Genomic DNA, 61,313 nt, shown 5'->3' on the forward strand with positions numbered 1-61,313 from the left:
CGGCCGGCAGCCGGAACGAGGACCGGGCACAGAGCTCCGAGCCCAGAACGCGGAGCCCGATCCGAATGACGGCAGGCGAGGTTCCCGACGGGGCACTGACGTGCGAGCCCGCAGTGTGCCCAGCACGGCGCTGGAACACAACTGGCGATGTCCCTAGCGTGACTGTGGAACACAGCCCGCGATGTTCCCAGCACAGCAACAGCACACAGCCCGCGATGCCCCCAGCACGCTGCTCGCTGCCCTCACACCCCGCAGGGCCGTGCCTCGCTGCCTGCACTGCTGCTGCTCCCCGTGCTGGTGGGTGGGAGCAGAGCGGTGCCTGCGGAGAGGCTTTCACACCTCCTCTCTGTTGATCTAAATGACTCCACAAGTGCAAAGCGCCAAAAAGCCACCGGCAGAGCAAGTGATTGGTGCGCGTCACGCAGCACGGATTGTTCCTTGAAGGAATGAGCTGGAAGATCAGGCAGATGGAGCACAACAAGCCATCTTCCTGCAGGGTCTGAGCCCGCTCCCCTCCCAGGCTGAGAGCAGAAGGGACTGCGGATCTGAGCTCTGGCTGTCACCTCCTGCACACGAAGGACAAAGGTCCCTCTGGCACGGGCAGAGCTGCCACGCAGCCCTTTTCCCCAGCATTGCTGCCAGCAGACGGGGATTTTGCAGCACTAATTCGCCAAACCTCGCAAAGGGTCAACTATTTGTCAGCTTCCACTCAGCCAACATGAGAGGAGTTCGGTACAATGTGTTCTCCCGCCCTGAGATTAATGACGGATCGTGCTTGCCATCAGGGCCAAATCCTATTGGGAGAAGCTGGGCTGCTGCTCGCAGTGGGTGCTCTGCCCCCAGACCCCCCCAGGCACATCTCCCAGTGCAGCTCAGCACTGCCTGTATGGCAGCGTCTGCAGCACAACAGAGGAACGGTCTGTTTGTTCCAGTTCTGTAACAGGAGGCCATCAACTGCAAATAGACTTCAGATCTGACTCCTTGTTATGTACACTGTTACGGTCACGTGCAGAACACACACACAGGTGAGAGAGTAAACAGCACAATCTATTTTGTTACTCAGAAATAAGGATAGATTGTGTACAAAGTCAAACTCTTTTAATGCGATCTGGACACAAGAACAGAAGCGAAAGCAAGGCAGGAAACATTGCACAGCACTCCTGACACCAGGAGCTGTTAATCTCTGCTAAAACCAACTGCCAGCCCTAGGGGTCAGTCTCCCAGGCCCTGCACAAACGCTGCAGCACAGGCAGGCACTGGCCTCTCCAGTCCTCTCTCTGCCCAATGCGCATCAGTGATGGAGCTAGCACTGCACAGAGCCGACTGCCTAATCCAGCTACCAGAGATCAGGAGCAGCCACCGGTTTAGCAATCTCTAAGCACCACGCGAGTTTGCAGTGACTTTGTCAAGTCACCTGCAAATGGGTCCCGAAGCCTATTCTTAGGTCTGTCATCACAGCGATAGGAAAAGGAAGAAGGGAGCAGGTTTGTGCGGGAATGTGAAACACGTGGAATGAACATGCAGCCCCCCCAGCTGGGGCATGGCTCCCTGGAGGGGCACTGCTCCCATGTACATCATCCCAGCAGCACACATATCCCTGCCCAAGCACAGCATCCGCACATGGCTCCCTTGTGGGATACAGCCCGGTAGCACTCGGACAAAGCTTTCCAGAGGAAACCGCCATCAATTAGCACACGGCCTCGGTAGCACACAGACCCCGACAAGGCACAGTCTGACTCCCCAAAAGGACACGGCCCCCGTTAGCACACAGCTGCCGGTAACTCCCCGCTCCCCGGGCGGACGCAGCACCGCTATGACAGTGCTGCCATTGTCACAGCTCCGGTCGGACACGGTTCCGATGCCACACATCCCGACAGGACAGCGCTGCCGTTATCACGGCCGGATCGCACACAGCCCGCCGCCCCGCCGCCCCTCCGCCCGGCCGGGAGCTGCCCGTCCCGCGGTGCTGAACCGCCGCCGTCCCGCCGGGCCGTGCTCTGCCCGCAATGCCCGAAGTTTCAGCCCGGCCCGGAGACCCCGTGCACGGAGGGTGGGGGGGGGCCCGTCCGGTTCCATCAGCCCCTCCCGGGCCGGCTGTTTCCTCCTCCCCCTCCCCCTACCCTCCAAACCCCATCCTGCCCACCCGACCCCCGGGATGCGCAGGGCCCCGGGGCCACGGCCCCGCTCCGCCCCGCTCCGCCCCGCTTACCTGGGCGCGGGGCGGCGGGGCTGCCCAGCAGCAGAAGGGCGAGCAGGCAGAACCCGCGGGGCCCCAGCATCGTGCGGCGGCGGCGGGCGCGGCGGAGCCTCCGAGATGCTACGAAGCGAGCGGAGGCGAAGCGAGCGGGGCCGGGCCGGGGGCGGGGGCTGGGGTTGGGGCTGCCGCCGGAGCCGGAGCCGGCGCGGGGGAGCGGCGCGGCGGAGGGAGGAGAGGAGGGGAGCGGAGCCGAGCGGAGCCGAGCGGCGGGGGAGGGCAACGGCGGCCGCCCCGGCCCCCGCGCTGCGCCGTGCGCTGCGGCCCCGCCCGCAGCTCCCCGGCCCCCCCCGGCCTCCCTCCAGCTCTGCCCGGCTCTCCCCGGTTCTACCCGGCTCCCCGCAGCCCCCTGCGACTCCCTCTTCCCCAGGAATCTCCCCCCTCCTTCAACCCGTAGGCTGCAGCCCGGCTTCGCTGCTCCTCGTCCCCAGACCCCCACCGGCTCCCCAGGTCCCTCTCTGCTCCCCGTTCCATCCCTGTCTTGCCCCCTTTCCTCCCTCGGGCTGCCCAAATGCCGGCCGTGGAGAGGGCAGTGGTGCTCTGGGAGGGGCTGATACAGGCCCAGTGCCCCCCTTGGGATCACAGGAACTCCAGGGACTGGTCCTGCTGCTGGAGCCAGGGAAGCCAAGGCTGGTATTCTGACTGTGGGTGAGGACACTGGCATCCCCATGGACAACCCTCAGAAAGCTACAGATCTCTGTGATCTCCCTGCTCATGGTGACCAGGGACACACAGCTCCTAGGATCCCAGCCCACTCTGGTCCCCCTGAATCACCACCAATACAGTGAGATGGGCTCACTACACAGCGGGCTGTGGCTGAGCTGCCAGAGCTACCAGTGCTGTTACACTGACTTGGATAAGAACAGAAACCGAGGCTTCTTGCTCTCAAAATCACAAATCTGACCCTGAGTTGTTTACTGTAAATCAGCTCCTGGTGAGAGCTGCCTGGTCCCCTCTGCCTGTCATATCCAATAGCCAGAGTGGTGTCACCAAGCGTGGCACAAGAGCCAAATATCACAAGACCAAGGCCAGCACTTCCCCATAATATCTCCTTTGTTGATAGTGCAGATCAGACCCTACTACCTTTTAGACATCTATTTGGTTACCTCAGCAACAATAACCCAAACCTGCTATCACTACAAATGCTACATATCCAAAGTGGGATTTGCTTGCCCAGAGGTTTCATTTGGGATAACAAAGCTATCTGTGGCAGTATGTGTGCTCTGCTCCCCCTGCTCCATCCCCGCCCTCCCTCCCGACCTGCACTTATCACAGATAAAAGTTGTCTCTCGTTCAGCAGTTTTCCTTGAGTGATTTTGATTGTGTTCATTTGCATCGTAGTAAACTCCAAAGATAGCCAGATAATAACATCAGTGCCATGGTAACAGGGAGGAGAAAAAAAAAATAATAATAAAAGGAAGATAGGGGGAATTTGTAAGGCAAAAATGCCCTCTAAGTGGCAGAAGTTGGTGATGGGGGGGAGAGAGAGGAACAGAGCCCGAATCTCAGCCTGTGTGCACAGTTTCGGGTGGGCAGTGCATGGTGATGGGCGCTGCCCTGCAGGAGAAGCAGCCCCAGAACTCTGTGCAAGGAAAGGAGAAATGAGAAATGGATATTGCTCCCTGGGCAGTGCTCAGGGAATTTGAAAGGAAATCAAGAGGAGCATCTCCTGAGGCCATTTTAGTGGGCATCGCTTTAATTAACCCCATGTTCATCGGTGGCTACCTTGGACCTTTGATTAATAGGGAAGAAAATCAATGAGCGCGCTAAAAATTCAGATAAGTTTCACAGCTAATTCAAATTTCACATTTCAATCGTGTCTTCATGTCAATCTTAATTACCATAATTAAGTCAGATGTGACTTAGCAAGAGCAGCTTGAAGATAAGGCGCTCTGAGAAGGGCAGCGGTGCCGCTCCCTGGCTCTGGGGTTGTTCTGCAGCTGCGTGGGGCTGTGCTGAGCCCACAAGCTCTGGGCTCTGAAGCGGAGATAGAGGCATTGCTCAGCTCTCTGAGCTGCTCCTGAAGCCCAGCTCACCCAGCCAGTGGTTTTGCTGCTCTGTCCCCAACAACACAGGGAAAGGATTGCCGGATTGCCTGCATGGTGGTTGCTGGAGGACATGTGGTGGCCTGGAGGAGCTCAGCCCCACCGTTTTGGCAATGCCACTGGGTGAGATCAGTGGGAGCAATGTAGATTCCAGACCGCTGGGAAAATAAATCTCTCATTTATTTCTATGGTGGGGATGCAGCAGCCCAGCAATGCTGCGTTGGCTCTGCAGTCACATTCATTGATTGCAGCCTCGCAGGGCAGCAGCAGTGCTGACCAAGGGGAGGCCTTGCTCCTTTGGGCTTGGGCATCGCTCATGGATGCTCCTGCCTCGCAGCCAGGTTCCTGTAGCCCAGCACGGGGTTGGGGCTGACTGCTGATGCCTCCTGCACCGGCGCTGAATCACAGTTCTGGGGAACGATCGGCGTCTCTGCTGACTGGGGGACATCTCTGCTGAGTGGCAATATTGTCTTGGGGCAAAAAAAGGCCTTTGTCCCTCAGAATGGCGGAGCCACTCCAGCCCTTGGCTTCTGCAGCCCTGCTCTGCCTCACAAACACGGACACTGAATGGGGGTTTGAGCTGAGGCCAGGCGCGTTTCCAGCCCCTTTTAGCGCGTGCCCGCAGACACAGCTGGGGGCCTTTCAGGAGGGAAGCCCTTGTTCCTTGGCGACAGGAGAAGACTTTGCCCGGCTCAAAAATAGACTCTCTGTTGCCTGTTGGGATTTGGAGGGGAAACAAAGCCGCTGCAGGGATGGGGCAGCGGAACTGGAGGGCTCTGTGTCTGCAGCATCAGCCCCACAGCGGTGCACAGCCCCCCCGGGTTGCTGCACGGGTTGGCAGAGGCGCACCCCCAAGGGCCATCCCATCAGCCATGCAAAGGCTTTGGCCATGCAGTGGGGCTGCAGCGCCCACCTGAGCCCCGGCATCTCTGTTCCACAGCCCTAACACAGGGTACTGGCACTGTTTTATCCCACATGCATCACTCAAAACTTAGTTAACGGCAGCTCACAAAGTGCTGAACCCTGCCAGCCTTGTTACCACCATTATTCCCCAACCAAGATGCTCAGTTGAGTGGCTGTGCACAGTTCCTCCCCTGGCACGACAAAGCCTTTCACCACACCACCAGGTTGGGCTGCAGGGCTGGGTCTGTGATAGGGCAGCATTGCAAGAGTTCTCTTTCCTGACAGACCCTCTCCAGGATTGTGCAGAGCAAGCTGCCTTCTGCATTGCCCAGCAGAGCCCTGCTCAGAGAAGGCTTTTTTACCAGGGCCTCCATTCCCTGTATTTGTTCAAAATTGGTATTCACACCAGAATGCTGCTGGTATTTGCTCATTGCTTCCCATATAAATTGCAAGATAAGTTACTCTGCACCAGATACTGTTCCTGACACAGAAAGCTGAATTTGTAAATTCATGAGTGCACAGAATTGATGTTGTCCTATCTAGCAATTTCTCCTTAAGAAATAAAAAGAAGTTTTGTTGGAAGTTTTCTGCAGTGAGGCAAAGCTCTGCAGCTCCTCAGCCTTGTCTGCCTGCAAGAGGGCAGCGATGCATTGTTTCTGCATTATCTGCACGTGCTGCACTTACCATTTTCTTGTTCTCAGGATGTAATGGGCTCAGCCTCGGCCTCAGCACTGAGCAGAGGACACTCTTCTCAACGGCAAATGATTTCCCCAAAACATGCTCTGCAATCAGTGTCTCTGTGGGATGTGGATTGGGTCTGTATGTCCCTGAGATGTGGGCTGGGGATGAATGCCACCGGATGCATCTCGACAATGCAGTCGGGCGGTGGGCAAAGGCAGAGGAATGGCAAAGGGAAATGGAAAAGAGGGAAAGAATGGCTGACAGTGAGCACAGCAATGGCGGTGTTAAGAAAACCGGGTTCTTGTCCAACAGCTGATTGTGGTCTTTGAAGAGATTACAGATTTGGGAGGGGGGAAGGTGTCTGCGGAGCTACTGCAGGTTGTCGCAATGCATTTGATGTGGCATCAAGCAGAATTCTCATGAAAAGCAGCATGATCCATATCAGAGCGGTGCATCTGAAGAGAGTTAAGAACGGGCTCGTTCACAGATCTCCAAAAACAGCAGTGAGGAATCATCTTCAAATGGAGGAATTATTAATGAATCCTTTAAGAACCAGTGCTTAGCTCTGTCACTGCTTCACATTTTCGCTTATCATCTGCAGGTACATGTAAAATATCCGGTGATTGCGCTCACAAGTAGGGGATTAGCAGGGCAGTCAGCTCGGGCTGCACTCTGTGAGCAGGTTAACCTGAAGGGTAAATGATTGCAACCAGCCTGGTTGTGTGCTGGGAGCAGGGGATGGATGGTGGGAGAAGTGCAGAGCTCCAAGGGGAGCAGGGTGGCAGCACTGGGGGTGGTTGTTCTCATTTTGGGGAAGGGGATTGGTTCCAAAGCTCTTCTCACATAAGGAAGAATCCATACCGTTTCACTTTGCTCTCCCAAGCTTTGATGGTTTAATTGATTGGTTTGTAAGTGCTTGGCAGCACACCAGCTCCTTGCTGATAGCACGGCTGCAGCTCCCATGGTTGGAAGGCATTCGCTGCCCCCCAGCTCCTCCCTCTGCCCACCAAGGGCAGGATGTTCCTCATTGCCTTTGCACAAAAGCCCCAAATGCACCATGCCCACGCAGGCAGCAGGTCGGCCCCATATGGATGCTGGTCCCACCACACTTCTGCCGTGTGATTGCGATGCATGTCCAACACGTGACACCAGCACAGGTCTATTACTTACCAGGATCTTAGCAAAATCATAACCTTTCACTCGTGCAGAGCTATTATCAAGCCTCGCTCTAACGTGACACTGCTCAGCGTGTCAGTATGATGAGGGGTTGGCACTAAGCTCACCAGCAGTCACTAAGTGCTGCTATATAAATGTCTCCTCCAAAAGCACAGCGTTTAGCATGCCAGCGCCTGCTTAGAGCCCTGCAAACAGGGATCTGCCGAGGCTGCAAGGCCCTGTGCTGGTTGCCCCGTGCTGCGTGTGGGATCTGGCAGAACACAGGCAACGAGTGCGGGGCCCTGGCAGGGCTTCAGCATCACGGCTGTGCGTGTGCATTCGCACGATGGGAGATGTTGTGCAAGCTGAAATGAGATTAGCTAATGTACTGCAAACACAAACCAACTAGCCGGGGAAAGCTCACACTCTCTCTCCAAGAAATGCAAATCTTTCTGCCTAGTTTGCTGTGCAAAGTTCCCCATTAACCCCTGTGCTCTGCCTGCTGGGGAGGGGAGTCGTTGCAGTCGTTACTGCAATTACCCTGAGTACCACTGGATGCTGCTTGGTAATTACACGGCTTTTCCATCTGGGGATCTCAGAGTGCTCACTGATCAATTCATTAAGCTTTGCAGCAGGCTGTAGGCTCAGCACGGGGTGCCACCAGATCGATAACCATCCCCTGAGATGTGGGGAGAGGGCGGGGGGCAGGGCTGGGGGACAGCAAACAGCAGAAGCAGCCACAGCCCCCCACCCCAGCACAAGGTCCCTGCAGGGGGGTGTGCTCTGGGATGCTTGGCTTTGGGAGGATCCTTGCAGGAAAGCTTTGGGCATGGCATCAACTCCTGCAGCTCAGAGGAGCCCTGGAAGGAGCGCTAGCAGGGGCTGTAAATCTCTTAACAAGGAGCCCGGCTGGGCCCAAGTGAAGAGTTATAAATATGAATAAGATTGAAAGCAGCAATTCCCCTCGGAGTGTGTGGGAACAGAGGTGGGGTGTTCTCCTGCCTGAAAACATGCGCTCGCATCAATTATTGCTGCGGATAGAGAGCTTCCTGGGCTGGTTTGTTTGGGTGCTGAGGGAAAGCCATCACCAAAGCTGCAACGTTCACCCCCTGACACCCCAATGATGTTCAGGCAGCCCTGATGGAGGGGATGGGGGTACACATAGAAAGGAGGGTACAGGGAGGTAAGGGATGCTCCCCAGGATGCTCCCCAGGGCTGGAGGGCTCCGGAGGCGAGGAAGCTGCTAGCTCTGTCACCGTGGCAACCCCATCCCTCACCCTGGCAGTAATTAAAAGCACAGCTCTGCAAGCAGGAGGCAGCTGGATTGAGATGGATCAGGGATCCCCGGGTTCCCTGGAGCCAGTCGAGGGGCTGTCAAGCCTGCAGGGCTTCTTACTTCATCCTTCTTCCGTAGGGGCCCTGTGTTGAGTGACATGACAGAGGATTTTACATCGTTGCATTTCCCGTTCTTCAAAAATGCAAAGTGTGAAAAGCAAAGTGAAATAGGTGCAGTTGGGATCCTCCACTGCAGGGTGTCAGAGCTTGGGTTCCGGTGCAGGATTTGCAGCCAGTCCTGGCTGGGAGAGCTGCAGGTTGGAGCAGCAGGGGCATGGGGATGCGGCAGGCGGTGGCACGGGGCTCATTGGCACCAGGAGGACTCTGGGTGCACTTGGCCTTCCTCTCTTCCCAGGCAACCTTACAGCCCAGATGGAGAGCACCAGAAGGAGCTTTGTTTCCTCCCCAAATCACACGGCACATGCTCTGCCTAGCACCGTGTCTGCCCAGCGCTGAGCGCAAGCATCTGAGCTCCTTTCCCCCACCCCTCCCCTTGGCAGGCAGCTATCTGCCTTTCTTCTTTCTGCACGTGGCACCTGGTGCCTGGACATGGCTGTGAGTGCGCAGCAGAAGGCACCAGGAGCTCTCTGTAGCCATCCTGCATCACTGCAGCACCGGGGCTCTGATCCCGTGCAGGGCTGAGCAGCCTTGTGGAGTACGTCCCCTCCAGTCCTATGGGACACAGAAGGAGCTGCCAGCCTGGCTTCCTCAGTGCTTTAAACCTGACTTCACGTTGTTGGCTATGAAATACAGACATGGTTTTTGCTTTACAAGTGTGATTGCCTATAACAGCATGAAATTACAGCCAGAACTGATCAGCTTGGCAGCAGATAAGGGAAGCTGTCAAGTGTGGCAGCATGCTATTACACAGGGGATTGGAAGGAGGGGGCTGCCAGCCCTGTGCCCAGTGGCCCTGGAGTGCACTGGTGGGTGTGCTGGTGCTCCAGGGGCAGCAGGGTCACTCCTGGTGGTGGCGGGGATGGGCAATGTGCGCACCCACAAAGCACAAAGGGTTACTGCCGTAGGAACACCGGTGCCTAGCTGCTGATTTGGCCTTTATTTGGTTCTCACAGGGTCTGTCCCAAGTTTGCAGGGACAGGTGCCTGCACTGCTCCTATCCTCTCCATCCCTATGTGTTGGAAGGAGGACTCTGTGGCTCCAGCTGGCTGCTGGATCGAGGACTGCATTAGCATTGACCTCAGGTACGGTGAGCAGCAGAAATTTCCACACTCAGCACAAGCCCATGCTTGATTCTAAGTCGTGCCTAGCACTGTGCATCAATAGCACCTGTCTTGCAGGAGTGTTTATGGAGGGAGATTAATCAATGTCTGTGAGAATGCATTCTTACCCAGAGATGAATGATGCTCCATCAGTACAAAACGCTACTATGGTTGTTAATTTTGCATTGTGCACAAATGTGGCATCTGTAATCATCTTTCCTGGCAGCACCTCCTGTGTATATTGGGTACCCAGTGCCTGGGACTGGGCTGGGAAGGGCTGTTGAAAAGTCTTGCATTCCTGTTGCTTGCAGGAATGGGTAACATGAGAAAGATGCAGGACTGTACCTTCTGTGGGTTCCTGCACTTCATTGGCTTGAAGCTGCTTTTCTTGCACGTGAGCGAGAACCAAAATGAACATGAAATCAGAATGGTCTTCCCCCAGGAATTCTTCTTCAGGCTTCACTTGGTGTTACAATGATCAAATCAATCTCAGGAGGTTGCAAATACTTATTAATTAATGCAATGATTGGGTGATTTGGCTGTCATTATGGCTGTCTTTCATGGGGAGAAAGAAAAGCTCGTTTCCACCTTGTTGTTTTAATGCCTGGCATTCTATTGGCACGCCACTCCTCCGCGACAGAACACAATGTAAGAGCAGGGTGACTCACAGCCAAGGATTTGTATTCAATATCAGTTCAGATTACATTAGCTTTGCCTAATGCCTTAGCAATAAAGTGACTCTTCATTGTATAGCTGCAATTCATTTCGGCTCCTGGGTTGGTAAAGAACAAGCAGCAGTCACGCTGCACACGTGTGCCCTGTGCTGGGAGCAATTTGTTGGGCTAAGCCTGGCAGCAGCAAAGGGAGCCCGTGTTGAGTGGTCAGCCCCAGCCCTGCAGCACCCCGCAGCCTTAGGAGCAGCATTTGGGTGAGGGTGGCTGAAACGCTGAGGCCTGAGCTCCTCCATTTGGCTGCCCCTGCTACCAGAGACGAGGCAGCAAAGTCAATCACGCTCCTGTAATTACTGCGTGATTAAATACAAAAGTAATTCCTTCCCACCTCCGCACCCCTGCTTTAATGCAGGAGAGCCCACGCAACAAATAATGGCTTTAAATAATGGCTTTCTTGCCCGGGAGAAGACTCTGGAGAGGAGTTTCCTGGTGCTGTGCTGCTGCCCACCCTCTGATGCTGCAAGGTGAGCTCCTCAGGGCTGTGATGGCACACGCTGCTTCAGAGAGTCTGAGGGTTTTGCAATTCAGCTGCGAGCTTTGCCAACAGAGGAGTGTGGAATTTCAGCTGTGAGCTGCACTGATTTCCAAAGTTGTCCATCTCTTTTTTATCAGTGGATGCCAGCCGAGCGCTGAGCTGTGCTCTGCTGCTTAATAAAGAGGTTGAAGACGCTTTGCCCTTTGCAAGTTCCTCCCCTCCAGCTCACGGATTTGGGGTGAGCCCCGCAGCCAAAGGAGCCAAAGGCAGTGCTGGAGCAATTCCTCCAGGACCTCGCCAGCAGCAGGAGGCTCTGCACCTGCAAAGTCAAAGTGGTCACCCCTGTGAGGCCGCCGCTAATGCCCCTAATCGCTGCCAAATCCCCAGGGATTTGCAGGCTGGGCAGAGCCTAAGCGAGGCCCATGGGGTGGGGGCACCCCCCAACCCCCACAACGCACACCCCATCATGGATCCATGCCAGCACACCTCCATGCTGCTGCCCTACGTTCCAGCAATCGCTGAGCATTGCACCGCTGCGGCCCAGCAGCGATACCACTCTGTACTGAGGGCACGAGGCCATGCTGTTGGGGGATTTCTGTGCATGCTTCTTGGTTAATCCCTATAAAAGTGAGAGCCAGAACCTGTCCTCACGCTCCCCACAGTAATTCACTGTGTTAGTGCCGGTCACAAAATTAGACTGGGGTTGCGGCAGCAGCAGCTCCCAGGGCACTGTGCACCAAGTGGGATCCATCAGGAGCAGGGATCTGTCCTACTGAGATTTCCCATGGCCATGACCCTACCATAATAGGGACAGACTTGTGTCAGAGGCTCAGGGGCTGCATAGGGCAGTGAGTTCTCCAGAAGCGTGGTGCGTCCAGCACACCCTGCAGCATCCCCACATCCTCAACCCACTCCATCTTCTCCATGTCCCTCACTTCCATGCTAATTAAATCTGCTACATAATTCCCCGCAGCCTCCCCGCTGCACTGTATTATTCATCAGAAAGCAGGCAGCCCTGACAAGCTGCTCTGTGGTATTAACAAGAAAAAGGATTAATGGGCTGTTGGGAGCTCTCATGGCCCTCAAGGAAGATGTGCAGCCCCTGGGACGTGGTGTAGGGCCGAACACGAGGCCACATTTGCCCTCACCCAGCGCTGCCCCAGGAGCTGCCAAGGCAGCAGGGTGCTGCACGTCAGCCAGGTGTTCCCTTCATTAGCTAAGTTCATCCCACAGCTACGATCCGAGTGATTACAACCCAAGCACAGGCAGTTTCCCACGCTGACCCTTCATGCGTGCATGGTGTGCCCACAGCGCATGGCACAGCTGCAGCAGGGAGTCCCCAGCTCCAGGATGGAGGCACAGCACACCAACAGTCACCAGCAATGTGATCTGCGGGCTGGCCAAAGCCTTCTGTAGCTATGGTAATGAACTAGCATAATTCACAATTATAATGTCAAATTTAAACCCAGGGCTTGAGCGAAAAGATAAAAATATCTCTTTGCTCGTGGGATCTCAATATTATTTGCTTAGCTATATTGGGAGCGGAATGCGCTCTCTAACATCAAGCAATCTCTCTGAGATTAAACACTTTTCCTGCATTTATGCACGTTTCACCCTTTTATGGTTTTATTAAAATGCTGGCTGCACTTTCAATTAAGTGAATCCCTTTTGCGATTGTAAGCACATTTTATATGAATAAATAATTTAATTTGTGAGCTGTTTGGGGCTCCGAACTGTGATCAGTGATGATTGAGTAGAAGGGTTTGAGGGGTGCGGAGCTCAGCCCCAGTGCAGGGAAGGGCTGGATGCGGGGCTGCAGAGCTCAGCACTGCTGCCCCACCGCCTGGGAATGGCAATGCGATGCCCTGGGTGTATTGCAAGGCTGAAGCTCTGCAATAGGAATGCAAATGAAGCTCGGTGTGGTTATTTTCTTCTGCTCTTTTTCTTCTTCCCTTTAAATTCTCCATCTTTTCCAGGACCCCCTGACGCCAGGACGTCACTCTGGAAGGGTTCCTATTGTGGAAACTTTCTCACCAGCTGCTTTGTGATGTGCCGCACAAGCACAAGGCCCTTTTGCTGTAATTAAGCTCTGGCTGTTCTTTCAGGGCTGCGATTCAAAGAAATACATCACTTTCAAGTCAGACGAGCAGCTTGACAGCGAGTCAGGGAGAAACAACTCTGCTCCACGAGAGCCGCGGCCGTGCTGGGCTGCGCTCTGCTGTGCCATGCGGCAGCGCGTCCTCACACAGCCTCACAGAGCTCCCTGTTGCTGCAGAGCACATCCCCACACCCGTTTGATGGTTACCTGCAGGGGATGGGACACGTTTAGCTGGTAGAGAAGCTCTGTGCACGGCAGCAGTTCGGTATTATCTCGGTGCATCCAATAGGCATGAAATTGAATCCGGCGGCGCTGGGTGAGCTGGTAGCAGCGTGAGCGTGGAAAATGCCCCCATCCTCTGTCTTCTCAGGTCCACCAGCAATGGATGGGCCCAGCAGCTCCATGCATCCTTCTGCTAGGCTGCAGCAGCTGTGCAGAGTAAGGAGCTGCCCCTCTGCACCTCTGCAGAAGAGTGAAGCACACTTTAAGAAGAGTGAAGTATCAAAGCAGAGCATTTCCAGAGGCAACTGGGATGGAGGCACAGGGGGGAAAGCAGGTTATTTGTTTGGAAAGAATCTTACATGCCCTGTTCATAACTAGGAAGCATTATAAATGTGTTTCCCTGACTTCCCTGAGAGTGAAGAAGGGGACCACAACTCCCCTGCTATCAGAGCCTGTTGCTTCTTCTGCACAGGGGGGAGGATGGGGACCTGGGAGCCAGTCCCAGTGCCAACCATGGGATTGAACATCCCCGTCCTGGTGACTCATGTAGGGAAGCACGAGCTCACAGCTTGCAGTTCTCCATCCATTAGGGAAGGGACATGTCAAGGCAGGAGCCTCTGACAGTACAGGAACAGCCAGGCCAGAATCCATTAATGTCGCAGTCAGCAACAGGATGGATGTGGACACTGTCAGTCCTGAATTATGGGCATCTTGCAAAGGAAGGAGCTCTTTACAGAGCTCATTTCTCTGATGGATGCTTGCAGAAGGCACATCCATTGGAAGAAAAGAGCACGTTTTAATTATGTTAATTAGAAACTTGGCAGCCTCTGTCGCTTGGCGCTCCTTTGTCTGATCTGCAGGCACCTCCCTGCCATGCATCAGCCCCACTGGAAGCACTGGCTCTCTCTGTTCCCCCCCACAGCACATGGGGTGATGTGGCTACCCACCTCCAACAGTGACACATGGGGATGTCCCCAAGCCAGGGGTTCCTGGAGCCCGCAGGAGCCCCGAGCTGATCTGGCAGCACCACAAGCAGGCAGTACAAAAAACAAAGCAGCGGCTCCGGGATAAAGGCAGCTGAAATACGGGGGCAAAAAGAATAACTCTTGTTGTCCCACTGTAGGCTATAAACTACCCCATGCCGAGACCTGCTGCTCTGCCCATTGGTTACGTGTCTGTGTGCAATAGGGATGGTGCAGCTCACAGGCACTTTGCACCCCGCGCTGTGCAGCCGTGGATTTATTGCAGGCCAGAGCTGACAGATCGCTCTCTCTCACTGCCCGTGAGAACAGATCTCCGCTGCACAGAGGGTTTCAAGGGCAAACAATTCTCTGGACTCAGGCTGAAAATCTCCAGTCCAAGTGCTGTTTTTTCCTGCTAAAGGATGTGCAGAGCCATTTCAAGTGACAGAGCAATTTCCTTTGTGTCCTGCAAAGCAAAAGCAGAAAGAAGAAAAAAAGCGAGCCCTGTATATTATTACACACAAATCTGCTTTCCTTCTGCAGGTTTAAATAGCAACAGCTTAATGTTCAGCAAACACCGCAGCAGCATGGTGTAGTAATTCCAGATACAAAGCTCAGTGTCAAAAGAATCATCTCTGCTGCCTCCACCCAATAATGAGCAGTTTATGCAACTCTTTGAGCACATTGACTTATTTATGTGCAGTGATATTAGCTTAAGAATGAGCTGCAAGCTGACACCTCACCCATCCCATGTCTGTGGGTCAGACTTTAGAGAGCAAACCTGGGGACAGCACTCAGAGCAGCACTCAGACCAAGAGGCTCATCAGGGAGAATTTGGACGTGACGATCTTGGAGGTCTTGTCCAACCTTCACGATCCTAAGTTCTCATCCCTGCCAAGCTAGGCCACTGCAGCTTAGTCAGATTTTTCCCATAAGTTTTTGTTCGAGCATAGTATTAAAGAAATGTTCTTACAAGATGGAAGGGCAGACTGCAGAGATTTCTCTTCCAAACTGCACAATCTGTGCTTTTTCTTTTTGCATTTGAAAGCACAGAAGGGAGCACAGGATTTCTGTAAATTATTTTTCTCCTCTTTGAGTTGCCTGCTTTATGCAGAGAAGACTGGAGAAGAGATGTCTTTCACTTAATCTGTGAACTTGCAGGGACTGTAATGATTACACAGTGTGCTGCAGTTCAGCGTGCCAGTTTCAAGGGAAGAAAGGATTAAAAACAACAGCCGTACACTTGTTTCTGAACAGGGTTGCACTGAGCTCTGAGAGATTTCAACATGCTCGCAGAAAACATGTTTTATGGGTGCTCTGCAGGGACTGCTGTGAATGTACTTCAGTGCCAAAAGCAGGACCCTCGCTTCCCAAAGCACAGCGCGAGGCTGGGTAAACATCTGAAGTAACTGGAATGGCACACATACCTGCTACCCTGAGAGCTCGTGAGTGGCCAGGAATGCCTGTGCATGGGGATTGTCACCTTGTGCCTGGGATGCAGTGGTGCATCAGTGTGTGCTGCTGGCATTGCAGCACTGCTGGGAGTGAGAAACTGCTTACAGAGCACACGGGGCTGAGCAAACTGCTGACGGGAACCCAGAGACGAAGGTTTTGCATTCATCTGTGACAAGGAAAATGTTACTTGCTGCCATGGTTTGGTTTAAATTAGAAATGAATGGGAGGAATCCAAAAAGCATGACTGAATGCTGAATACTGCCCAATTTGCCTTTCCAAAGGTCACAGGGGGCTGTGCAACCCGGTGAGAGCCTTCCAGCCAAGCACTGATGGGAAGCAGAGTGCTGCATGCACCTATATAGTTGTGCCACAAACACCCCACAGATGAGTAAATGTGGGGTTTCTTCTAGGGAATAGCATTGTGACCATAAGAAGAGTTGGTCAGGAGCAAACAGAGGGTATGGTGGGAGGTCCCTGCCTACGGGTGTACTCTGAGAAGTAGAGCTGGGAGCACCCCATGCCTTTCCACATATTCAGTGACACTGCATGGAAATGCAAGGCAAGGGGAGGCTTGGGGTGAAGAAGCAAAAATTTTATTGTGTAAAAACCAAGCAGACATGGGAATACAGCCTCCCATTGCACCAGGTACTGTATGCTGTCCTTCATGGCAGTGAGGTGTGGCCATGAAACTGCAGATGTGTCCGGCTTCGTTGTGAATGGAATTATAAAACTTCAGATGAAGACTCAGCTTCTGGAAAACTAAAAATAGAAGAAAAGCATATGTAGTGAGAGCTTGTACTGTGTGCTCTTCAACGTGCAGCTCAGCTTGACTGGCCCTCACACTTCACTCCGGTTACTGCATTTCACACCAAGACCCAAAAACATCCTTCAGCTGTGTTGCTTAATTCTGGGCAGTGCTACAATGGAACAAGGCACCTTCGGCAGCAAGGAGACTGCAGGAGAAAGTGCTGACCCTGAGAACCCCCACGGTGATACAGAACAGAGCAGGAGCGTGCAGGAACTGTGGTATGACTATAGCCAAAAAGTCTCATCAGCTGTAAAACTCATGACTTTTGGGGAGCCTCTTTCAGCCCCTGTTTGAATGGCATACTTCTTAACAGGTGCCCTTCCAAAAGAGGGATGGGATTCTGCCTGCTGGCGGCTCCTCACTTGTGCACAGCACAGAGTCCAGTTGCTGCTGTTATAGTGACAAAGTCTGGGGAAAGTGGGACATTGCATTATGCAAATTTTGCTTCCTGGAAAGAAATGTTTTATTAACACGCGCTCCCTTCTTTTGTTGGCTTAGTCAATTTGGTCACAGCTTGACACCCAATAAGTTCGTCTAAAGGCAATGGTTTTACAAAATGTTTTCCTAATCTATTTTAAACACTTAATTACAGTTGTGGCGCATTCATTAGGGACTTTGCTTTCAAACCTGGATTGCAGTAATAAATCCTAATTCTTGAAGTGTCAGTTGTAATCCGAAAATTGGATCCAAGTGGTTGTCAGAGGCAATTGCTAACTACAGGACGCAGCCTGACTGGGAGCTGGAGCTGCAGAGGGGTCACCTTTGGTGTCCAGGCAGGAAGCCCAGCGGACACAGGGCTGAGGGCTGTCTATGGGATGCGTGGCAGGACCCCGAGGACACAGCTCCAGGGGTACAGAGCGGGCCCAGGCAGCAGCTTGGTGATAAAGCTGCCATCACTGCTGTGAGCTCAGAGCACCCGGGGCTCGCGGCTCGATGCTGTTACCTCATTCTTTTCCCAGGTACTTCCTCATGATGCTGCTCACGTCATCCTCCTTCCCCTCTGCCTCTGCCCGGTGGCTCTCCCCGCTGCTCTCAGTGCTGCCCTTCCCACTGCAGCCCTCTCCGTCCGACCTCCACGGCCGTTGCTTGATGCTGTCGGCACTCCTGGAGGAGAGGATGGAGCCCGAGGAAGAGGAGGAGTCGGATCGGTCCCCACCGGGGGCCAGGCCGGGCTGTGCCACACTCCTGCTCCTGGAGGATGCCGAATCGCCCACCACTGCCTCGTCTTGGAAGCGGACGGTCAGGGCCCGGTGGCCGTCCTTCCTGTCCCTGCCGGGCTTGGCCAGGCTGCTGGTGGAGCGGGATTTGCGAATGGCTGGCAGGAATTCCTCGGTGCTGGCTCTCCTCTCAAAGTCGAGGGTGGGGATCTTCCAGGCACGGGGGTCTCCCCCCAGCCCCTCTCCCAACCCGGTGCCGGGTGAGGCCCAGTCTGCAGCCTGCCCGTCCTCCTCGGCTGACGGCTCCAGGCGGCTCCTCCACGGCCTCGGCCCGAGCAGCTCTGGGCCGCCGAGGGACAGCAGGAGGGAATCGCAGGAACCGAATTTGGAGGCTCTTTTCAGCACCGGGGAGAGCGTGGGCTGCCCCGGCTGCTGGGCCAGGCCGCGCAGGCCGCCGTCGGTTCCGTCGCTCACCCCGGGCAGCTCGGTGCCCGCATCCCCCAGGCGAGGCCTGGTGCGCCGCAGGGCCGCGGCTCCGGTGGTGCGGTAGATGGGGAGGGCTGCAGCGTCCTCCAGCAGCGGGCCCTGCTCCTTCTCCGCCGCCCTCCTCCTGCGCAGCTCCCCCACGTAGTCAGAGAGCGCGGCCGAGGCGCTGGGCAGAGGGGACCTGGCTGCGGGTTTGTCCAGCGGGCTCGTCAGCTCCGTGCTGTCTGAGGGAGGCTTTCCATATTCCCGTCTTCTCGCGCTGAGCAGAGGGCTCACAGCCTTCCCGGTGTCTGCGGCATCAACAGATCTCGTGGTGCTCAAGGAGGAGCCCAGCCGGGTGGCTGCGGGCTCTGTGGTGTCTCTGCTCCCCCTGCACAACAGAGTGCCATTAGTTTAAGCTGCCGTAATCCCATCCAGCAGGGGCAATTTGCATGGTAATCTCAGAAAAAAACTCATTGCAGCAACAAAAAGTTCAGCAGTGCCCCAAGATTTTGTCTTTAAATAACTCTGAGTAAAACAAAACCAGCTAACTGTGGCATACAGTGTATGGCATCATCCGCTTTAGCTCTGCCAAAGCAACACACACCTCCAAATGTCCTTTCTTCTCATCATATTATAGCAATATATAGGATTTGTTTTCTTTCTGCCTAAGCCAAATTTATGCTCACATTTTATGAAACCAACTCATTGAACAAACCAAATGCTTCTTAACATTACTGCAGGGCGCTCCTCCAGATAGCAAAAACCACAGGGAAGTGTGACAGCAGCACAAAGGCCGGCCCTGGGCAGGGCACAACAGCAGAGCTGGGATGAGATGCTTCCACGCGGGATCTGCCCTGCAGAGGGGCTCTGAGGACAGCAGGACAGCAGCACATCACCCTGCCAGGCAGCACTGGGACTGCCCTCTGCCCACAGCACATGTTTTCACCCCTTAAGCGAATGCAAAGTGGGGAAAAATCTGCTTGTTGAAGAGCAGCTGTCAGACGTGAGTAGAAGTGAGAGTGATTGTGTGGGGAGGGAGCTCACCCTGCAAGCAGCCGTAATGCAAACGCTCTGGTGTGGGCACCGTGTGCTCATCAAGGGTGAGCCCCACCACCCACTGGCATTAACAGGACTCTGACCCAGAAATACGCAGCCCTCACCCCAATGGGCTCACGGAGCCTTCTGCATGGTGCTACCCAGGGAATGGCATCAGCTCAGCACAGATGGCTCTTGCTACCAGGATTGCAGCTTTTACAGAGTGCAGACATGGAACAGCAGAAAGGGCAACAACAACAACAGCGATCACCAACATCACAACATGGCTCGTCTCTCCACATTGACCTCAGCGGGTCCACGGCCAAGACCAGCCTTGGTCCTGCCACCAGCCCTGCTCCTTGGCACTACAGAAGTGACACTGCTCCCAGCCTCACGTGACAGGGATGGAGATAGAGTGGCTGGATGGAGGAAACAAGGGCGCTCCCTCCTTCCCCTGGGCACTACTGGTCCCTCACCAAAGTGTCCAATGGCACTGAGTAGCTCTTCTGCCACAGGAGCTGGGGAGTGTTCCCACAGCAAAAGCCCTCTCATCTCAAGGGGCCAGGTCTTGGTGCACACTGCAAAAGGGCTTTCTGCATCAAACCTGTTCCTGTCCTCCTCACAGAGCTTGGGAGGGGCTGCAATCCCTGTGGCTTTGATGTCACTAAACCCCAGGTGTGACACTTTGCACCCTCACCCCTTCATCTTTCAGTTGAAGGGCTGAAAAAATGTATTTTCTGCCTGTGCCACTGCAGGGAAAGGAGAAGGACCACGCTGTCAGGGCACATCTGAAACAAAGAAGCATCTCTGTAGAGCTGTGTGCAGTGTAATTTTAGCACAGTGATAGCCAGTTACTATCTATAGGTTGCTCACTCCCAGCCATGTGCTGGTAAGACCAGGAAGTTGGACACACACAAGCACTGTGGTTGGTGTTGGGCACAGGGACCCCATAAGTATCCCCATCAAAAGGGTTAGAAAGCACCAAGGGGACTCTGAAACCAGCTGCAATGAGAAGGCTGCCTGGGTCTAAGCTTGTCTGGTACCAAAAAGAGGAAAAGAGAGAGAAAAGGGCAAAGTAAAGCGACAGAACCCAAATACAAACAAACCTTGGTGAGCCCAGCAGGAGTGTAGGAGCAACCATCAGGTTTTCCATCGGCAGTAATAAAGCATCCTGCCCAGGGAAAGCTCGGGTTGCCATGGGAACAGGGTGACAGTGGATAATCCTGGTGACAACACCGGACGAGCGCAGAGCAGGCTGTGCTGACCCGTGAAATAATTTACATGGGACTGAAGACAAACTCCATGGCCAGGGAAGGGAAGCAACTGCAGGAGCAATGGAACAGAGGCACTCTATGTTCCCCCAGCCCCCAGTGCCCTCAGCTCATCAGTGGGCATTGATTATCCAATGCAAAGGGAATTAACCACAGTTTTAATCTCGTGGAACGCAGCAACCTCCAGGACTCACCAGCGCCGCTGCATCCAGCGTCCAGCTGATTAATGGCTTCAGACCTTTTGGTAATGCTGGGTTTTAGGATCCTAAATTGCATCTTACCTAAATAGCTAGTGTAATCCTTCAGAGAGAATTTGTACGGAAATTGTTCCAATCATTCTCTGCGTTTCTAAATAATAGTGTAAACTGACTGCTGCATGACCGACTTTCATAAATTAAACAGTCAGCTTCAATGTGTTGCTTTGGTTTTTAAGACCGAGATAAAAGGGAACTGAAGAGGTAAGAAACCCTAATGGGCTGTAACACAACCAGTCTGCACTCTGCTATTTATCGCCCTGCTCAGCAAGATGGACAGTTACTATTTTTATAAAAATCTTTACAGCCTGAAGCAAAGTGGCGACAGCAAGCACAGTGTTTGCCCCCAGCTCCAACCTGATGCCAGGGGGTGGCAAAGCGTTGTGTCTGCCCCACGCTCACCCATCCCTGCCCCACAGCAGAAGGGGCAACTCTGCTGTGCACTCAGCCACTCCGTGCAGGCAGCTGTGTGCCGTGCCATAGGAAATCACTGCAGGGATTGCTCAGCATCTGACACTTTTCCTCTTTCTTTCCAGCACCTAAAACACTTGAGTCCTTCCAACAAAAGCTGTTAGCGCTTCTCCTCAAAGGAAGCAATGTTGCCAAAACCTGGAGGTACCACCACAAAGATCCATATCTGAGATCAAAATATCACACTGTGTGTTTCTCTAGGGAAGAATACGAATGAGGCTGACGTGCCTTTCTGCAGCAGCTCTCAGCTTTGTGCTCCATGGAGATCCCCAAGGCTCCTGGCTGCCACCAGCCACCAGCACTTCATCCCCTGCTGCTGCACGCCTTGGTGCCACAAAGGCACTGGAGTTACACCTCATTTTCTATTAATTACACTCTGAAAAAGCCAGGCACAAATGCAAGACAGCCTTGTCCTGCAGCAGTCCTCCTCTGTCCATGCTTCAACCACGCTGCAACCACCCAGCAAAGCACTGCTGGTCGCCAGGTGTCAGAGATTTCCCTAAGTCAAGAGCAAAAATAGGGCCTCATGCAGAACTCTGAGGCATCTGTGAGCCAAACGGGACTCTGTAATATGCCATTCACACCAAAGCAAATGACATACAACAATAATTAGTGAAGATTACACAGCAATTAACATGATTACAATTATGGTAGTTGAAATAATTTGTACAATAAAATCCACGCATGCACTGCAACACATGACCAGGCATAAAAGTGCGTCTCGGATGCTTTTCCTGGTAACTCATAAATAGAGCCAAGATAACTCCATTCCAGGGAGAGAGAAGAAATTGGCCTCATTTCCGTCAGAAAAGGATTTTCTCACCACACCATCATCTACAGCAGCTCCCAGCATTCAGTGCAATGATTTGCTTTCCGCGCAATTAAAATCAGCGTGGCAGAGCCCAGCCTTGTGCCTGGCCCTGGGGTGTCCCTGCCTGCACCTCGGGGTCAGCAGCTCTGCAGGGATGTTCTGCAGCAAGCGGCAGGATCAGCCCACTGAGTTTGGAATTTGCTTCCTAATGAAAAACGGAAGGCTTATTCCAACTCCGCAATGTGTCGTGCTTAGCGAGGCTTAGCCCTGCTGTCCAACATTTTGTACAAGCATTTAAATAGTAGAGAATTAAAGAATGCGTTAATCAAGTCTCTCCTGTCTGTGCACTACCTTGACAGTAATAGCCTTATATTCCTTCCCCTGGCTTTTGACAGCTGTTTGTTCAGGAAACATCCCATGTGTACGGCTGAGAAGTGAGCGCTAGGCAGATTCATTTGTCATTGTGGGTGCTTGTGTAAGACAAAGGAATCTTGATACGGAAGAGCTCATTGTGCTGATCTCATCTTTATTACCTTGCCTCTCCTATTCTGCTTGTTGCGTTTCAGATTGACTCCTCTCTAATGTTTCCACCACAGATTAGCTGCAGCCAAGCAAAGCCACCACACTGAATTTAAAATTGGCCTTCTCACAAACCCCAGCTGCCACATTATATCCAGATCTGGGTGCAAATTTCCTTTCACTGTGGCCATGGTCAGTCCAGTAAGTTATTTTTATTAATTCTCAAGCCTACATATCTGCCTTTTTTTTTTTTTTTATATTATAATTCCACTATACTTCATCTCACAAACACAATATAAGCCATAACTTCTGATTTACTGCCATGCACTTAGGACCACAGCTAGATCAGCTGGAGCAAAGGATGTCAAGTGGTGCTGAGGGGGATGAGCCCAGCAACTGCTCCCAGAGCTCCCATTCCTGTGCTGCCTGTCCCTGTACACCATCCCCAAGGCAACCACAGGAGAGGCACCCAAGCCCTGTGCTGCAGGCAGCAACCCCCAGCCCTGCATGACCTTGCTCATCCTTCCATCTGCTCACACTGCTGGCTGCAACATCCAGAAGCAACCGACGCCAAGAGCACATGACACATAAAAAACGTTTCTTCCGTTTGTTATAAAGCTATCATTTGGCACATCCATGCATGAAAAATAGGGGAAGCACCTTCCTTACTCAGGGCTCACGCTCTGGAGCTGCTTCAGCCCATGCTGCACCAGCACAGGATGCGGAGCTGCTGAGCAGAGTCTCCCCAGCGCCACGCAAGCCAGGTGCCCTCTCTGCACCTACCACCACCTTTCTGAGATGGAGCTTCCCAAACTTGGCATACTGCAAAATTCATCCCCTTCACCTGCTACACACATGCAACACCAAGAAGGGGTTTGTCAAGGATGCGCGCAGTGCTGGCCACAGTGCACAGCGGATGTCACTGCACATCCCCGTGCCGCATGGCACGGAGCCGAGCAGTTCAGCCACACGAGCACTTGGGCCACCCTCCAGCTTGCTTCCAGCCCGGCAGCACTGCTGTCAGAAATTAACATATTTCATATTAAAACTGTATAAATGCATACTGTTTCTTCAGAAGCAAAAAGCGAGCATATGGCATACAAATCCTCAAATAGGCTGCATCGCCTCTTTAAATTATCTCTGGAGAATACATCAAGGGATATTACACCGCTTGAAGCATGGTTTTGATGTAGTGGCTTTCATCTGGCCTCCCCCAGTTGGATGCTGCAACCTCAGCTCCCTCAGTTCCCCCACTCCTTGTCCACACTGGGTGAGACACTCCACCCCAACACATGCTCACATATACACTACTCAAGTGGTAAGTGATGCCACAGGTCTGTGTCGTGCTCTGGTCACCCCTGTGCCTGCCCTGGGGTCTCCTGTACTACTTTCCACTTGCAAAGTACTCAGCTTTGCAAAATTCTTGCAAATGTCAGGCATGGAGCCTTGCAGGCTCTAAGCCAATCAATATCTTTCCTTAGCTAAACCACCCCAAACACAATGTGCTGTGCAAAACAGGAGGTGGGATGTATTCCTCATTGCTAAGAATTAACAATCTGATAACTGAAGGTTCTTGTTAAAGTGTTTGGGCTGATCTGTGAGTGGTTTTCACAAACTGACATTTTTTCCTCAAATCCTGGAAGATATCTCATCTGGAACAAAAAAACAGTGGTGCAATCCCCACAGGCAGTCCCTTACCTCAGGCCCTGGGTGCTGCGGCTGCCAACGGACAGCGCTGAGATGCTACCAGCCACGCTGCCACCAGTTGGGGATGACCAACCTATAGATGAGCCTGGCCAGGAGTAGAGGCTTTCTGCAGGCTCCAGGCTCAGCACAGAGCCAACGCTGGAGCAGGCATCCCTGTGGGGAGAGCAGAGCCCTGTTAGTGTCAGGTTGGGAATTTGGGAGCAGAACCCTCTGTATCCTGCAGCTCATTAGGAACAGTGACCCCCAGCAGCCCTGCTCCAGTTTCAGGCTGGATGAGATCCTTTGGGATTTTCCTTCAGCCCCGCACAGAGCTCACTCACGTCTCTCTCCCGGAGCACAGTGTGTCCCGCGCCGTCTGCACGCTGCAAACAGCAGAGAACAGAGTCAGCAGCAGCACAGCCTCCCTATCCTAACGACCCTAATCGGGCCATTCCCAGCACACTGCATGGCTATGAACCCCCACCCTGCTTCCTGCTTCCTCAGATCCCAGCCCAGGGCACAAGGACTGCAGCACCACCGGGCACTGGGGAAGGATATGGAGCAGAGAACTGTGCTGCTGCCAAGCGTGGCAGCTGAGGACACCACTGCCGGGAAGCACTTCTCACCTCACTGTAATGTGCCAATTGTATTGGAAATCGCTTACTATGAAGGAGTGAATTTCTGAGCTTGTGGATTCTAGCTCACCCTTCCCCCCTCACCTCTCAGCATCGCTGTCATCGCTGGCGCGCAGCTCCTCCAGGGCCAGCTGCAGGTCAGCGATGCGTCGGATGGCCGTGCCCAGGTCTGCCTGCAGCCCTTGCCGTGCCGCCGCCGCCTCGGCCAACTGCTGCTCCTGCAGGACCACGCTGCATCAGTTCCCAACCCACCACCTGCAAACCCACCGTGTAATGCATGCCCTATCCTATGTAATGAGCAAACAGTGCTGGAGCAACACTCCTGCAGTGGGGTGTCTCACTGCATCGCTGACCAGCACCCCTCAGTGGGAGGAGACTGATAGCAATGAGCAAACGGTAACGAGTTCAGGGCAGAATATAAGGAGAAACCAAAAATTGCTATGCAGAAAGATGAGTGTGTCTCCAGAATGAAGAACCTTTGCTTTGGTTGCATGTAAGGAACCAGTTCTTTACACTAAGAGCACCAAAACACTGGCACAGGTTGCCCAGAGAGGTGGTAGTCCCTCACCCCTGCGGATACCCAAGGTCAGGGGATGAGGCTCTGAGCACTGATGGAGCTGTGGGTGTCCCTGTGCACTGCAGGCAGTGGGACCAGATGGCCTCTGGAGTCTCTTCTGACTTAAACCATTCTATGATTCCATGAGATGCATGGCTGTAGCAGTGCATAGTCGGGGTTTGCAGATGGCTAATTAGTAACAAGTGACATCTTCTTGAGTGCCAGATCAGCATGTGTGTGCGCAGCCCAACACAGAGCATAAAACCTGGACAAGAAATAGAAGGAAATTTGAAGAGAGCCATGGGCTCCAAGCCATGCATCCCTTCCTACAAAGTGGGGCTGCCCATCACTGTGCAGGGGGGCATGCAATGACTGCAACGGTTCAGGTGCACACCACAATAGCTGCACTGCACTTATGCAGTGATTTTGGAGCATTGCTGCTTCACTGCTAAATCACAATGTGACACCCAGCATAACAAATGTCTGAGCATGATACCATGCATGAGCATCTCTCCCTGCATGGCACATCCCAAAGAACTGGGTCTGGGAGCACTGAGCTCCAAAGCTCCCATGGACAGCGTGGGGCTGGATACTATGGGAGGCTGCTGGGGCCACTCACACATTGTGAGTTCTAAGCACACCTGCTTAGAAACAAAGCACTTTCCAGAGATACCACCTGCTTATAAGAAAGCCAGAAGTTTAATTTATAATTTAAATTGCAGGGAGGAAAACCCTGGCAAGCGGCACAACACAACAAGCACTGCAGGCCTGGCAGCACGCACAGCACCAGGGATGCCTGACCCATCCTCATCTGATGTCAGCTCTTCTCAGGGTGAACCCAAAAAGAACTCTTTGTGCAGTTTTCTAAATCATCACACGATAGAGAGAAAAGGAGAGGAAGCGCAAGCTGCAAATTCAACGTGATTGAGGCTGCCAGCTGTAAAATTGCCATCTCGGTGGTGACAAGGTGAGAGATGATTTGCAGCGTGGGCTGCGACAGGCCACAGTGCGGGAGCCAGTGGGCTGTCAGAGCAAATAACAGGAGCTCTGGGATCACAGGGCGGCCGGACCCCAGGGGAAGAGCATTCCAGTTCATAAAAACATGCAAAGCCCAGCTAGGTTTGCACTGTACTGCCATTGCTTCTGGATAGGTGCCAATACTGGTAACACCCTGAGCACTGCCAAAAAGCTTCCCAAAATTCAGCACTCCCGAGCCTTGGTAAGACTGATAAGAGCCTCTCTATTGAGCTAAATCCTTGGCTCCAGGATACCGTGCTAATGAAGTATGTAGTTTGCTGCCTGCATTTAATTCCTCTTCCCTGTTCTTCTGCTGCTAACAGCAGGCGCTGATGTGGATCCTTGACAGGGAGCAAAACCCCCAGATTGCTAGCCTTAGGGCTGACCTGGAAGCTGAGAATTCCTGATCCTAAAGGAGAGTGCAGTGCTGAGGCACAGTGGTACTGCTACAACAAGCTCCTTCCAGCAGTGGCACTTTGGCCATTGCCACAGGTACCGAGTTGATCAAACACAAAGCGCAGTGCCATGCAGAGCTGAGAGCAATTCACAACATAGTGTGCCCTACAACTGTCTCATGGAAGGGAATAATTATGTCAATATAATTAGATTTTGAATGCAAAAAATTATCTTCATGATGCAAGCTGACAACAAACATCCCAATGTCAGCCCACTGCTGTCTCAGGAAAATATCAGACACCTCTGACACATGTTGCTTCAATCGAAATATAAATGCACAGAGCGTTTCGTTGTTAGTACAGCAATGGGTCTGAGTGGCAACATCTGCACACGGGCAGAGCTTCCAAGCGTTGCTGAAAAGGGAAAAGCAAAAAAGGCTGAACGCATCTACTGAGAAAAATCACAGCCTGGCACTGCCTGCAGAGGTGGAACTGCTTGGGCCAGGCACTGCTGGACCTGGGGTAAGAGAAGTGGAAGATCCCCAGAGGTCTCTTCCAACCCCTACTGTTCTGTGACGCTAGGAGTTTCCAATAGCTGAACCCTGCTCCCAGCATGCAGAGCTGAGCCCTCCACCAACCTAACCAACCCTTCAGATGCAGCAGAAACCAGCCCACCTGGCTCAGAAACGTCTGCTTAATCTATATTTTATCATCAATAAATAAAATATATCTTCTGCCTGTTTTTGCAGACAATCCCATACTAGGTTTCCCCACGGACACACAACAGCACATGAACCGACTCAGCACACAGCACCCAAACCCCAAACTTCTTAGAAGATAAGTTAGGAAGGGATAAGCAAAAGCAGCAGCAAAGCAGTTACTGGGATGTGCAGAATGCCAAGCGCCGCATCTCTGCTCCATGTTTGTGGCTCTGCTGTCACAACACAACTGCCGCATTCTTATCCACCCGAGGTGAAGTGTAATCTAATTAGCCCAATTTGGATTGCTGCTATCTGAATAACTTAGCACACACCTGCAGTATTCATCAATCCTTATTTTTTTTTAATTAAGTAATTAGCTTTCGGGTTGTCGCAAAGTTTGAAGTGACAACATTTCCACGGCTGCAGTCTCAAGTGGGATGGGGCCCCGACACCAGCAGCACTGCAGTGTTGTTAGCAGCCGTTAAGTGCTGATGATTTCCTGGGCAATTTGCTGCTCCAATGGAAAAGCAGAAATCACGTGCCCACTGTACAGCACAGCTAATCAGCGTGTACAGTGGAGCATCACCCACCAGTTCCCATCACCCAGGCTCACCTCAAAGGGTCGCTCCATTGGGTGACCTTGTCATTGTTCTCAGCCTAAACCACTGGCATTTAAGGGAAAGAACAATGCTGCAGGGCCCAGAGGAAGGGCTGCAGGGCAGCTATGAGGTGGTCTGAGGGCTGGGCTGGTGGCCATTAGCACAAACCTCTCCTATTACCCTTTGCAGCTTCACTAGAATTGCCCAAATAAACCCAACCTTAAAGGTTGCAAATAAAAAATAATAATAATAAATACCAGGCTATGATACACTGCACCTTTCTAGACTGCTTGGTAATAACAGGGCTGCAAGTACAAAGGCTATCTTCCATCAAAGGAACCTTAAACATGGTTATTTACACTGCGACTCTCACCTTCAAAAAACTCCACAAATATCCATGTGAAGAATATTTTAGCATCTGTACTTTGATTTTCTGTGGAAGTAGTTAATTATTACACTGATTAATTTCACAGTTTCAATAAAGGCAGCCGAATTTACAAGACGTTGTGGCGCAGCAGTGTGGCTCAGAGCCCTACATCCTTCCCTGCCCTGCCAAGGCAAGGGCTCATGTGTTGGGATGAGCATAAATGCATGAGGATAGTAATGAGCAAAGAGACCCAGGCTTGGTTTCACACTCCCCAGGACCGACTCTAGCTTTGAAATCCACCCATCACTGCATGCCACAGCTCGGGTTCTGCTGTGAAGCAAGAGGAGCTGCAGCTTCTTGGGGGAAATTCAGGACATGAAACTGAAAAAGAGGCAGAGATAGTCAGGGCCAAGAACTGTGCCCTCCGTTAGAAAACTTGCGTCCCTCTATGCGACGGTGCGGGGCCTGGAATGCTTTCAGAACTCATTCTTCCTACAAAATTCATAAGGCAGAGCCATCTGCCTGGCAGGCAGCTCCTCAGCTCCCGTCACAGAGTCATAGAACGGCTTAGGCTAGAGGGGACCTTAAAGACCATTTAATTCCATCCCCCTGCTGCGGGTTGGGCGCCACGCACCAGCTGGGTGCTGCACCCCCGTGCCTGCAGGTCGGCGCCAGCACCACGGACAGCGCCTGCCTCCCAGCTGCCCCCATTGGGCTCAGAACGAGCGAGGGACGCACAGCCGCCCTGGGAGCGGCAGGGATGGGGACGGGGTTACACGATGTAAGGACAGAGGTGTAAGGAGGAAAGCCTGATGTAGAGGTAGTAGTTGTCAGGACCCCGGAAAACAAGACCCATTCCCAATCCCAGCTGAGCAACGATCATCTCCCATTGTGAGCTGCTTTAACCCCAACAGAGCCTGGTGAGTGCACAGCCTCGCAACTGTTTATTTAAATAAAAAAAACCGTTAGGTGCAGACCATGACTTAAGTAATGTTAAGTGAATAATTCATGCAGTATCTATAATAGATGGGGGATTTAGTGGGAGCAGAGCTGTAATAGCTCTCTGTTAACTATTGATGCCTGCTGCTCAGCGTGCCTGAGCGCAGCTCTCCCGTGATGCCTGGGGAAGTGCAATCAGAGCAATTCCATGGGGGTCCCCGGTACCCCCCCTCCACCCTCCTGCAGCTGATGGGTAACCTCAAATTTCCAGGCTGCTCCAGCCCCCACATCTGCCACAAGTTTGTTCTCGGGCTTTTGTGCCATGTGCCCAGGAGATGTCTTACATTCTGTGCAAATACAGCAGCCAGTGCCACGAGGCAGCACGCAGGCTGGAGGAGCAAGGACAAAGCCTGTTTGCAGCATGCACAGCGACTGAGGAATAATTCGTGCTGAAGCACCGCTTCCTTCAGAAAGGCTGGCAGCCTCGGGGTGAAAGAAATGGTGAATTCTCCTTGATTGTTAAATAAAAGATTATTGATAAAATAACTGCTTCTAATGCGGCTGTCTTGCTAGAAGAAATGCAATATCTTTCAATTACTGCTTGGAAGCAAGACTTTCCTTTTGTTTACTGAAAAAACACAACATGAAAAGAGATGCAGGAGAGGACTGTGCGATGAAGGTGAAGCTATTTTTGCCGCACTCCCAATCTGCTCGGGGCTTTGAGCACACAGAGCAGGTTAACTGTTTGCTGACATTGACTGGGACTGATTTGTGGCACAGAGGAGGCATGGCCACAGTTGGGCACGCTGTGGGGACTGAACTACATGTCTCTGCCCAGTGGGCTGGCACCCCATGGGCACTGCCCTGTGCTGGGTGCTCGCCCTGCAGCTCAGCATGTGGAAAAGTAGAGGGCCTGCCAGCCCAGCTGCAGAGCAATGAACGCAAGGTGTGGCAGCAATGGCTTTGGTTCCATGGGCAGCACCATGGAGCTGTGAACAGCAGAACCCCCGGACCTCTTACCAGCTCCACACGCCGGCGGCTGGACTCCAGCTCCCGTTGCACCAGCTCATCCATGTCTGCCTTCATCTCCTCCATCCTCCGCTGGTAGTATTTGGTGCTTTCTTTCTCCCGCGCTTCTGACTCAGCTGCCTTCTCCAGCTCCTCGCCCATTTTGATGATGCTGTCTCGCAAGCGCAGCACCAGCACCTGGGGAGGCAGCAAGATGGGATGAGGAGTCAGAAAGCTCACCAAGAGAGCATTCTCCCCAGGTGCCAAGCACCCTGCACCTACCTCTTGCCAGGAGCCCTGTGCCCACCCTGCATGGTGAAACACAGCCATACCTCAAAGCGCTTCATCTGCACAGCCTGGAAGTCCAGCTGGCTCTCCAAGTCACGGATGCGGGCTTCCTGTCGGCTGATGACGGCGCGCTCAGCAGGGCGCTGCTCCAGGCGTGCCACACTTGCCTGTGCCACCAGTAGCTGGGGAAAGAGATGTCACAGAGCTGCCAACAGCGTGCCCATCACATCCCTTCCCCACCATGAGATGATCTCTGCGGCCACAGTAAGGCCCCAGGGCGAGCAAACTCTCTCTTTAGTCTAAAGACAAAAGGAAAGCATGGGACCTGCTGTGAGCTGCCAGGCACAATGGGAAAATATTGCCCAGAGCTCCCTTAAGGATGCCCTTCTGTTCACACTGTGCAATAAATTCATGACAGTAGCATGGATTTTTGAAAGGAAAATGTTGCAGCAGGACAGCACTCATTTGGGTTTCTTTTGCTTTTCTCTTCTCAGCACATTCTTTGAGGACAGTAGGCATAAAAATTCACAATTCACCTCTGCTGAAAAGGCTGCTGCACTGAGCCTTTTCTTCAGCTGTTACCGGGATCTCCAAAGCAAACTGCCCTTTTAGCAATCCTGGCACAAGCTTAGTTCAGATTTATATTTGACCTAGAACTAGGGGAATTTGTCATCTTTTATCTGGCCTATCTCTACAAAAGCGCTCACTCCATCTCAGAGTGAGTGAGTGCTATCTCCAAATCTTGGGCAGCTTAGCCACGCTCCAATAAAGCACTTAAGTTAATGGGATTACTCATGTGTTTAAAATTAAAGGCATGCACTCTAGGGCAGCGGAGCAGCCACAGCAATGAGGCTGTGCTGCCCCAGGCCCACAACCCTGCTTCTCCTTCATTCTCAAGAGCCATGCAGGGAAAAACCTTGCTTAACCTCAGGCTATTGCTGGAAGAGCCCTCCAGCTCCCAGTGCAGGCAGATCATCCCATCCCCATCACCATGTCCATGCCCATCCTCACCTCCATCCCATCCTCACCTCCATCCCATCCTCACCTCCATCCCATCCTCACCTCCATCCCATTCTCACCCCCATCCCATCTCTACCCCTACCAGAGGGCAGCAGGTTCTGTGCCTCCCAGCTACCAGGGGCGTGTATGGGATATTTGCAGGTGAATTATAGAACCCAGCTGTTTTACAGGAGAAGAGATTGCTTTGCAGCTCCTCAGTGCTTGACTTCCAACAGGAAGATGGCATCCTGCTGCCTGCTCTCACGTGGTTCACCAGGCGTGAGAACAACAAAGGTTCTCACTGCTGACCTCTGTGCAGTGCAGCAGGGCAGAAAGTACCTTCTCCTGGAGGCTCTGCTTCTCCTTCTTCACTTCCTCCACCTGTGTCTGCAGCTCCTGGATCTGAGCGATATCTGTTGCAGACTGGGGAACAGAGAGCCAGCAATGGAAGCAGACCCTGGGACCACAGTAGCACCCAAATGCTCCCAGGCAGGGGCATTGCACACTGCACAGCAAGCTTCATTCTGCTGCCTGAATGCAACTTCCCTAATTTTAAAAGCAAATACTTTCAGACCTCATGGTCAAGCTCATTTCCCCAAAGTGCTTCCAAATGCCAATTCCCAGCTCTGTACCATCACCACTAAGGAACAGACTGGGAGTTCTCATGCAGCCCAGCCCTCTGCCGATGGCTGCTCCACAGGGAGCAGTGGGTTCCCTCTCTTGGGAGAGCTTGTCCTGCTTTGGGTGCTACACAGAAAGCCACAGCACTCTCTGTCAGTGCTCTGAAAGTTCTGAGTGACAAAACACTCTGGAAAGTACTGATAGATAAGGATGCAGATAGGGATGTTGGGGCTGTGTCTTCCTCTCTAAACAGCATTTGCTGCCCAATGGACCTGCTGTGCAGCCCTACTAGGCCATTTGCCTGGAGCTTGGGTTTTCCAAGCAACCTCCAGGCAGGGAAAACTGCAGAGCTAGCACTGCCCAGCTCCTACCTGTGCAATCAGAGCCTTGTGCTTGGCCATCAGCTCATTCAGGTCCTCCTGGTCCTCGCTGACACGCCGCAGGAGTTCGGCTCTCTCGTGCTGCATCTGGCTGAGCTGCTCATCCGCCTGAGGGCAGAAGGCGTGCATCAAGACAGGATCCAGTATGGCACCCAGCTTTGCTAGGCTGGGATCTCACACCAGGGGGAGGAAAAGGAACTCTGGAGGGGGGTTAAGGGATGCTGCGTGCTTTCAGTCTTCCTATCCATTGAGCCGCCAGGGCAGGTGACTCAGTAAACAGGCTGATCCCTGCACCAAGCACCACGCTGCCCCAGGAGCGCACCAGGGTCTTGTTCCTGCTCAGCATCTCCATCTCCACATGCAGGTTCTCGAGCTCCTGGGCTGCTGCCTGCTGGGACCGCTGGGCCTCGGTGCACCTCGCCTCGCTCTCTTCCAGCTGCAAGAGATGGAGGGAGATGCTAACAACACACACGCTGCTTCCCTGCTGCACAGCCTCGTCTATTTGCACTGCACTCCCAGAGCATTTCCCCTGCTCACACACCAAAACTCAGCCTTTTAAATTCTGCACTGCTCCTATGACCTTTTGCTGCTGTGCTTCAACCAGAACATTTCCCTTTGCAGCGGCTGTGCTGCCAACACCCATCCGTGTCCCGCTGGGGCTGAAGCATGCACCCCACATCATGCGCCCACTGCCTTGATTGAGATAGAGCTGGGATCATTAATTTGCAAAATTATGTGAATTACATGTAATTCCTGATTAGAGCAATTCACGACTTGGAGTTTTCAAATGGGCTTTTCACGTCGCATAAATTGCATTTGCAAATACACATGAAATACCACATTTATAAATGCTAATTTGCTCTCGGTTTTTATAGCTCAGCCATTAAAACAACAATAATCTTAAATGGGCTGCAAACACCCGGAAGATGCAGCATCATCCCCAAAGTCCTCACCGCTGAGATGGAGGAACATACGTGGGCTGTACCTGAACGTGCAGTTCCTTCTCTGCAGAGCTCAGGTTTCTTTTGTTTATCAAAAAGGAAAGCAAACCCCTCACCTGCTACATGCTTCCTGTGTCCATTCTCTATGTACTGGGGGCAATGCAGGGCTCACGCTGGCGAGGACAGGGCTATCCCCACTGCCAGCCTTTAGGCATTTCTGCCCATTTTCAGTGGGGATGTTTCACTGCCTTTTTTCACTCCCTCCTTCAATAAAAAGTGGTCTTAGGAAGCTCTGGAGCAATCCTCACTCCATTTCCTCAACTGTTTGTGGTGAGTGAGATGTGCTCAGAGAAGTTCAGTAGGTAATTTGCTCCCCTAGTGCTTAACACAGAGGAAATTGAAGTCATTTTTTCCTCAAGGCCAATGACTCTCCCTGTCTTGGCAGCATCGTCAAGGTCTCTGAACAGTTGCAATACACAGACAAGGGGCCTGAAGCACCTGAATTGTGATGGCCTGGCTTTGAGCAGCAGGGATCCCACAGAACAGTGTTTAAAATTGCATTCCTGCATCCAGCCTCGTCCTGTTTCGATGAATTGCCTGGGCAATCTATTCCCATACCCACAGAGCCCATCTTGCAGTGGCACATGCCATTTTCCCACCTCTTCCCAGCTCCTCCCTGAACAATCATACCAAAACCCCATATAGTTTAACCAGAGAGAAACTCATCTCCAGAACCTCTCATTAAACACTTTCCTCTCAATTTACGCAATGGAATTTTCCCACTTGGGAAGAATAGATTGAAATACCCCCAGAAATGCATAATGTATGAATGGATGAACAACATTCGTTTGCTGCGCTGCGCCATCTGTTAAATACCTGCACGAAATGGATGCTTCAGACTTATTAAGAAACAATGCTACTCTTTCAGACCATATGGATTTTGATTAACGGAAATGGTGGCGTTTGAGCGATGTTTTTATTCTCGTGGAGATTTGTGGGCTGGCGGTAGGACGGATCGGGATCCGAAAAACCTCATCATGGATGCCATTAGGAATCATTTCAATTTAAGGGACGACATAACAATGAGGCATTTTTAATGCATGCAGAATCTCAGCGTTGGCAGCATAATAGAAACGCAATATTCCCAATATTTCCTCTGTCCTTCTCATAGCACAATGCAGCACGGCTGTGCATCACTTCCAGCCCTGGAGCGGGACTCAGGAAATTGTTAAGTGTGGTGGTAAAGAGAGCAAAACAATTCACAGTGTCTGAGATCACTTCAAGCAAGTGGAGCTCCTGCTGCCCTCTGGTCATGGTCATCCACTGATCCAGCTGCCCAGATCTGCAGCATGGAAACGGGCATGGGAATGGGCATGGACATGAGCACACCAGTGGCCCCGCTGCAGAGCTCACCTTCCCCTTCTCTCCTGTGCAGGTGGGAACAGCTGCTGCTCACAGCTGTTATTTATGCAGAACTATTATCTCAATTATATTTGTATGTTGTTGGAATTGCTCATGCCTCCCGATTAGTTTGTTTTCAGGGAAAATGCACAATGGAGATTAATTACTGCGTGGTTTCAGAGGACTGGCGTCAACCGCCCAGTTGGTGCTCTGCACATGCTGCAGCAGCGGTACCTATCACCAACTTGAGGGCACAGTGACCTGTGTGCCAGCCTCAGGCTGGGCTACACCATGGCTCTGTGTCTGCCTGTGCCCCTGAATTGCACAGCGGTGCCCACACGCTCACCCCAACACCGGTGCGTGGCACTCGGGGCGTCTGCGCTCAGTCTGCAGCACACGAGCTGTGGTCCCTGCTCTGGCAGTTTGTGCCTTGTGTGCAGCCATTTCTATGGCAACACGCCTGAAAACAAGGCCTCTGGATTGCATTATTAGAAGGCAGAAAGCACACTGAACAGAAGGTAATTAACAGGGCTGCCTAAAAAAGGAAAAAAAACACTTAACTGCTGTTGGCGTAATTACAGAGCAGTGCTTCCTGCAAGACGACCCTCACCAGCACCACACACTGCATGGCGTGAGCACAGCACTGCTCACCTACATGGTGATCCACAAAGTCCTTCCCATGGTGCCTGCAACAGGGCGCACGAGTGGCACCCCTGGAGAAGCAGTCATGTCCTCACACAGACAGCATCACCAGCAGTACAGTGAGGTTGTGCCCATCCTGCTGCCTTTTCCCCAGCCCTGGTGCCCACCTGCTTTTGCAGCCGCTGCAGCTCGGCAGCGCCAGTGGCTCCGGGCTCTGTGGGGGCAGCCAGCAGCAGCTGTGCATCAGCCAGCAGTGCACGTGTCCGGCGCAGGTCCCTCCGCAGCCTCTTCTCCACATCCAGGTCACGGTGGCCAATCTGGGAGGGAGAGCAGGGAGCTGAGCACACATCATGCATCAAAAGTAACAGGCTGCAGTAAAATGCTGCATTTTTTCCCCACTGGGACGTTGGTTCCCTGCAAGGCATTTGCCTGCCCTGTTCTCCAAGTGTTCCTAGGGTCCCATCCATCTGTTCCCAGGGCACTTCAAGAACTGTCACTGGGGCTCCTCACATGGCCCAGACTGTGGCTGTGCTGGCAGATCCAGGGTCATGCCTCCCACTCTTCCCAGATTTGAGGCACCAGTGGCCTCAAATTTGGAGGGGAAAGACCCTAAAGTATGCTGGGAGCTGCAGCAGAGGAAACATGAAATCCTTTGGGTGATGGAGACAGCCAGAAAAACCTGGGGATAAATGGTAAGGAGAGGAACAAAGGCGTGAGGAAGCGAGCCCAAAGGGGAAAGAGATAAACCGTGAAGCACTGATGAGGAAAGCATCCTTGGGAGCTATTAACACATCACTGACACAAGGCTTTGGGAACCTCCATCAGCCCCGCAGCTGTGGGACTGAGGCTGATGCACGAGGACCTCCAGCAGCAGATCACCACTGCACTGTGCCCAACACTGCTCAGCATTGTCTGCAGCCATTTAAGGAAGGGAAGGAGGAAGCACCTCCAAAAAAAAACCACCCTCTGTGCTCCTTCCAACAGAAAGCAACCATGGTTACGCATATGAAAGAATGAGGAAAGCACCACGCAGCCAGGATGTGGTTTCAGGCTAATTGAAGACTGGGAGCATTTTCCATTCCATCTCTTTTCCTCAGCATCTCTTGTTTCAGCCCCGCTCTCTTATTTTCTGTTCCCCGGCTAAAATTAATAGTGCAGGTTTGACCTCGTAACCTCCTTCCAAGCAGGCTGGTATTTGCTGAATCCCACAATCGCTGGCATCTCCATTGCCTTAATTAGTTTTCTGAGTTGGCTTTTTTCCCCTTTTTTTATAAACTGTTCTGAAGCATGCTGCCCACTGTATGTCAGGCGGTATTCATAACAACCCTACAGCAGAGCCGACTTGCTGTTATCCCCACCATCCCTACAGACCTTATCTTGGACGCTGTTCAGCACTGTTTCCTGCGTGGCTCAACGTCTGCCCTAGCAGACGGTGGATTTGGTCAGGAAGGAGGCATCAGCACAAAGCCAGGCACTGAGCTGACCCTGTCCTACCCCTGGTGCTACGTGTCCCTTCACTGTCACTGCAGGAACTGGGGCATGAGAGCTGCAGCGATGACCAAGCTGCTAAATGCTGTTCAGTGGAGCTGCCTCCATTCCTTGCCTTCTAATTGAACACAGAGCAGCTGGGTGTGCTTTCCCCATTACATGTGCTTCCATCACTGCCACAGACACGTTAGAGAGTGAAAAAGGATTTGTTCAGCAAATGTGTCTGGGACAGAATTCCTCCACAAATTGCAATTGATAAACTGTTTTTCTGGACAGATGGAGCTGCTGCAGAGTTAGTCGTGTTCTGTTTGTCTCTTGTGAAACAAGCAGATACCTCCCTCTATGGATGGACCTTCCCAGTGATGCTGTACAAAGAATCAATGACTGCGCCGGGGGAGTTGGCCGCGTCATCACCCTGTTCACATGTGCTCCATCATCCTGTCTGCATGTGCAGCATTTGGAGCTGGTTGAGTGGAGCAGCCAGCCCTGCCCCATGCTCACCTGCTCACACAGCGTGCCCACGAGCCCCTCCAGGTCCTGCTTCTCGCGCAAAGCTGTCTGCTTCTCCTCGTGCTCCTGCTCTAGCTGCATCTCCAGCTGCCGGAGCTGTAATAAGAACACAGTAAGAGCACAGGACATGCAGAGTGAGGGAGAGAAGGATGAATGACATGCTGTCAGCACGAGCGGCCAAAGCAGTATGGCACTGACATGCTCACGGGAGCAGAGTTCTTCCCATCTGCCTCCCACTCCCCCTCCCCCACCTTCCTGAAACAGCAAAAGCAAAATTCAACTACTATGCCCTGGGCTGCTGCCTCATCCCCTCATCCCCCAGCCTGACCTACCCTCCTCTGGCAGGACTGCCGTGCATCCTCCAGCTCCTCATCCTTGTCCTCGAGCTCCTTTTGGTGGATCTGCTTCATCCGCTCAATCTCCAGCTCCAGCCTCTGGTGCAACTGAAAGACCCGAAGGCAAATGCACCCTCACTCACACCTCGCACTGCAGGATCCCCCCGCGCACAGGGCTGCCCTACCTGCTCCAGGTGATCCACGTTGGCTGTCTGCCGCTCCAGCTCCTTGCGCTGCTCAGCGCTGCTGGCCTCCAGATCCCAGAGCTGCTGCTTGAGCACAGGCACGGAGCAGGAGTCCAGGGCACCGGGAGCACTGAGCTCCTGCACACGGCCAGCCAGCTGTGAAACCTTCTGTGCCAGGCTGGCCCCCTCCGCCTGCTGCTGCTGCTCGGGAGGGGACAGAGTAAGGTCAGCACACTGCGCCCAAAGCATGGGCTGCTTCCAACCACAGCACCAGGAAGCTGTGCAGTTCTATGGCCAACACCAGCCCATCTTTCGGAGCAATCCTTCCCCTCTGTTGCTCTGGACCACAGTTACCTCATCCAGAGTGCTCTGGCAGCCCCCAGCCCACCACGCTGCTGCCACGCTCTGACACCTGCCAAACCACAGCATCATTGTGCTCCACCCCATGAAAGCATGGGCACAGGGGAAGCTGTGAAACACGGTGCAGTGTCCCCCATCACACGTGATTTTGAACAGAGTTGTGTTTGTATTTCCCAGCATGGATTCTGGCCCCAACATCACTACAGTCCTGCTCTGGGGGCACAGCCTGGAAGTTTCTTGCAGGGGGAGGATTGAGGGTGGAGGCGTGAAGAAGACCACAAGTCAGAACACCAGCCAACCAAAGGGATGGGGCTTAACTTGCAAAATGTGATCTCGTTCTGACAGAGGGTCATGCTATGGGAATACATCAGGCACCCCCTAGAATGGTGCCAAACGTAATCAATCAGAATCACTATGCTGGCTTTGCATCGGATTGACTCTGTGATTACACAGACAATGGCTTTGCTCTGTGCACTGTTCGCAGGATGCAAAGCTGAGGAGCGAAGCACTTCCCTCTCACCTCCAGGTTCTGCTGCAGTTTGCCCATCTCCCACTGCAGGGAGGAATTCTCCTGGACCACCTTCTCACGAAGACTCCTCTCAAAGGCAGACTCTCCCAGGGCCTGGGCCAGCTGCAGGTCAAACCTGGAGGAAAATGCATGGTGCTGCTGCCAGCATGGCTGGACAAAAGAGACACAGGGCTGCATCTCAGCCTGGTCCTGCCAAGCACTTTTGTGATGACAAGATGCCTGTGCTCTGCAAAGTGCTGTTGTCACTGTGTGAATCCCAAACTTCTTGGCACGCTGGCTGCAGGCAGAAATGGCCAAGAGCTGAGATCTGCTGCAGCAGCCACCCCTGGCCCAAACCACCCCAGAACAGGTCCAGCAGCCCAAGGAGATGGCAGTACCCACCCTTCCAGCACCAAAGGTGGCTTCACCACCAATGCGGTGGCTTCAATGCACCAGGGCTGATCCCAGAGGGAAGGGCATCTCACCCAACAGAGCAAGCAAGGGATGTGGCACAGTGAGGAAAGCTGAGCATCTTCAACCCTGCACTTCCCTCCCCAGTACCCCTGGCCCACTCCTGGCCTTACTTCTTCTGTCGCTTCTCCAGCTCATGGCTGCGGCTCTGCTGGCTCTCAGCGAGTACCCGTGCATCCTCCAGCTCACAGGTCAGCCGTCTGCACCGCCGCCGTAGCTGCTGGGCTGTTGCCCGTGCCGCCTGGCACGCCACCTGCACCTCACCCAGCTGTGGGACAAGATGGGGAATGGCATGGGGCTGGCACTGCCACCAGCCAGACCCCCACCGTCCCAGAGCAACCCCTCCAAGAGCAATGCTGCTCTGCACAGAGGATTTGCTTTCCCAAAGTTTTGCATCATGCAGGGCATGGCAGCACATAGAGCTCTCGCCCTCTGGGGAACGGAGTCGTTAAGGAATGACTTTAAATAAGCAAAATCTTGCACTAATGAAGCCTGTAATTCCAAATGAGCTGCCTGAAAGCAAATGGGATGTTTTGCTTTACTCAAGCTCTTAAGCCTGGTTTGTTTCTCTTATTACTTTTTAATGTAGCATGAATAACACCCATCTCTTTTCTTTATGCTTATGAGAAGTGACCTGGTACCCAGCACTCTCCAAGAAGCACAACAGCTTTGTGTCTCCTGTCCAAGGCTTGGGAACAGCTATATCTTTACATGACCAGCTCTTAGCATGGCAGATTATGCCAGCACCCCTCTCAGTCTCCCAGGCCCATCGTTGAGCCACTCCACACCCCTCTCAGCTTTCCACCCTGTGCTCACACTCACACCTGGCCAAAGCTGAACTTGATCTGCAAAAGGGACTTTTTGAGCTAAAAGAAACTTTGGGGTACTTATTCTCAAGCCAGCAAAAATCAGACAATTTCCCCAGCAGCAAGCATCTGCTTTTCTGATGGAGCCCCAGAAAGCTCCACCAGCACCATTGCTGGGCAAGGACCATCAGTTTTGGGAGTGCAAGCTTGGGAATGGCTTCCAGAGCCCCGGATCCAGCAGCCCCCTCCCCAGTTCTTGCCTTTTGCTCAAGCCCTGTTCTGGTGCTGAGCTCGGCGCTCAGCCGCTCCTCCAGCTGTGCCAGCCTCTTCTGGAGGAAGGCGATCTCCGTCTGCGCGCAGTCGAACCGCACCTGCCATGCGTCCTCTGCAAATGGGCCAGAGCTGGGTATCGTGGCTCCCATGGGGCACGGAGCACAGCTCTGCTTTGTACACCCAAGGCTGTACATGGCTCCTGCCCTAGGCAAAGCATGCACACGTCCCATCACTCCTCAGCTTCCCCATCGCTTTAAGCACGTGCTGAGCTGCTGGGAGCGCTGGGTGAGCACCAGCAGCCCCCTGGGGCAGAAAGCCTGCTGTCTTCCCATCCAACCCACAAACAAGATATGTAGAACCATAGAACAGATCGTGTTGGAAAGGACTTTCAAAGATCATCAAGCTCCAACGCCACTGCCATGAGCAGGGTTGCCAACCGCTAAATCAGGCACTAGATCAGGTTGCCCATGATCACATCCAACCTGGCCTTCAACATGCAAGAGAAAGAGCTTCCAGCCACCACTGAGCAAGCAGTGCAGAATGACAGCATGCTAAGAATGCAGAGGGGTGGCCAGGGGCCAAGGGAGCAGGGTTGCACAGGGGACCCATTGGTTGGACACCTGAAGCATGCACTGTGTCCAAAGGGCTGCCCTACCTCCTTCAGAGCCACTTATCTTCATCTCACGCAGCTGAACCAACTGCTGGGCCTCCTCCAGCTGCTTCTGCACTGACTCTAGTTTCTTCTGCACTTCGTCGTGCTTGCTCTGGGGAAGAAAGGGAAGGAGGGAACAGATGACCCTACTGCTGGGGCACTCAGGCACAGTGAGACTCTGTCCGGGCTCTCCTACCTGCAGCTCCTGCAGCTCCCGAGTGCCCCGCAGCCTCTCTGCCCTCTCCCCATCCAGCACCTGGCAGGCAACGTCACCTCTGTGCCTCTCATCTGACAGCTCCATCGTCAGGTCGATGATCTGGGGGCAATGCAGTGTCAGGCTGGGCACTGCCAGGCATGTGAGCACACACAGACCCATTGTCTCCCAGCTGGCTGCTGCCTGCCCTTTGGTAGGGAGCATGTACACTGCCCTGCATGTGCTCACATGTCTCCCTGCAGCGAAGTGCTGTTTGCACTGCACTGCCTGCATTGCACTGCCTGCAGGGCTCACCAGATTCCTGCACTTTTCTAGCTGATTAGGGGTGAAATTTCCTTTGAAGCAAAAAAAGCACATGAATAAAAGAGTGTTATTAATCTGTTAGATTAATTGCACTTTCTACAAATGCAAACACAGCCTGCCCTGTAAATCCAGTTCTGCAGGACTATCCTTACGAGGGGCAGCTTTAGCCAGGCCAACAGGCAGCACGCAGGCTTCAAATACTCCTGTTCCTGCATCCAGCAGAATTTTAAGGCACTTCAATCCGCAGACATGCTATAAAAGCTCTCCAGAGGTCCAGCAACTTTAATTTGGGTAAGTAAGCACAATAGGCTTACTTCCCCTGGGGAGCTGGTGTTTTCTAGGTCTGTCATAAAGCATTAGCCTCTCGTGGCGGTCCCCAGCCTCAGGAGCACAATTGCATTTCTAAAGTGCAGAGCTACAGCAAAATAATCAGCAGTCACTTCCCCCTGAAGAAGAGGGTGCTCGGTGAGGGTACTGGCACAGCTAAGCAGAGTGTTGCACCTAAGGTCAGAGAAATGAGCAAATCCAAAGCGGATCAAGGCTGAGCCGCAGCAGTGAGCGGGATGATCCTGCCATGCTCTTTCCCTCATTATTAGCATTGGTCCCATTAAACAAAGCCACTCAAGGTGCTTGCAGAAGTCACCAAGACAGCTGCTTGGAGAGCATAGTGGGAACATGAAACAACTATGTGCCATTTCCTGTTCTAATAATCGCCTTTTGCCAGCAGAAGGGACAGCATCCACACGGTCACCCTGTCAGTGTGGTGACATCAGTCCCAAAGGCCACCAGTGCACAGCATCCAACACCTTTCCTCTGTGGCCACGCTTATCCTGATAGGGCATAACTTTGACATGAGTGAGCAGAGGGCTCTTTCAGGCCCTACCTTGCTCTCCAGCTTCTCGGTGTTCTGCCTGAGCTCACTGCACGACTGCTCCGATCTCTCCAGCTTCTTTCTGAGTGCCGCCAGCTCCTTCTAGGTAAGATTGCAGGAAAACACACAGTGAGAGCTCTGGCATCCTCAGTTTGCTTATGATGGTCTTGTTTTCTTTTAAAAATAAGTGGGAGAGACACAGCTGCCTTATTAAGAAAATCTAGCAGACAGCTTTGAAGGCTGCTCACTGCAAATTGCTGGGACTCCAGCTCCTGACATGAATTCCATTGGAGGGAATGTCAGCTTTGGTCTATGTACAGAGCACATCCTCATACGTACAGAGGCAGTCTCAAAAGGAATGACGGAATGGAGATTGGGCAGTGTTTGTTTTATCTGAGCCAGCCTGGAAACATCTTGTTAGGACATCCCTAAGGCAAAAACACGAATGGGATGTTGGGGAATACGCACTAACAATTTAACAGAGGTCTCATAGCGTGACAAATCAAAGAACGGATTAGGTTGGAAGGGACCTTAAAGATCACCTAGTTCCAGCTCCAAGGGGTTGGGTGAAATGTGACATTCCCAGGCCAGTAAATACCCGTGGGAGGCTCACATCATCAGTTCTGGCCTGGATGGAAGCACAGCTCTGGCAACAGCACAGAGAAAAATTCCCTGCAACAAGGCTGTTTGGGTGCTCAGCTCACCCATCATCCCAAGAGGCTCAGCTCAGCAGGTCTAGCACCAACAACCTCTCAGGGAGGACAAGGCAGAGCTCCCAAAGCATCCCATCTCATCATGTCCCAGCCCATCCTGTCCCAACTCATCCCATCCCATCCCATCCCATCCCATCCCATCCCATCCCATCCCATCCCATCCCATCCCATCCCATCCCATGGAATTTACCTCTTTTACTCGCAGTTGTTCCTCTGCCAGGTTAATGCTGAGCAAGGGCCGCACACGGCTCAGCAGCTGCCACCAGGGCCAGTGCCGGACCGCCTGGAAGACCACCACGTTCTTCTGGATGCAGCGGACAGCAAGGCGTTGTACCTGCAGGTATCACAGCAGCCCTGACCCTGTGCAGCAGCCCAAGCACATATCTTGGTGGACTCAGGGCATCCCGACCCATGGGATGGGTACCTTCAGCCTCTTGAACTTCTGACGGCTGAGGAAACCCTTACAGGCTGCCTGGAGGAGGATCAGTTTCTGAGCTATCAGCTTGTCACGCTGCTTCTCCAGCCTGGTGAGAACACCTGCCTTCAGGAACACCTATGCAAGGAGAGAGCGATGTGCACCCCGGGAGCAGAACAACCCTGGCTCTGAGCCCAGAGCTGCCCCAGTCACTTCCAAACCACATGCACAGTCTGCATAATGCAGCTTCAGTAATAATGAATGACACTCCTGAACCCACAGGTACACCCCAAGAGTTGCATTTCAAAGAAGCCAAACTGAATGAAAGAACAATCCCAGGGAAGATCGCTTTCTTGAGATAATGTTATGATTGCTCCTCCACCTACTTGATTGTCTCATTAAGGTCTGTATTAACTTCACAAGCCAGCGAGTTTTAGAAGCTAGTGCAAAATCAATACTCAAAGTGATGGCAAAACCAAGTGCCATATAACAAGATGTGACTGCAGCTGCTATCGCACTATTGATTAAGTACAAGGGTTTCATAGAAGAGATAATTGCAAACTGCACTGCGCGGGATAAAAGAAAGTTATTTCACTCCACAGAACCATTTCATGAATTCTTTCTTTATAGACTCTGAGAGCTGAAGGCAAGCATGCATATGAAATTAATTTTCCTTTGAGATTATCAACTTTAAATTCAAATTCTGTTGCTGGAACAACTGCTGCCCAGTCTGGCAGGTTTCACCCCTACTCAAAGAGACCAAGCTCCCTGAGCCCCATTGCTTCTATGGGACGTGGGAGGTGGCTGGGTTGGGTTTCAGGACGAGGCACACTGTAACCCAGGGTGATGCCTTTGTACCTGGCTGCGTCCTATGGCCACACTTTTCTTCTCCAGATCCAGCGCGTGGAAGAGCTCCTCGATTGCCTGCAGGGAGGGAATGCATTGCAGCTCCCAGCTCATGCGCTGCTGTGAGTCCCCTCTGCCTTCTTTAATGACAATGTTGACCTTTTCTGACTGTCAGACTTGTCTCATTAAATCCCGAGGTCTTTACTGAACGTGCATGCACTCTGGCAGTTTGCACAACAGAGCATATGTCCATCTTTGATTGATCTCCCCTCAGCTCTCTGGCTTACCCACATCTCATTCCAGGCATGTGGGTGACTCCCCAGCCTTGCTACTGATTTATTATAAAACCTGTTCAACTGGGAGATCCTGGCCTTCGTTCCTTTGGTGCCAGCCCAGGTGATGCCCAGCCCTGGGAACTTCATGCTCTTTGAGCTACATTGGGTCCCTGGGGTGTGATTCTGCTTTGTCCTCAGCTTCACATATTTTGGGACACCCCCAGCCCTAACCTAGCAGGGTTTCCAAAGCTCTTCACTCTTAAGCATTAAAAAGAAGCAGTAATAAGCATTTCCAGGCTGGTTTCTCCAAGTCCTCTCCATGGTGCAATAACCCTGGAAAATGCAGCCCACGCTAGGAGTGATTACAGCCTTTGCAAAAACACAGCCTTAAGGGGGAGAAACTCCGGGGCTGAGAGCAGAGCACATCACCCACTGCTGCCGGGAGAGGCTCAGCAGAGCTTTAGGCATTGACCCCACAGCCCCAGGGGCAGCCATGACAATAAGAGCGCTGAATGTATTGAACGGCTGAGCCCGGAAGGAGCTGCCCCCTGCCCCAGGGCAAGACCAAGAGCTCCTTTGAAGAGCTCCGGTAGTAGCTCCTAATTGCAGAGAGAGCCCTGACTGTGCTGAGCATGGGCACGGGCAGAGCCCAAGGTGGTGCTCTCAGTCAGGACATACCTTGCTCTCATCCGGCACCTCGTAGGCAGATGTGCACTTCTTCATGACAGCTGGAGCCAGCACCTGGAAGCGCCGTCGGAAGTGGGTCAGGAGCAGGTGGTCCGCGTACCCTGGGGACAACAGACACCTCTGGGCAGGATGCATGAGCTGGCAGTGAGGTTTGTATTGCTGGGGAGGGAGGGAGGGAGCAGTGCAGGGACTGCTGGGGCATGCAGCAAAGTGGGATGCAGGTGGGGGGGCTGGGGGAGCTGAGCAAAATGATGGCAAAACAGAAGCAGCAGGAAGGGAACGAAAGGTGCGCTCGAGGTGGTTGGATAAGGGGGCACACTGTGCAATGCAGGAAATGTCCCCAGCCCCCTGCTCGGGCCTTTTGTGGCCCCACAGGGTGCAGGAACAAAGTCATGCATGGGTCTGCAAAGGGAGCACGGGGCACTGCACTCATTGTGCTCAAGCTGAGCCACCAGCAGTGAAGAGACCTCTCAAAAATCCCTAAAGGCAGTGGCAATGTGGTGAAGCAGGTCCAGAGAGAGGCAGGACATGAGCAAAGCGTGGAGGGCTGAGCAGGGGCTGCAGGGGGCAGTGCATACCAATGCGGTGCAGGCGCAGGGCATCCAGGAGCTGGCTGCCCCCCAGCTGGGCTCGCAGGGCAGGCACATCCAGCAGCGGCGGGTCTGCCTTCTCCACCGCTGTCCCAGGAACCAGGGAGTGCACAAAGTGCAGCTGGGAGCGCCGCAGGAGGCTGGTGAGAGCGTCCTAGGGGAAAGAAGAGGTCAGCGGGACTGGAGGTAACCAAGCAAGACTTTCTCCCAAAGCCCCAGGTTTTCTGTTCCCAAATGCATCACTCAATGTTTCCTGTTTCCAGAAACAGGGCTCTGAGCACCTAGTCGAGTTGTAGATGTTCCTTGTAGGGGAGAGGGGCCAGGTGGCCTTTAAAGGTCACTTCTATCTCAAAAAATTCTGTGGTTCTATGATTCCACTGGGCTGGGGGGAGCCAGAACATGCACGAAGCTGGCTGCTGGGTCTGCTGGGAGCCCAAGCACCCCATTACAGCGTGAGCAACAGGAGGCTGGCGCACAGCCAGCGCGGAGGGCCAGCATGCTTAAGAGGATTAACCAGCAGCACAGCAAGGTGTGCATGTAATCTGCTTTGCGACTTGTTTCCTTGCGATGCTCTCCCTGAGCAGCAGCGCAGCATCCCCAGCCGGGAGGAGCCACGCACAGCCCTGCTCCTGTCTCTGCACTCACCGCCTGCAGCTTGAGCTGGGCGCACACCGATCTCCTCCTGACTGCTGCCAAGCTGCTGGCGAAGACCTTCCTGATGCAGGCATTGCGCTGCAGGGCCGCCTGTGAGCACCCTTCCAGCCCCGCCACAGCACGGCAGACCCGCGGCACCCCGCGGCGCAGCATTGCCAGCTCCTGCAGTGCATTCCTGTGGGCGAGAAAAGAGTGAGGTGCTGGGTACGCAGCGGGAGCAGCACGGGGGCACTTTGCTGCCAGCAACCTGCAGCCCGAGGTCAGTGCCAAATCCAGCACTGGTGCTCATGCAGTGCTGCCCCACAGCTCCTGGCTTCTCTCTGCATCGAGAACCCCGCTGCTTGTCGCTATTAGAACTTCCCTGAACCAAAGCCCAGAACAAAATGAGCCGGCAGGGTTTAAGCAGAAGGTTAAAATCATGGCGTGTGCGGAGGCATCTGTACCAGCGTGTTTGTGTTTCAGCTCCAGTAGTTTACAAGGTTGCTGGATGCAGCAGGGGAAAGAGAAGTGCTGCTACATGGGTGCCTCACTGCCTCTGCACTGCGATGCTGCAGAGCCAAGGACACTGCAGGGCCCTTCTACCTGTGGGACAGCAGCACCCAGCATTCTCCCCACATTGCCTCCCCTGCAGCAGGGTTACAGTTAGGCTTAGGATGACATGACGTTGCACTGTATTTGATTTCATTTCACATCACTGGATTGCATTGAATTCCACTGCATTTTATTGTGTTGCATTCCACTGAATTTCTTTGCATTGGGTTAGGGTTAGGATTAGACACAGCTCTACTGCTTCAGGTAATTTTGATGGGGAGCATTATGGGATGGCTTGGATGGGATGGCATTATTCACCAGCTCCCTGTTGCGCATCCACCATAATCAAACCATGCACATCTAGCTGCTCATCAGCTGGGGCTGGGTGGCTATACATCAAATCACTTGGCTTTGCTCCCCTACCTTACTAAATTCTAAATATTCCAACAAAGCTGGACCAAAAGCAGCTTTTTTCCTGGCTTTTTCCTTGCTTCCTTCCCCATCTCATCCCTCTCCCATGGAGCAGCCACAAGCACATGCCCCATACTCACAGCTGAGATTGCTGCAGCAGCTGACTGGCGTTCTCTGCAGACAGGTTGAGCTTGGCCTTGCTCACCCAGCCTGCCAGGTCATAGCGCACGGGGTCGGTGCCTAGCTGGTGTGGGATCTCAAAGTGCAGTGCCTGCTCACACTTGCGCACACAGCCGGCCCCTGCAACAGCAACAGTGCCATGAGGGGGTCAACTGCACCCCAAGGGGGTCACCATCAGGTTCCCATGGGGCTACCACTGCCAGCAGGGCCAGGAGATGGCGTGCACCTAGCAGAGCATTTCAGACCATGCTCTCCAGGCACAGTACAGTGATGGTGCATGGGGAACCCACACTGCTTTCACTGATAGGAGAGAACCCAGCTCCGCGTTTCTTAGCAGAAGAGGATTGCCCAAGAAGGAAAGTGAAATAGTTAATTTTCTGGGGGGTTTCCTTAATTGTCATAGTTAAATGGTGATTCCAGAAGCAATGCAGCTGGAGTGTGGGGAGATGCCCAACTCACCATCCTGGTCAGATCCTTTTGGGGCAAAGTAAGAGCAGAGGCGGTCAAAAGCAGCACCATCTCCAGAGCCTGGGATCAGCACCTCCTCATCCAGGATCCACAGCAGCCCCCTGCGGTCGGCCCCCAGGCTGCTGGGCAGCACCTGTGGCTGTCAAAGAGTGGAGGTGTCTCTTGGGTCACCAGGAACGGGACAGGGGGTGGCCAGGAGCTGCAGCCAGCATGCCCCACTTCCCAGCATCTTTGCTCTAAGCTGAGAAGAAAGGAAACCTCTGCCCAGCTGTGTGCCCCTGGTAACTCATGCCACATGCACTGCACACAACGAGGCAGCACGGCCTCTGCAACCCTCCGAGCAGAGGAAAGATGCTCCAGGCAGAGCGACCAATTCCCCCAGTGGCCACAGGGCCTGGTTACCTGCGAGGGGTTCAGGTCAACGATGGACAGCGTGACCAGTGGAGAGCGCTCTGGAAGATCAAAAGACACCTCAACATTTTCCTGGAAAACATTATTTAAAAGCTCACTTCAGTCAGGATTCTGACCGCAGGTGTGTGCACACGGGGAGGGCGATGGAGCGGAGCTGCCACCAGGGACACTTCTGTGGGCGCAGAGCAGCACGCTCCAAGGGCTCCACAGCACTCGGTGAGTGTCAGACAAGCTGCATAAATGATGGATATGATAATAACAGGACCGAACAAGAGAGCACCGAGGAAACAATCAATTATTAACGTGCAGCTGGCGGGCAGAGCCGCCATTCGCGTTCCCTTTCTATTTCAGGTTGGCGGGGCCAGCAGGTCTCGTGTTTCCAGCACCCTGTGGTGTTTCTGGGGCTCAGGGGGTGGCAGCAGAAAGCCCCGTGTTTGGGGCAGGGCAGCACTGGCACAAGGCATGGTGATCCCACCAAGCTCCTTCATTTCATGCTCGGCTGGTAGCTGCATATTCATCACTACTGAAGGGCACATCTATACTTACTGGAGACAAGCGCTGTGTGAATATTAAGCCGTGGGAATTCAACCATTTTTCCAGAGCTGAAGGTATTAAAGTTACTTCTGCAAGCTTAATAAGTTCATTTTTGCCAGTAGATTTTCCAGCAGTTTATTTCTGTGATAATTTATCATTTTCCTTTCTGTTCTCCATTATTCAACACCTGAGCTAATTTAGGAAAAGCCCAACTGCACCACCATAAGGGTGCAGAGCACCTCAGCTGGGAGGAGATGCCTCACAAATCATAGAATGGCTTCCATTGGAGGAGATCTTAAAGCCCAACCAGTTCCAACCCCCTGCCGTGGGTTGGTTGCCCCCCAACACATCAGGCTTCCCAGGACCCTATCCGTGGCTTTGGAAGTATATCATATGTTAAGTAGGCCAGGCCTTATGGTTGGTTAAGAACTTATTTACAGAAAACATGGCCGTTGATTAAGTTTTTGATTAGGAATTAGAACCAGGAATTTTTAACTTTTGTGGTGACTATTATCAACCATAGCAGGGTACATGGTACCTCCCCAAAGGAATGCTGAGAGCCTGCTTTTGGGCAACAGATGTCCTGTTCAACTAGGAGAAACAGCCTTCCCTAATCAGAATATCTGCTTGCAATTAACTGCTGAAGGCTCTGAATTTATTGCCAAGTATCCTCAACGTCGTGGTCACCCACGTTCTCACATGGTTACTCTATGGCCCCTGCATGGTTCAGCCTTTGGCCCCTCACATTCTCCCTGTGGTCCATTCATGGTTACCCAATAATCCCTTCATACTGACTTCACTGCCAGTCAGTTGTCCACCCCGTGATCCCTTCACGCGTGATTCCTTGTTCACACCGTGGTTCCTTCGTAGTCACCCCATGGTCACAACATGGTTTTCCCACATTCATCAGGTGGTCAGCACGTGGCCCTAGAATGGCTGCCCCATACTCACTTCTTCGATGCCTATTACTCACTGCATCCCCCCGTTTTACCCTGTGGTATCTCCACAATCACCTCATGGTCACACCATGACCACGATCCTTTTATGGTCATTCAATGTTCTCACTTTGGTCCCTTCACGGTTGCCTCATGGTTTCCAAATGTGATCCCCTTATGGTCACCTTACAGTCAACCCATTTCCCCTCTGTGATCTTCTCAAGGTCAAGACATGAGCGCTCCATGGCCACACCACCTCCTCCCCACAACCCCTCCATGGTCATTCAAATGTCCCTCCATGTTCCCATGATGGTGACCCAATGGTCACCCCATGGCCTCACAAATGCCCACAAGGAACACTGCTGGGGGCAGAAGGAGGAAGGGCCTGCAGACCCTGTGTTCCTGCAGCACTCCTCCATCACAGCCCCGAAGCGCCGTCCCTTTCACCGCAGCAGCTCACAGGCACTGCACGTGCCCAAGGCGGCCCCATGCACCCACGCTCACCTCTTTGTACCTCTCCATCTCCGAGACAAAGGTTCTCTCGTAGAAGAGCCCCTGCAGCCGCTCATGCACGTAGTTGTGACACAGCTCCTCAAACGTGGCTGCCCGCTGCCCACCCTGGTGCCGTGGGTTGTGGAAGCCAGGGGTGTCCACCACCGCAATGGAGGCAATGGAGAGGTGCTGGGATGAGAAGGACCTGGGGACGGGCACACAGCGTGGGGTGACACCGACCGTCTGCTAGCTTCCAGCCTCCCCCTGCCTGCGTCCCTTCCTGGCACCCTGTGTGTTTAGAGCCATCGCCATCGCTACCGGCACATGGACTGCACAGCAGCATGACATTTCTCTCCAGCCACCATTGCAAAGCTTTGATAGGTGGTGATGGGTCGGTGTGGGGAATAAAGTCAAGCAAAGCAACGCTAGCTTTAAAAGGAGTAGGGTACAGCATGATTTAGTGCTGCTATTCAAGAGAATCTTCTGCAAGGTCTTAGAGTACCATCACCAATTTCACTTTGGAATGCGGTTGCTAGGAATTAAAATGAAAATATTCAGCCGCAGGTAAAAATAGACCTGCTGGAACAACACAGAATGTTTCTGAGCACTGGGTTTCATGTGGATGCTGACTTGTACGAATTGGGCTGCACATCTGAATTGAGAAAAGTGAATTGTTTGGGGTCCGATCCTCAGCCCCGTGTCAAGCATTCCGTTTAACTGAATGGGTCATTTCAGTACAAGGGATGCCCCTCCCTCCCAGCTTTCCAGACGGAGGTGAGCAGAGGAGGATGCTTCGCAACATTTTGATCCCCACTTGTGACCATACAGCAGCTGCATGGCTCCCTGTGGGCTCCCTGCACACTGCTAACCCCAGCTCCAGCCTGCGATATCTCACCCATCACTGAGCTCTGCAGGATGCAGTGCTGCCCATATACCTGTTGATCATGGAGACGAGTGCAGCAAAAAGCTCTTCGTAGAGACCTGAAGCCATTCCCTCCACACACTCCACACCTGTCATCTTCTGCCCTGCAGAGAGAGGAGCAAAGTAATGCTCCCTGCCTGTGCACAGCCACCTGTGTGCCTGCAGCCCCTCCAGCGCCCCATGCTTTGTGCACGTGCCCCAGGTTAGGCTATGGGGCACAGCAGAAGCCCACCCTGCTGCCCCCATAGCATTTCTTTCTTCTTTCCCTCCCCATTTCTAGGGAGGGCCCCATCACTGATCTTCCAGAGGCATCACCTGCACTCCTTCATGCCCAGGTCTCTTTTCCAGGTGGTAATCAGGGCTCTATCGCATTCCCACATGGAAATAGAAATATCCCACGTGGAAATAGGAACTCCATGAGGAAAGGGAGAAGGGAGTGCTGGGTACCTGAGGGTCCCTCCTCTTCAGAGGGCCTCCCGCCGCCCCGTGCAGCCGCCTGTGCCAGGATCTGCTTCAGGTGGTGCTTGAAGACGGCGGTGCTGAGCTCCTCCAGCTCACAGCCCAGCACCTCAGCAGCATTCGTCGCCCACTCAAAGTGCATGAACTGCTTGCGGCCCACTGCAAAGGGAGGCAGGGCATCAAACACACACAGAGACAGCACATGGGATGGAGGCAGGTGGCAGTCCTGCAGCAGGGATTCCATCAAGGGCATCCTGCACAGCACTGCAGCCCCCAGCACCGGCTCTGCAGTAGGAGCATGAAGAGCACTGCTGAGCTTGGAGGGGTTTTGCAGCCGATGCTCTCGGGTGTTGCAGCCCCACGTGCTCTGCAAGCCAGCAGAGAGCTGCTTTCCAATTCCTTTCATTGCCATGGTGCTCAGCTTTATGCCCTTCTCTATAGGCTGCTGCTTTAATTTTCAATTACGGTGGACGTGGTCGGGTGCTTCCCTCACTCCCTGCCTCTGTAACATCTCCAACAAATCTGAAAAGCTTTTCCTCCCTTCCCTGGATCGATGTGACCCATTTGGGTCATCACTTGGCATAATTCTTGGTTGGGAATGAAACATCTCAGACCAACACATCACAGTGGATTCCCCACTGCTCTGGCCAGGGAGGGCTGGGCAGTTTAGGGCAGATTGCAGCTGGGCTGAATGCCTTGCAACCAGCAAACACGGCAGCAAGCAGCCCAGTGGGGTGCTGATGGGATTACCACCTGAGGGGGAGAGGAGGATCCTCCCGGCTGGATGGGGTAATCTATTTGTCCTGCTCTAAATCCTCCGGTCTATTCTCTGCTGACCGGCTGGCTGATGTATGACATGTTGAAGTCTATATATAACAAAGGGGAGAGCTGTGTAATAGCATGATTAAAGAAATCTGCCACTCTGGCTGCGTTTCCCCAGCTGTTTGTAATAAAGATGTCAGAGCACTGAACAGATAGTGCCATAACTCGGGGGGCACAGAGACAGCCTGCTTGGAGCAGGAAAGAGAAGGAAAAAAAGGACAAAATCCTGAAAACATTCCCCAGGTGCTTCTCCCTGCAGCAGGAAACCTGAGTGCTGAAGAGCAGAAGGCTTTAACAGAGAGAAAAATGGGCAGGATGCAGAGGCCAGCCCTAATGCAATCTTTTCCAGGGATCATTGTGATGAACGACACCAGGCAGCAGAGCAGCTCTTCCCTTCCCGGCAGGGCGAAGCAGCAGAGCTGGTGTAACAAAACCAGACGTCCCTGCTCTGCTCTCAGCCACCAGGACAGGGGATCCAGAGCACTGTGCAGAGCCCTGGGTCCTGCTGCACAAGGCAGACCCCACATTGCACAGATACCCTGCACCTGTGTTTCTAATCTGCATCCTGAAGGAAACCAAAACCACAAGGAAGAGCAGAACCCTGGCAATGCCATCCTCCTCCTGCAGCACTGCAGCTCCATCCAAAGCAGCACTGGAGAGGGAGCTGAGCGCCGACCCCGGCTGTGCCCGAGCCCTCCTTCCCGGTTAGAGAGCTAATGAAGAAATGAAAACACACCGCGATCCGCGGCGCACAAAGGGGACCGAAAGCTCTTTTAGGTGAATGGGTACCTAAGGTGCCCTGCCGGCCTCTGGATGTCGGCTTGTTTCTCATAAAAAAGCCGCTTCGACGCATTTCAAAAGCAAAGGGGAATTGCTGACACCTTGGCTTTGAAATTCAGCCTTTTCTTCTCGGTGTTTTTCTCGCCACAAATGCATTTTCCGCTCCCAGCCAGAGGGAGATGGTGCTGTTCCCTCCTGCTTCATTCCTGGGCAAGAAGCTTTGTGACGAGACGACGGCAATCAGCAGAGGGAGCAAAGCGCAGGGAAGGGGCTCGGAATGCACCGTGCGGAGGAGGGGCTGCCCTCGGTGAGAGGATGCTGAGCGCAGATCTTCAAAGGGCATGAGAGGGAAGGGAAGAGATGGCGATCAGGAGACAGGTTTAACCACATTAAAAGAGTCATCGCCCCCGCCGAGACTTTTGCTCCATCCGGCTTTGATCCATTTTTTATCCGTATTTCCTTTCATTTCTCCCCTTTGGTTGACACACGATGGGGGAATCGATAGCGGAGCGAGTGCTGCTGAGACATGCTCTGATTGCTAATCCCATATACAGCTCCGGAGCCCCAGCACAACACTTCACATTCCTCTTCACACCACGAGAAGTGCTCCAAGGCTTTGTGAATGCAGCCCTCGCCTGACTCCCGAGTGACATGCAGGCAGTCCCAATGTAAGTCAGAGCAAATCAGCTCAGGTAATTACAAGAATGGATTGAAAATGCTAACAAAGCATTCAGGTCCAGCTGATGGCACGGCACCAGGAAGGAGACACATCTCCAAATCCTGCTGTCCTGGAAGCTCTTAAAGCAGAAGGGCTTTGGTTTTACCAAAAGCTTCTTTGTGACACTCTACCATATAAAAGGGGAGAAGGGAAATGGGGAGACGAGCGCCAGAGGGAAGGGGAAGGAGAATGCTCTCTAAGTGACGACAGCATTTATCCTTTTAAAATAATTAATAGATGATTAATGGCTTAAATTACCACGAGATGTGTTATGACACGTTGCGGAGACGTTTATGGATGTCTGTGCTGAGTTTATAGCAGCCTTATGCAGCCCTCATAAATTGAAGGGTGTAAATCAATGGGGCTCTCTCCCAGACGGGTTAGCACACCGCTTAACATAATTTACAAGGGATATGGCAATCTCTGTATGCTTGTATTAACAAAGCCTTCATAACTACAGTTCTCATCTGGAACCGTTCTCGTGTAGCTCAAGCACTGTATGAGGCACTCAAGTGATGACACCATGACTGGTGCCACGAGGTCCCATGGCAGCTCACCTCCAGAGAGCAGCACCCAGCCCTGCCCACTGCACTGCCAGTGGCTATGGAGGAAGGAGGGAACAGCCCTTACCTCGGCAGGCCCCCGCAGCTCCCAGGTGGTGGATGCCAGCCAGCACTCTCCACACAGCCGCCTGCTCCTCTGCTGTGATGCCCAGCACACCCATGGCTGCTTGCAGCTTTGCAAACGCTGCGCTCGCCTTCTGCTTCTCCTCAGGCTGCAGGAAGAGAGGGGGGATATATGGGGCACCCAAAAGGATGGGGATGTGCAGCTGGGCAGGCAGGAGGGGACGATGAGGGGACACAGAAAGAGACATGGAACAACGGGAGCATCTCTGCATGGAGAGCCTGGTTCTTCTGACACAGAATATCACAACTCAGCTCAAATCTGTGGCACCAGTGGAGCTCGAGGCCTTGCCGTGCCCTCAACGCTGCAGCAGCCGACTTGTGCGGCTCCAGACTGGCACTGGAGCTCCTTAATGAAGATTGAATACTGAATTCACCCACTGGTGATGTAACTGCAAATTGCTGCGATTCATCCCAGCACTTGGGCTCACTGGCGATCTGCCTAACCTTTGTGAAGGGCTCAGACTAATAGGGAGCTGCTGCCGGATATCAAATGCGGTGCTTTTAGCCTCTAAAATTGCATTCTGCACTCTCCAAAGGAAACACTCAGCCCCAGAGCCACTGCCATGGTGCAATATCAGGGCTCAGCCACAGGTTGGAGAGGCACAGGGCTCCATCAGTGCTCCTTACCTTTGAGAAGGGCTTGATTCCAAAGGCGTTGCTCTCAGCCACATGGTGCAAGTGCAACGTGGTCCTACAAGGAGTTTGGGAAGGCAAGATCTGAGCCCTGCTCTGTGCCATGCAGACCACGCCACTTCCCAACTTCCCCATGCAGAGCTCCACAATGAGGAAGGCATCTGGGAGGTCCTGCACAGCCCCCAGTGGCCCCGCAGCAGCACACTGCTCACCTCTGTGCCACATCCAGGCCTGCCAGCATCATAGGAAAGACGTTAAAGTTGCTCTCCCCAGGGGGCTGCTGGGCGACACGGCCCCTCTCCAGCAGCATGGTCTGCAGAGAGCAGAGATGGGCATCAGTGGCAGCCCCCATTCCCCAGCACACAGGGCATGGTGTGGGCACACGGGGAGTAGACAGCAGCACCCACAGATGGGGAGATACCACCAGGAGCTGGGGAGGGACTGGGATCTCCCTGCAGGGACTTGGATGGCGTTGGTCCCAGGGACCCTGAGCTCAGTAGGTAGCAGTGCCCTTGGGGTACCTGGAGGTGAGCACCGGTGATGCGCCCAGCGGCACTGAAATCCAGAGAGAGGATCATGGAGAAGCGTGTGGAGCTGCTGTTCTGCTCAGTGCTCACTGCCCCAAAGGCTCCCAGCACTGTGAACATTGCCTGGATCTTCTCCACTGCAAAACCAACATGGGCAACCCCTGAGCAGTACATTGGGAAGCCTCACTCCTGCCCTCACCTCCGCTCTCCATGCAACAGCTCCAAACCCAGACCTGCCTTCGCGCTGCTGATTGCTCAACAGCCTACCTGAGCCCCAACTCTTACCTGAGACCCAACCCATACCTGAGACTCGGCCGTCCACGCTGCCTGCCATGCCAACCAGGTGCTCCAGGGCCAACTGGCAGCTCGTGGTCTTCCCTGCATCGCTGCGCCCCATGGGCACGATGGCCTGGTCCCGCCTCTGGGCCAGCAGGGTCCTGTAGGCTCTCTGTGCCACCGAGCAGATGTGTGGTGCTGTGCTGTCCCGCCTCCCCTTGGACACCTGTGGGCCGGGGGGGAGTCCCAAAGAGTGATCAGAGGGGTTCTCGTGGAAAGAGACTGGAGATGTTTCACGGTGTGGGAATGCTGCAGAAAACCCCTGAGAATGCTAGTGCACCTCAGGCACTGTTCCCCAGCCCGCTCCTGCCCCAGCACCAACACCCCCATGGCAGGTACAGCAATACAGTGATTTTCTCCCAGAAATCGGGAAAACTACTTGGTTGGGAGCAGCGCCCACCTGCGAGCATCGCCATTCCTGAGCATCACCCAGCAGCACGCCCAGCCCCGAGCATCCTCCTGCATCCCTGATCCCAAGCATCAACCAACAGCACCGCCAGCTCCGAGCATTACGCATAGCATCCCCAGCCCCGAGCATCACGCAGACCACTGCGGCGGTCCCACGGTGCCACCTGCCGGCCTGCAGTTCCCAGCTCCTGCGCAATGTCCCGCTGTGGGTTTGGTGGTTCGGTGTCCGCCTCCCAGCACAGAACCCCCTCACCCCAGGGTACCACGAAGGGTCCCACTCCCAACCCCTTACCTTCCCCGCATGGGTGCCGGCATCAGGGCCGGGCCGGATGGCCACCAGGCTGGGCCCAGCGTAGGTATAGGGGAGATGGGAGTGGTAGCGATGCTGCAGTGTGTTCAGGGCACTGCACTCATTGAGGTTGAGGAGCATGGCCAGGTCCTCAGCCAGGTCCAGGTGGGGAGGGTTGGTCTGTAGGAGGCAATGGGTGCTGTCAGGGAGCAGCCGTGGGGCAGAGCACAGTGCCATCACCCTCTTTCTGCCAGCACCACGTCCACAGCCACCCTGGGCCGTGTCCCACCAAGTACACCCCGTAACCCAGAGCCAGCCCCAGGTGGGCTCACCCGCTGCACGCTGTCCTCATCCACCTCAGTGATGCTGCCATCTGCATCCCGGCGCACCCGCACTCTGCCCGCTGGCAGCTCTGGTGTCCCCACATCAGGTTTCAGCTGCGTGGCTGCAACATGGCAACCATAAGCCACTGACACAGTGCCGTGCCATGGCACACCAAAGGCCCCTCCGGCCCTCAGTGCTGTGAGTTGAGGGCTTACCAAGCACGAAGCCATCCTGCTGCACGAGCCACACTTTATCCGCTTCGTACCACACATCCTTGGGAGCCTGCAGGAGGAGAGAGCAGCACTGCAGGGAGCTGGATTGGAGCACCACAGCCACAAGGACTGCCTGCAGCCACAGCCACAAGGGCAGGAGAGCTGCATGACACCAGGACAGCACTGTGCACAGGGCGACAGCTGCAGGCATTACCTGCTCCTGGTCTGCGCTCTCTCCTGTCTCCTCTTTACTCTCCCCATGTGCTGCTTTGCTCTCTGCCAGTGCCTCTTCACCTCTTTGCGGTGCCTCTTTTCCTTCTCGAGGCTCTCCCTTTGCCTTCCCGACTCCTTTTGCCGCACCTTCAGGCTTTTCTCGAGTGCCTCCTGCTTCCCTCTTGGCCCCCTCTGACTTGTTTGTGCTTTTTGCAGGCTCTTTCATTTCCTTCGGCTCCTTCTTCCCACCTCCAACATCTTTCTTCATCTTCTCCAGCTCCTTCTTGCCCAGCCCCAGCTCCCTCTTGGTGCTTGCTGTGCTGGAGGACTGTTGGCCACTCAGGGCTGCTCCCTTCTCCTTCTTGGTGCCCTCTGGACCCTTCCCCTTGGGCACGTCCCCCTCCTTCACTTTGCTACAGTGCTGGGGGCCCTTACTGATCGCTGGGGCTGTAGATGGGGGGCTCCCCCCAGGGCAGGCAGCCTTGGGGCTCTTCTCCTCTCCTCCTTTTTTCTTCTCAGGGCTCTGTGGCTTTACTGCCTGAGGACCCTCTGACCGAGGGCTCTGTGCCACCGTGGGAGCTTTGCTGGGATCGGAGCTAGGCGCAGCCGTCCCGGGGGGCAGCGCTGTGTGTGTTGGTGTCCCCTTGCCCCCCTGCCCACCTGCCTGCTGCCCGTTCTGCAAGGACTTCCCCACACTGACCACGGTTCCTTTGGCAGCTGGGGAATCCCTGCTCTGGGCTGGACTGTCCTCCACCACAGGCTGCCAAGAGAAGGAGAATGCTCTGACCCGAGGCCAAGGTGGGACACGCAGTGCCCCAGCCAGCCCTGGCCGCCTGCAGTGCAGTGCAATGGCTGCTCACCTCCTCCTTCCCACTGGCCTTGGCCGCCTTCTTCAGCCTCGCCTCCTTGGACTCCTTCTCAGTCTCACGGACGAGCTGCTTGATGAACCCACCAGGAATGACGGAGAGGAGTAGAGGGGGAGCGGATGGCGGCGGGCCCCGGTCCTCCTCCCGGATCTGTTAGAAGCAGAAGTTGGATTATGGGAATGCACAGCCCAGCGCAGCCCAGCAGCACTGCAGGGATGTTGGCAGCACGGCTGTGTGCAACAGCTGAGCCAAGCTTTGTTTTTTGGGCATCACTTAGCGTGCAGCGAGGCCATGGGCAACAGGTTGGCACCGGGTGAGGGGCTGCGCAGAGCAGCAGGACAAGCAGCAAGAACAGCCCCACGTGCTGCTGAGGGCATGGCAGCTCCAGCACTGCGGGGCATGGAGCTGTTTGCAGCATGCAGAGCCCTGTGTTGCCCCAGCCCTGTGCAGCAACCCTGCAGGGAGACCGAACAACAGACATTGCTCAGAGCAGTAAATTCAGGCTGAGAAGTGATGCCCATTCGGAAGGCCTGGGGACAAGGCAAGCGCGGGGACGTGCAGCACGGGGACATGGGGACACGAGGACCAACACTTCCCTTCTGCTCCCAGAGCGCGAGGCGCGAGGAGATGGCCATGATGGAACCGGGATGGAGCTTTACTGAGAGCGGAGGGTGAGGGGGAGAGAGAGGAGAGAGTTAGTGAGGAGCAGCCGCCACCGGGGGCCCTACAGGAACCCTATAGGAACCCCATAGCCCAGCTGGCACCGGGGCAGGAGCGGCCACGGAGGGGCCGTGTCGTTTTACAGCATCGGAGGGCACGGCCACGTGCAGCCCCGGTGGCAGCGTCACAGCGGCGTCGGTGGCACCGGGCGCAACCGTGCCTGGCCCCGCTTGGGGCTGAACCCAGCCTCACCTGTTGGGATCATTCACGCACCGTGCAGACCGCAGCCCTGGGGCCCTATCGCCTTGTACAGTAAAGGGCAGGAGTGCGGGAGCCCGGTGGAGGAATGCCACTTGCCTTCTTGGGCAATGGCCCCGGGCGCCACGTGCCCTGTCTGCCGCCTGCCCCAGAGACCATGGGGAACCAGAACTGACCCCACACCAGCCCGGAGCGTGGACCTACAGTGCGGCCCCACAGACAGAGAGCCCTCAGCCCACCCCACGCCCACAGCCAAGGTGGACCCGTGGGGAATCCACGGCACAGAGCAGAGCACAAAGAAGGGTCGGGATCACCCTCAGCACCTCAGCCATCCAAGATGGGAGCAGCACAGAGCCCCACTTGGGCCACAGCCGTGTGGCTCCATTCCCCACACTGGGGCTGCCAAGGAGGGGCGGGGGGGTCCTGTCCCACTGCCCCCTCGGAGGGCCTGGCAGGAGCCCCTTCCCCATTTCCCCACAGCCTCCAGCCCGGAGCGCTGCTGGAAGCCACCCCTGGAGCGGTGCTGCCGCTATCGCTCTTCATTCCCACCTAAAAATAGCCGAGGGGCCCAGCCCGGGCTGCAGCACAGCCCAAAGGTTTCAATGGACCCCCGGCCCAACCCCACACCCCCAAAGACCCCCACGGATCACCCGTACCTGCGTTCGGTGCCGGGGGGCAGCGGGCCCACGCCGGGACCCCAGCGAGCCGAGAGCGCAGGAGGCAGCGGCGGCGCGGTGTGGGGCTGCCTGCGCCTCCCCCTCCGCCCCCAACTGCGGTGGCAGCTGAGGTGACACATGGCCCTGCTAAAAATACCCTGCGGGGCTGCACCGAGCCCTGCTGCTCCCCAGCCTGCAGCCCCACAGCCCGCCACCCACCTCAGTGCCCCAAGCATCCCCACATCTCAGCGCCCAGCACCGTGCCCCGTGGCACAGAGAGCCCCGGCCCCAACAAGAGCTGAAACTGACCCTGTGATCCCATCTGCTGGGGGTGCTTCCAAAGCCCATTGGTTTCCCAACGCCGCTCGTTGGGGAGAAGCGCAGCGAGCTGCGGGACAGGAAAGGACCACGCGGCACACGCACTCCAATGACGTTTGTTTTTTATTGGGGTTCTCGTTGTATGAGAGCAGTTGACCAAAACACAGAAGCAGCTTAGCTGTCCCCAAATGATCCTTCAATAAAAATACTGGCGGGACGGACCGAGTGCAGCGTGGCACGGAGCACACGGCCGGGGGGGGGGGGGGGGGGGAACCTCCTCTGCACAATAAATATGAAAGAGCCAAGTACATAAAACAAATCGTGATCCTCATAGTTACAATATCTAAAGTTATTTACAGATACTGGCTTTTCCCACCATTAAATTACACATTGAAAACGGGTTCTCTTCAATGGATTTCTTTAGTAGCTATCGCTGTGCATCTGCTCCTTTGTTGGAAGGACTGAATTTAGGCACTGGAACAGTGCTGATGGAAACGCCTCTCGGAGGACGCTCTCACTTTATTCTGTTTTTCAGACTCGCTGCCCTCTCACTTGTGCTCCCAGCTCCCTCCCCTTCCAACAGCCGCCCCTTGCAGCCGGGAG

General features: G+C 53.9%; 2 protein-coding genes across 3 annotated transcripts in view; both read right to left on the reverse strand.

Annotated features, from left to right (window-relative positions):
- Positions 1 to 2,372, reverse strand: part of SEZ6L (seizure related 6 homolog like) — a 26,941-nt gene extending 24,569 nt beyond the window's left edge. Inside the window, exon 1 of one of the 2 annotated variants that reach the window (XM_048964389.1) lies at positions 2,210 to 2,372. In XM_048964389.1, the coding sequence (XP_048820346.1) occupies positions 2,210 to 2,279 (70 nt within the window). In that variant the 5' untranslated portion in view covers positions 2,280 to 2,372. The remainder of the gene's footprint in view (positions 1 to 2,209) is intronic. The other variant, XM_048964388.1, reaches the window with a different exon arrangement.
- A 12,799-nt stretch (positions 2,373 to 15,171) lies between these two features.
- MYO18B (myosin XVIIIB) lies at positions 15,172 to 60,532 on the reverse strand. The gene is given in 45 exon segments (XM_048964242.1): positions 15,172 to 16,295; positions 17,288 to 18,357; positions 24,029 to 24,190; positions 24,358 to 24,399; positions 24,736 to 24,869; positions 30,246 to 30,431; positions 30,566 to 30,703; positions 31,860 to 31,943; positions 32,513 to 32,629; positions 32,844 to 32,957; positions 35,673 to 35,822; positions 37,495 to 37,599; positions 37,836 to 37,946; positions 38,024 to 38,224; positions 38,904 to 39,027; positions 39,476 to 39,630; positions 40,429 to 40,553; positions 41,097 to 41,205; positions 41,290 to 41,409; positions 42,494 to 42,583; positions 43,385 to 43,528; positions 43,619 to 43,747; positions 44,468 to 44,533; positions 45,409 to 45,518; positions 45,996 to 46,161; positions 46,653 to 46,836; positions 47,744 to 47,903; positions 48,243 to 48,390; positions 48,654 to 48,734; positions 50,636 to 50,828; positions 51,559 to 51,649; positions 51,993 to 52,163; positions 54,955 to 55,099; positions 55,638 to 55,701; positions 55,856 to 55,956; positions 56,165 to 56,307; positions 56,474 to 56,672; positions 57,207 to 57,383; positions 57,536 to 57,648; positions 57,743 to 57,809; positions 57,954 to 58,712; positions 58,813 to 58,968; positions 59,415 to 59,476; positions 60,393 to 60,504; positions 60,506 to 60,532. Coding segments are annotated over 44 exon segments (7,104 nt in total). The 3' UTR covers positions 15,172 to 16,295; position 17,288.
- Positions 60,533 to 61,313: the final 781 nt, after the last annotated feature.

The sequence above is a fragment of the Lagopus muta genome, chromosome 17 (assembly GCF_023343835.1).
Source record: "Lagopus muta isolate bLagMut1 chromosome 17, bLagMut1 primary, whole genome shotgun sequence".
Lineage (NCBI taxonomy): Eukaryota > Metazoa > Chordata > Aves > Galliformes > Phasianidae > Lagopus > Lagopus muta.